Genomic DNA, 72089 nt, shown 5'->3' on the forward strand with positions numbered 1-72089 from the left:
TGGAGCACTGAGATACCCTGTAAAAGGTCTCAATACCCTGCTGAGAGGTCATGCAGAGAAGCCTTGAGACTCCATAGAGAGAGAAAGATGTCCTGTTGAGATGAATCTTCCAGCCATCCTGGGCAGGGCACCATGAATATGAATGAAGCCACCAGTTGAAGACCACTAAGTGATCCCAGTTGATGTCATGTGGAACAGAACCACCCAGTCAAGCTCTGCTGGAATTCATAACCTATAAAATTATGAGATATAGCTAAATGTTTATTGTTTTAAATCACAAAGTTTTGGGGGTAGTTTTTTTGCAAAGCAAAGGACAAATAAGGATACCAGTTCCTTTTTAGAAAGGGCTAGCCATTGAAATCAGAATTATTTGTATTCATTTTTTTAATTTGTATTCTTTGTAGTTCAGTGTATCTAGGCATGGGAGTTAAGTGTATACTGTTCTCATTATGGATTTTCAGTAGTCATTCTTAACGCATTCTTTTGTTCATTTTCATAAAGTTCTGAATTAAATAACCCCTCTAGCCTTTGTTTAATATAATCTGAATAAAGCGGGTCTGTTTCAATAAAATGTTATGCCCAAAAGAAAACACAAATCTACACCCTAAGGAAAGTTTTGAAATTATTGTTTTTAGTAATGCTTTTTGAAGAGGTGCAAAAAAGGGATGAAAATTATAGCCCAAAGTCAAACTTCTTAGAATCCTCATTTCCTATCTCTCCTTCAGTAACTCACACTGTATGGCAGTTGCCCTCCATCTCTTCTCTATTCTCCCTGAAATTCCCTAAGATCTGACTGTTTGTGCTGGCTCTTCCATACCTTTTTCTCCTTATCTATGCCTTTCCAGATCTAGTTTTACCTCTAATGAGTGACTGTCTACTCCCAAAATCAATAAATATGTCCTTCGACTTCTCTAGTTTAATGTCATCACCAAATCAGAAGTTCATGAGGTAAGCTGTTAAACATTGTTGCATCCTTTGAGGTGGGGGTGAGGTAGGATATGACTGTGAATACTCAAACATTTGTATTTTTTGTCCTATAACATAAAAACAAAATTTCACTTGGGTAGATACCATGTGTAATTTTTGTTTAGTATTCATTGTTGTAAAATATATATAACATAAAATTTACCAATGTAACTAATTTTAAGTGTACAATTTGATAGTATTAGTTATATTCACAATGTTGTACAACCATCACCACTGTCTCATTACCAAATATTTATATCACCCCAAAGAGAAACAGTAATTCCTCATACTACCCTTTACCCAACCCTTGATAACCTCTAATCCACTTTTTGTTTCTATGAATTTCCTATTTTGGTGTTTCATATAGGTGGACTCTTAAAATATTTGTCATTTTATGTCTGGCTCATTTCACTTAGTGTCATGTTTTCAAGTTTCCCCCATATTTTAGCAAGTATCAGAATTTTATTTCCTTTAATGACTGATTAATATTTCATTTTATGTATATGCAGTTGATTTTGATTATTCATAGATTCTGAATTTGAGATTTCACCAACTCATTAAGATTTATTTGTAATCACTAAGTTAATAATACTGTCATTTTTGTAGTCATTTGCAGAGAAGGTTTTTTTGCAGAGTGGCAAAAAATTTGAACCTCCTGATGTACATATTCTAAGTTAAGGTTGAATGAAGTGATGCTCTGCCTTCTTGTTTTAGCTTTCACAAATAAGTGTCTTCTTTGAAGTCTAGTTAGTGCCATGGTTTTAGGTTGTCCTTGTTTTGCTTTTTGGGGTGATTTTCTGCTTAAAATTGCCCCTGAGCATAGTGTTGAAATGCTGTCTAGTGTTTCTAAGCACAAGAAAGCTGTGATGTGCCTTTTGGAGAAAATATATGTATTAGATTAGCTTTGTTCTGGTATGAGTTATAGTGCTGTTGGCTGTGAATCCAGTGTTTATAAGTCAACAGTATACATTAAATAAAAAACACACCCAAGACATGGTTATGTATTGATTGGATGATGAAAATATTGTGACCAGAGGCTTGTAGCAACCTAACCTGAATTTCCTCTAGGAATAATGGTTCTGGATTTGCCAATTCAGTGTTCACAGCAATCATATATTTATGAATACAAAAACTAGATTATATGACATTTTGCTTCCCCATTCATCTTTTGATGGGCACATGGATTGTTTTTACCTTTTGGCTATTCTGAATAATGATTCTATGCAACCTAGATGTCCCTTAACAGATGAATGGGTGAAGAAGCTGTGGTACATATATATAATGGAATATTACTCAACCATAAAAAGGAATGCATTTGAGTCAGTTCTAATGAGGTGGATGAACCTAGAGCCAATTATACAGATTGAGGTAAGTCAGAAAGAGGAAAACAAATATTGTATACTAACACATATATATGGAATCTATGGAGGTACTGACATAGAGAACAGACTTATGGAAATGAGGTGGGAGGAGGAAGGAGAGGGTGGGATGTGTGAAGAGAGTAACAAGGAAACTTAAATTATCCTATGTAAAATGGGTAGCCAATGGGAATTTGCTGTGTGACTCAGGGAACCCAAGCTAGGACTCTGTAACAACCTAGAGAGGTGGGATGGGGAGGAAGGTGGAAGGGAGGTTCAAAAGGGAGGGGACATGTGTATACTTATGGCCGATTTATGTTCATGTTCAGCAGAAACCAACACAATTCTGTAAAGTATCCTACACCTAAAAAATAAATTAACTTAAAAAATACTGTTATGAATATTGGTGTATAAGTATCTGTTTGAATCTGTTTTTGCTACTTTTTGGTACATATTAGGTCAGTGCAAAAATAATTGCAATTTCAGACCATGATTTTTAAGTCATTATAACTAGGCTCAAACACATGTTTTTTAGTCAAAATAGGAATCATTACAATCAACATATTTTTGCCAGTGAGAAATAAGTTTGTTTATTCCTGTAGCATAAAAATCTGTGCTTTGCATCTTTTCTGACCACAATGCAGTAAGATTAGATGTCAATTACAGGAGAAAAGCTATTAAAAATTCCAACATATGGAGGCTGAACAACACACTGCTGAATAAGCAACATAAATCACAGAATAAATAAAGAAATAAAAATATGCATAATAACGAATGAAAATGAAAACACAACAACCCAAAACCTATGGGACACTGTAAAAGCACTGCTAAGGGGCAAGTTCATAGCAATAAAGGCTTACCTCAAGAAATAAGAAAAAAGCAAATAATCTAACTCTACACCTAAAGCAACTCGAAAAGGAAGAAATGAAGAACCCCAGGGTTAGTATAAGGAAAGAAATCTTAAAAATTTGGGCAGAAAAAAATGCAAAAGAAACAAAAGAGACCATAGCAAAAATCAACAAAGCTAAAAGCTAGTTCTTTGAGAAGATAGATAAAATAGACAAACCATTAGCCAGACTCATCAAGAAACAAAGGGAGAAGAATCAAATCAACAAAATTAGAAATGAAAATAGAGAAATCACAACAGACAACACAGAAATACAAAGGCTCATAAGAGAATACTATCAGCAACTATATGCCAATAAAATGGACGACTTGGAAGAAATGGAGAAATTCTTAGAAAAGTGCACCTTTCCAAAACTGAACCAGGAAGAAATAGAAAATCTTAACAGACCCATCACAAGCACGGAAATTGAAACTGTAATCAGAAATCTTCCAGCAAACAAAAGCCCAGGACCAGATGGCTTCACAGGTGAATTCTACCAAAAATTTAGAGAAGAGCTAAGTTTGAGCTATCTTACTCAAACTCTTCCAGAAAATTGCAGAGGAAGGTAAACTTCAAAACTCATTCTATGAGGCCATCATCACCCTAATACCAAAACCAGACAAAGATGTCACAAAAAAAGAAAATTACAGGCCAATATCACTGATGAACATAGATGCAAAAATCCTGAACAAAGTTGTAGCAAACAGAATCCAGCAACATATTAAAAAGATCATACATCATGACCAAGTGCTCTTTATCCCAGGGATGCAAGGATTCTTCAATATCCACAAATCAATCAAAGTAATACACCACATTAACAAATTGAAAGATAAAAACCATATGATTATCTCAATAGATGCAGAGAAAGCCTTTGACAAAATTCAACACCCATTTATGATAAAGACCCTCCAGAAAGCAGGAATAGAAGGAACATACCTCAACATATAATTAAACCTATATGTGACAAACCCACAGCAAACATTATCCTCAATGGTGAAAAATTGAAAGCATTTCCCCTAAAGTCAGGAAAAAGACAAGGGTGCCTACTCTCACCACTGCTATTCAACATAGTTTTGGAAGTGTTGGCCACAGCAATCAGAGCAGAAAAAGAAATAAAAGGAATCCAGATAGAAAAAGAAGCAGTAAAACTCTTACTGTTTGCAGATGATATGATCCTCTACATAGAAAACCCTAAAGACTCCACCAGAAAATTACTAGAGCTAACAATGAATATAGTAAAGTTGCAGGATATAAAATTAATATGCAGAAATCCCTTGCATTCCTATACACTAAGAATGAGAGAACGGAAAGATAAATTAAGGAAACAAGCCCATTCACCATTGCAACTAAAAGAATAAAATACTTAGGAGTATATCTACCTAAAGAAACAAAAGACCTATATATAGAAAACTATAAAACACTGATGAAAGAAATCAGAGGACACAAATTGATGGAGAAATATTCCATGTTCATGGATTGGAAGAATCAGTATAGTGAAAATGAGTATAATACCCAAAGCAATCTATAGATTCAATGCAATTCCTATCAAGCTACCAACGGTATTTTTCAGAGAACTAGAACAAATAATTTCACAATTTGTATGAAAACACAAAAATCCTCGAATAGCCAAAGTAATCTTGAGAAAGAAGAATGGAACTGGAGAAATCAACCTGCCTGACTTCAGGCTCTACTACAAAGCTACAGTCATCAAGACAGTATGGTACTGGCACAAAGACAGAAATATAGATCAATGGAACAATACAGAAAGCCCAGAGAAAAATCCACGCACCTATGGACACCTTATCTTCGACAAAGGAGGCAAGAATATACAATGGAAAAAAGACAATCTCTTCAACAAGTGGTGCTGGGAAAACTGGTCAACCACTTGTAAAAGAATGAAACTAGAACACTTTCTAACACCATACACAAAAATAAACTCAAAATGGATTAAAGATCTAGATGTAAGACCAGAAACTCTAAAACTCCTAGAGGAAAACATAGGCAAAACACTCTCCAACATAAATCACAGCAGGATCCTCTATGACCCACCTCCCAGAGTAATGGAAATAAAAGCAAAAATAACAAATGGGACCTAATTAAACTTAAAAGCTTTTGCACAGTGAAGGAAACTATAAGCAAGGTGACAAGACAGCCTTCAGGATGGGAGAAAATAATAGCAAACGAAGCAATGGGCAAAGAATTAATCTCAAAAATATACAAGCAACTCCTGCAACTCAATTCCAGAAAAATAAACGACCCAATCCAAAAATGGGCTAGCTATGGAAAACAGTGTGGAGATTTCTTAAAAAACTGGAAATAGAACTGCCATATGACCCAGCAATCCCACTTCTGGGCATACACACCGAGGAAACCAGATGTGAAAGAGACACATGCACCCCAATGTTCATCGCAGCACTGTTTATAATAGCCAGGATATGGAAGCAATCTAGATGTCCATCAGCAGACGAATGGATAAGGAAGCTGTGGTACATATACACCATGGAATATTCCTCAGCCATTAAAAAGAATTCATTTGAATCAGTTCTAATGAGATGGATGAAGCTGGAGCCCATTATACAGAGTGAAGTAAGCCAGAAAGATAAAGACCAATACAGTATACTAACACATATATATGGAATTTAGAAAGATGGTAATGATAACCCTATATGCAAAACAGAAAAAGAGACACAGAAGTACAGAACAGACTTTTGGACTCTGTGGGAAAAGGCGAGGGTGGGATGTTTCAAGAGAACAGCATCGAAACATGTACATTATCTATGGTGAAACAGATCACCAGCCCAGGTTGGATGCATGCGACAATTGCTCGGGGCTGGTGCACTGGGAAGACCCAGAGGGACCGGGTAGAGTGGGAAGTGGGAGGGGGTATTGGGATGGGGAATACATGTAAATCCATGGCTAATTCATGTCAATGTATGACAAAAACCATTATAATATTGTAAAGTGATTAGCCTCCAACAAATAAAAATAAATGAAAAAAAAAAAGACAAAAAATGGGCTAAAGAACTAAACAGACATTTCTCCAAAGAAGACATACAGATGGCTAACAAACACATGAAAAGATGTTCAACATCACTCATTATCAGAGAAATGCAAATCAAAAACACAATGAGGTACCATTTCACGCCAGTCAGAATGGCTGCTATCCAAAAGTCTATAAACAATAAATTCTGGAGAGGGTGTGGAGAAAAGGGAACCCTCTTACACTGTTGGTGGGAATGCAAACTAGTACAGCCACTATGGTGAACACTGTGGAGATTCCTTAAGAAACTGGAAATAGAACTGCCATATGACCCAGCAACCCCACTGCTGGGCACACACACCGAGGAAACCAGATCTGAAAGAGACACATGTACCCCAGTGTTCATCACAGCACTGTTTACAATAGCCAGGACATGGAAGCAACCTAGACGTCCATCAGCAGACGAATGGAAAGAAAGCTGTGGTACATATACACAATGCAATATTACTCAGCTATTAAAAAGAATTCATTTGAATCAGTTCTAATGAGGTGGATGAAACTGGAGCCCATTATACAGAATGAAGTAAGCCAGAATGATAAACACCAATACAGTATACTAACGGATATATATGGAATAGAAAGATGGTAATGATAACCTTATATGCAGACAGAAAATGAGACACAGATGTATACAACAGACTTTTGGACTCTGTGGGAGAAGGCAAGGGTGGGATGATCTGAGAGAACAGCATCAAAACTTGTATATTATCATATGTGAAGCAGATTGCCAGTCCAGGTTGGATGCATGAGACAAGTGCTCAGGGCTGGTGCACTGGGATGACCCAGAGGGATGGGATGGGGAGGGAGGTGGGAGGGGGGTTCAGATGGGGAACACATGTAAATCCATGGCTGATTCATGTCAATGTATGGCAAAAACCACTACAATATTGTAAAGTAATTAGCATCCAACTAATAAAAATAAATGAAAAATTAAAAAAAAGATAGCTGAGGTACATATACATAATGAAATATTACTCAGCCATTAAAAAGAATACATTTGAATCAGTTCTAATGAGGTGGATGAAACTGGAGCCTATTATACAGAGTGAAGTAAGCCAGAAAGAAAAACACCAATACAGTATACTAATGCATATATATGGAATTTAGAAAGATAGTAACAATAACCCTATATGCAAGACAGCAGAAGAGACACAGATGTATAGAACAGTCTTTTGGACTCTGTGGGAGAGGGCGAGGGTGTGATGATTTGGGAGAATAGCATTGAAACATGTATATTATCATATGTGAAATGGATCGCCAGTCCAGGTTCGATGCATTGGACAGGGTGCTTGGGGCTGGTGCACTGGGATGACCCAGAGGGATGGGATGGAGAGGAAGGTGGGAGGGGGGTTCAGATGGGGAACACATGTGTATCTGTGGCTGATTCATGTCAATGTATGGCAAAACCACTACAATATTGTAAAGTAATTAGCATCCAATTAAAATGAATTTATTAAAAAAAAATCTGTGCTTTGGGATTCAAAGAACTCTTGGAAAGCATTTTTTGCCTCCTGCTCATTGTGGAAGTGTTTTCTCTGCAAAAAGTTGTCTAGATGCTTGAAGTGGTAATTGGTTGAGAGGTCAGGTGAATATGGTAGATGAGGCAAAACTTTGTAGAAGTTTTCAACTGTTGAAGCGTTGATTGTGCAATGTGTGGTTGAGCATTGTCATGTAGAAGAAATGGGCCCTTTCTGTTGACTTATGCTGGCTGCAGGAATTGCAGTTTTCAGTGCATCTCATCAGTTTGCTGAGCATACTTCTCAGATGTAATGGTTTTGCCAGGATTCAGAAAGCTGTAGTGTATCAGATGGGCTGCAGACCACCAAACAGTGACCATGACCTTTTTTGGTGCAAGTTTGGCTTTGAGAAGTGCTTTGGAGCTTCTTCTGATTCAGCTGCTGAGCTGTTCATTGTTGGTTGTCATTTAAAATCCACTTTTCATCACACATCACAGTCCAATGGAGAAATTGTTCATTGTTGTTACAAAGAATAAAAGAAGATGACACTTCAAAATGATTTTTGTTTTTTGATTTGTGGTCAGCTCATGGTTACTGACTATGCTAAAGACAGATCTCCTTACCTGCCTCCTGAGAAACCTGTATGCAGGTCAAGAAGCAACAGTTAGAACCGGACATGGAACAATAGACTGGTTCAAAATTGGGAAAGGAGTATGTCAAGGCTGTATATTGCCATCCTGCCTATTTAACTTATATGCAGAATACATCATGCAAAATGCTGGGCTGGGTGAAGTTCAAGCTGGAATCAAGATTACCAGGAGAAATATCAATAACCTCAGATAGGCAGATGACACAACCCTAATGGCAGAAAGCAAAGAGGAAGGTAATGAAGAAGGTGACAGAGGAGAGTGAAAAAGCTGGATTAAAACTCAGCATTCAAAAAACAAAGATCATGGCATCTGGTCCCATCACTTCATGGCAAATAGATGGGAAAACAATGGAAACAGTGACAGACTTTATTTTCTTGGGCTCAGAAAATCACTGCAGATGGTGACTGCAGCCATGAAATTAAAAGATGTTTGCCCCTTGGAAGAAAAGCTATGAGAAACCTAGACAGTGTATTAAACAACAGAGACATCACTTTGCTGGCAAAGGTCCATGTAGTCAAAGGCATGGTTTTTCCAGTAGTCCTGTACGGATGTGAGAGTTGGACTATAAAGAAGACTGAGTGCTGAAGAATTGATGCTTTTGAATTGATGTTGGAGAAGACTCTTGAGAGTCCCTTGAACTGCAAGGAGATCAAACCAGTCAATCCTGAAGGAAAATCAATCCTGAATATTCATTGGAGGGACTGATGCTGAAGCTCCAATACTTTGGCCACCTGATACAAAGAGCTGACTCATTTGAAAAGACCCTGATGCTGGGAAAAATTGAGGGCAGGAGGAGAAGTGGGTGACAGAGGATGAGATGGTTGGATGGCATCATCAACTCAACAGACATGAGTTTGAGAAAACTCCGGGAGATGGTGAAGGACAGGGATGCCTGGCGTACTGCAGTCCATGGGGTCACAAAGAGTTGGACATGACTGAGTGGACTAAGCAACAACAACATGAGGCTCCCACCTTATGGATCTTTTTCACCTTTCCAGTTTGCTTCACATGAAGAGTGACCTTAGAATTGTTGATGTTGAATTCTTCGGCATCTTCTCGTGTAGTTCTAAGTGGATCAACTTCGATGATCCTCTCAATAGGTTGTTGTCAACTTCCGATGGCTGACCACTGTGCTCCCCATCTTCAAGACTCTTGTCTCCTTTGCAAAACTTCTTGAATCACCACTTCACTTTATGTTTGTTAGCAGTTCCTGGGCCAAATGTGTTGTTGCTGTTGCGAGTTGTGTCCACTACTTTATGACCCATTTTGAACTCAAATAAAAAAATCACTCAAAAAGCTTTTTGTCTAAAATCATTTCTATAGTCTAAAATAAATACAAAATAAACAGCAAGTAATGTCATTAGCAAAAAAAAAATGAGAAATGCCTATTAAAATGATGTACAACAATCACACTTATTTAAGAAAATATTCCAATATCAAAATCAAATTTCAACAATGCAGAACTGTAATAACTTGCACCAACCTAATATCTATATAGGACTAAAGTTGCTGGGTCATATGAAAATTCTATGTTTAGCTTTTTGAGGAACTATTAAACTGTTTTCCATGGTGATTGTACAATTTTACATTCTTTTTTTTTTGGGGGGGGCGCACATGGTCTGCAGGATCTTAGTTTCCTGACCTGTGTTCTCTACATTGAAAGGAACAAGTCCTAACCACTGGACTGCCAGGGAATTCCTCCCCAATTTTACATTCTCACCAGCAATGTATGAGGGCTCCAATAGCTGATACCTTCACCAACACTTATTTATTTTCCCTATTTAAAAAATTAGAGCCATCTCAGTAAATGTGATCTCCAGTGAGATGGTTTTATTTACATTCAATGGCGACCCACTCCAGTACTCTTGCCTGGAAAATCCCATGGACAGAGGAGCCTGGTAGGCTGCAGTCCATGGGATTGCGAAGAGTTGGACATGACTGAGTGACTTCACTAATGACTAATGGTACTAAGCATCTTTTCATATGCTTATAGCACATGTGTATATGTTCTTTGAAGAAATGTCTCCTAATGTCCTTTCCCCATTAAATTTTTTTTGTCTTATTGTTGAGTTTCACGGGTTCTTCTTATATTCTGGGCATTAAACCCTTATCATCTATGATTTGCAAATATATTCTCCCAATCTGTGGATTTCTTTTTTACTCTCTTGATAGTGTCCTTTGCACACAATTTTTAATTTTAATTATGTCTATTTTTTCTTTTGTCCCCTGTTCTTTTGGTGTCATATTTGATAAACCACTTTAAAATCCAAGGTCATACAATCTTGGTTATGTTTTCTTCTAAGAGTTCTGTGGTTTTAGCTCTTAAATTTAGGTCTTTGATTCATGTGTGTTAATTTTTATATATGATGTAAAGGTCCAGCTTTATTCTTTTGCATGTGGTTATCTAGCTTTCTCAGTAATATTTGTTGAAAACACTGTTATTTCCTTATTATATGGTTTAAGCATTCTTGTTGAAAATAAGTTGACTGTAGATGTGAGGATTTAGTTCAAAACTTTCAATTTCGTTGGTCTGTATGTCTTTCCTTATGCTAGTACCACACTGTTTTGATTATTGTAGGTTTGCAAAAAGTTTTAAAATTGGGAAATTTGACTTCTCTGTATTCTTCTTTTTCAAGATATTTTTTGGTTATTCTGGGTCCTTTGAAATTCCATATGAATTTTAGGGTGAGTTTTTCCATTTCTGTAGGGAAAAAAGTCATTGGTTTATTCATAGAAATTGCATTGAAATTGTGATCACTTTTAGGCAGAATTTTCATGTTAATATTTTTATAATCCATGGATGCAGAATACTTTCCATTGAAGGTAATGTCTTTAGCAATGTTTTATAGTGTTCTGTGTACAAATGTTTTGCCTCCTTGGTTAAATTTATTTGTAAATATTTTATTCTTTTCGATGCATTGAGTTTATTAGCTTAACATTGAAATATTTAGGGTTTTCTACACATTAGATCACACCATCTGCAAACAGATATTTTGACTTCTTCCCCTCCAATTTTGATGTCTGTTGTTTCTCTTTATTTCCTAGTTGCTCTGGTTAGAGTAGAACTGGCAAAAGTGAGCATCCTTGTCTTGTTCCTGATCTTAGTGGGAAAGCTTTTAGTCTTTCACCATTAAGTATGATGTAAGCTGTGAGTTTTTCATTTATGACTTTTGTCATGTTGAGAAAGTTCCCTTCTTTTCCTGGTTTGCTGAGTATTCATATAATACAAAGGTATATGATTTTGTCAAATTCTTCTTTGGCATCAACTGAGATGATCATGTGCTTTTCCTGCCCTAAATTCTGTTAATGTGGTGTATTGTATTGATTATTTTGTGTGTGTGTTGAACCTCTTATATTCCTAGCATGAATCGCACCTGGTCATGGTGTATAATCCTTTTTATATGCTGCTGGATTCAATTTACTATAGTTTATTGAGGATTTTGTGTCTATATTCATAAAAGATGCTGTTCTGTTGATTTTTGTATCATCCTTGTCTGACTTCAATGTTAGATAAGTGTTGGCCTTGTTACTGAACCAGATTGATTTGATGCAGAGCAAGCAAACACTGAGACTCTGAGATTTGTTGCAGAGGAAAAGTTTATTCACAAGGAAACCAAATAATAATATGGGAGAAGAACTTTCAAATATCCAAGCCCCCAAGGCAAGGGGATGTGGATATTTATGGGATGAAGCTGAAGCATGGGAGCATGAGAAGTGACTGGACATAAGTAAAAGGTGAGGTAATCATCATTCTGCATAGGCACAACAAGCACAGTTAAGCTGTAAGCTTCCTCTTGGGACAAAAATGGCAGTGTTAGCACATTCTGAGGGTGGGGATTTTAGCCCTCTGATGTCAGACTTTTGTTCGTGTCTGGATGTACAAGCTGGACAGTCGGTGGTCCCAAGCACTCTTAGCATGCTCAAGCTCTAACTGGACACAGCTGACTCCAAGATCCTGAAAAACAACTTGGGCAAACATCCTATTGTTTAGGGTACATGACACTTGGAGGACATGCAAGGCTTTGTTAAAAAGAAAAACAATCTTGGTCAGTGAAAGCAAGTTACAGTTCATTGTTTGCTAAGCAAGTTATGGTTTAATGGATCTAACTGATGACTTACCCTCAGTTTAAGCCTCATAGAATCAGTTAGGATGTGTTCCTACCATTTCAAATAGTAAGAGGAGTTTGAGGAATGCTCTAATTTTAAATGTTTGTTAGAATTTACCAATGAATCCAACTTGTTCTGGGCTTTTCTTTTGGGGGAGATTTTTGATTATTGATTTAATTTTCTTAATTATAATAGACATATTTAGATTTTCTGTTTATTCTTGTGTCGATTTGGTAGTTTGCATGTCTCTGGAAATTTTTCCATTCATTTAGGTTATCAAATTGATTGATGTACAGTTGCTCACAGTAATGTCTTATATTTTTTGTTTTAGTAAAGTTGGTAGAAATATCCCCAATTGTATTTATGATTTTGCCTTAACTTTTTAAAAAATTCTTGATAAGTTTATCTAAATGTTTTTTTTCCCCAGAGAATCAACTTTTTGTTTTATTGATTCTAATTGTTTTTCTTTTTTTGGTATCTTGTATGCCTGCTTTAAATTTTACTATTTCCTTCCCAATCCAGATTTTGAATTTAGTTTTCCCTTCTTTTTATTGTTTCTGAAGGTAAACTTTAGATTATTGACTTGATATCTTTCCCCGTTTTTAAATGTAGGCATTTACAACTATAAATTTCCATCTTAGTATTACTTTTAATACCATCCCATCAGTTTGGTTATGATGTATTTTTTCATTCATCTTAAAATATTTTCTAATTTCACTTGTGACTTCTCATTTTGACCCATTGGTTAAGAGTATATTGTTTAATTTCTACATGTTTTAAAAAAATTTTGTTTTCCTTTTTTTGAGAACTAGCTTCATTCTACTGTTATCAGAGAAGATATGTTTTACAATTTCAGTATTTTAAAAATTATTGAAAATTGTTTTGTGGCCTAACATGTTATCTGTACTGGAAAATATTCCATGTGCCATGTAAAGAATATGTATCTTGTCTTTGTATCTGTCAATTAGGTCTAGTTGTTTATTATGTTCTCAAATCAGCCATATATTTTTTATTGCTCTTCTAATGATTTCATACATTATTGAAAGCAGTATATTGAAGTCTCCAACTACTGTTGCTGTTGTTTAGTTGCCAAGTCATGTCCAATTCTCGGCAACCCCATGGACTGTAGCCCACTAGGCTCCTCTGTTCATGGAATTCTTCAGCCCATTTCCTTCTACAGGGGATCTTCTAAACTCAGGGATTGAATCCATGACTCCTGCATTGGCAGGTGGATTCTTTACCACTGAGTCACTTTGGAAGCCCCAGTATTCTTAATGGACATGTGTTTGCTCAGTAACTCAGTTGTGTGTCTTTCTGATCCTATGGACTGTAGCCCTCAGGCTCCTCTGTCCATGGTTTCCCATGTAAGAATACTGGAGTGGGTGGCCATTTCCTTTTCCAGTGGATCTTCTTGTCCCAGATCTTCTTCACCACTTAGCCACCAGAGAAGCCCAACTACTGTTGTAGAACTGCCTATTTCTGCCTTCCTTTCTCTCAGTGTTTGCTTCATATTTCTAGGGCTCTCTTTTTAGGTACAGATATGTTTATAATTGTTATATCTTCTGGATGGATAGACCCTTTAATTATTATGTATCCTTTTCTCTTGTAACAGTTTTGACTTAAAAGTCTATTTTATCTGATGTTAGTACAGAACTCCAGTTGTCTTTGGTTAGTATTTGCTATCTTTTACCATCCTTTCCTTGTTAACTTATTTGTGTCTTTGGATCTAATGTGAGTCTCGTGTATACAGCATATAATTAGATCATGTTTTTATATTCATTTTGCCACTCTACTTTTAATTTAAGGTAATTTAATCTATTTATTTTTAAAGTATTACTGATATCCAAGGACTTCTGCCATTTTGCTATTTATTTTCTATCTTGTGCATCAATTTTGTTCCTTTTTTACTTCATTATTGCTATCTTTTGTGTTTAATTGATGTTTTTTTAATGTACCACTTATATTCCCTTCTTATTTTCCTTTCTATGTAAAAGTTATCTTCTTGGTGTATATCCTTGGAATTTTAAAGAACATCTTAAATTTATAACAATCTAGTTTAAATTAACATCAGCTTAGCTTTTATAGTATACAAAATATGCTCCGATAAGCTCCATTCCTCTTCCTCTATGTCAGTCACAATTTCATCTTCTTTTAGTCTTATACATTATTTCCAGTAAGCAAAGAGATTTCCCTACATACCTAAAAAAATCCAGTTCATGAAAATAACATTAATATAATACTGCCATTCAATTCATAGATTCTGTTCAAGTTTCATAGATTGTCCCAATCCAAATGTCCAAAGGGTCCAGTACATAATCATGTGCTGCATTTAATGATGATGACCTTTGAGTCTAGAATAGTTCTTTAGTTTTTCATTGACTTTCATATTCTTGGTCCTTTTTTCACCCCAGTTTTATTGAGATATAATTGACATACAGCACTACATAAGATATATAGCATAATGATTTGACTTACATATTAACACCTCATGAGGTGATTATCACAATAAGTTTAGTGAACATCCATCATTTCATGTAGCTCTACAACTAAAGAAATAGAAGAAAGGTTTTTCCCTGTGATAAGAACTCTTAGGATTTACTCTCTTAAATTTCACATATAACATAAAGCAGAGCTCATTATATTTATCATGTTATACACTACATCCCTAGTACTTATTTATACCTGGAAGTTTGCACCTTTTGACTATCTTCATCCAGTTCCCCTCCACCACACCACACCTCTCATAACCACAAATCTGATTTCTTTTTCTGTGAGTCTTTTTTAAAAATATAATTGACCTTCAACACTGTTAGGTTCTGGTGTACAACATAGTGATTCAGTATTTCTATACATTTGAAACTGATCATCATGGTAAATCTAGTTAACATCTGTCACCATACAAAGATATTGCATAATTATTGACTATATTTCTCACACTGTACACTTCATACTCATGATTCATTTTTTTTTTTTGGTAACTGAAACTTTGTACCTCTTAATCTCCCTCAACTATTTCTTTTCTCTTCCCATCTCCTCCCCTCTGGCAAACATGTTTGTTCTCTGTATCTTCAACTCTGTTTCTGCTTTATGTTTGTTTATTTGTTTTTAGATTCCACATATAAGTGAAATCATAATACTTGTCTTTCTGTGTCTGACTTATTTCACTCAGGATACTACTCTGTAGGTCCATCCATGTTGTGTCAAATGGCAAGATGTCATTATTTTTTATGACTGATACCCCATTATAGACACACACATGGACAGAACACACACACACATATATCTTCTTTATTCATTCATTTATTGATAGGCACTTAGGTTGCTTCCATATCTTGGCTATTATGCTACAGCAAATATAGGGGTGTATATGTATTTTCTAATTAGAGTTTTGTTTTCTTCAGGTAAATATCAAGGAGCAGAATTTCTGGATCATATTGTAGTTCTATTTTTAATTTTTTGAGTAACTTGATACTCTTCATCTTAGTGGCTGCATCAGTTTACATCCCCACCCACAATTCCCCTTTTATCCATACCCTTGCCAACTTATGTTATTTATTGTCTGTCTGATAAATGGCATTTTGACAGGTATGAGTTAATATCTCATTTTTGTTTTGATTTGTATTTCCCTGCTAATTAGTGATGTTCAGCATCTTTTCATGTTCCTGTTGGCCGTCTGTATGTCTTCTATGAAAAAATGTCTATTTAGGTCCTCTGCTTTTTTAAATTGGGTTATTTTTCATGTTGAGTTGTATGAGTTCTTTGTATATATTTGATATTAATCCCTTATTAGATATAATGTTTGCAAATATCTTCTCCCATTTAGTAAGCACCCTTTCTATTTTGTTGATAATTTTCCTTGCTGTGCAAAGGCTTTTTAGTTTGATGTAGTCTAATTTGTTTATTTCTGCTCTTGCTTGCTTTGCCTGAGGAAACATGTTCAAAGAAGTATTGCTAAGATTGATGTCAATATAGAAGTTTAGTTTAGTCAATCTAGTTTTCATTTAGAAGTTTATGGTTTCAGATTTTACATTTAAGTCTTTAAGCCATTTTTAGTTTATTTTTGTATGTGGCATGAGAAAGTAGTCCAGTTTCTTTTGCATGTTGCTGCCCAGTTTTTCTAGAATTATTTATTGAAGATGGTTTTCCCCATCTTGTATTCTTGTCTCCTTTGTTGGAGGTTAATTGACCACATAATTGTGCTGATTTCCAGGCTCTCTCAGTTCCATTGCTCTATGTCTCTGTTTTTGTGCCAGTCTCATTCTGTTTTGATTACTATAGCTTTGTGGTATAGTTTGAAATCAGGAAACATGATAAATCTGGATTTGTTCTCCTCTTTCAAGATTGTTTTGGCTATTAGGGTTCTCTAGGGTTTAACTCTTCAACCTCTCTAGTGAATATTTCAATTCAACTATGGTATTTTTAGCTTCAAAATTTGTTTTTTTTCCATTTTAAAATTTCTTTTTCTTTATTGATGGCAAGAAACATTTAAAAATATTATATAAATAATAAATATTTATAAAAATTTATGTATTTATAAAATAATAGATCTTTGTTTATTCTATTTGGCAAGACAGTGTTCTTCTGAGTTTCTTTAGGTTTTTGTCCATTGCTTCCTTAAGCTCTTTCAGCATATTTAATATAGTTTATGTAAAGTTCTCCTCTTGTAAGTACAGTGTTTGGGCTTCCTTAATAATGGTTTCTTTTAATTTATTTTTTCTCTTGTAAATGGGCCATATATTCTTATGTCTTTTTGCATGCCTCATAATTTCCTATTGTTGAAAACTGGACATTTTGAACATTAAAAATGTGATAACACTGAACATCAGATTTCCCCCTTCCTCATGGGGTTTGTTTGTTTGTCATGGGTTGTAGTATTTTGTCTGTTTAGTGACTTCTCTGGTGTATTTTGTAAAGATGGTGTATTTGTCATAAATGGTCACTGAAGTCTGTTCCTTTAGCTAATGATTGGACAGATAGCTCCTTAAACTCTTAGATCAAGAAAAAGCTCTCTCAGTCTTTGTAGCTGGTCTTTGCATATGTGTTGAGTTGGGCTTCCACACTCAGGCATTTTATAACTCTGTCCTCACTTCCTTCTTGTGCAGAGCTTGAGTGACAGCTAAAGGAGAGGGCTTAGGGATTGCTTAATTTTTTTTATCATGCTTCTCATTTTGGGCATATACATAGCCTTTTAAGTTTCCAGGAGTATGTAGAAACTTTTATTCCCCAAAGCATCTTCCTTAGCCTTTCCTTTGGCTTTCTATTGTGTCTTTGGTTTACCTCAACTGATATCCATTGTTTCAGGTGGAAGATGCTAGTTCATTTGCCTTTAAAATGTTTTTGACAAATGCTCCCTTCTGTGTACTCACTCATATACCCCGAGAGAGTTTCAGTTTTGGCAAAATAAAGGCAATCTTTTTGTGTTAGTCCTTCAGGGAATTGCCATCCAGATCAAAGCCAACTGTCATAATTTTTGAGAACAAGTTCCAATTTGCTCTGTCTGATACCAGGAACCAATTCTGGGCATGTGAATTGGTGTTTCACAAACCCACACCAAACATAAAAGGTGTGGATGCAGAAGGAATAAGCTAAAATGCCACAAAGCTCTGTTGACTGGGTTTTAGTCACCTTTTTCTTACTGAAATATTTGCTTTGTCTGTTTTGTGGAGTTCTGATAAATTTGATTCTGATAGTTTTTGTCAGTTTTTTTTCTCTTTGGTGTTTTTGTGGAGGGATTGGCCCTAGGGATTCTTTACTCCATAATTTTCACTGATGCCATACCTGCTATGTGTTATTATAATCAATATCTTATTAGTTAGAATGAGCAAAAATAGGTCACAAGCAGTCTCAGAGTGGCTGAATTCTATCTGGGCATGGACCACATTTCACAAAGCCACAGAGTAATAGTCAAGATATAGGAAGTATCAAAAATCAAGTCACCTAACTGCTAGTGGAAGGCTCTTTCCACCAGACCAAATTATCCTCATGGCTAGCTAAAAAGGTTCTGAGTACAGGTCAATTTTGAAGAAGTCATCTGTATTTTAATTTCAGATTATTGGTAAGTAAATTTCTTTCATGATGGCTTAGTTTCCAGAGGGCTATCCCTGAGTAGTCAAAAGTTGTATGGTCACTTATCCTCATTCTAAAAACAAGTGTTACCAGACTGTGAGGCCACCTTTCATACTTGTTGTGACCTCAGTCTATTTGGTTTCATCTTAGTAAAATTTTCTTTACCTACTACCTTTTCCTATTACTAATGAGAATGCCCAGGCATTCTTTTTGGTCTTGAGCACTGTTTTCTGTCCTCTCCTGATGGGTTTTTTCCAACTAGAGTTCTCTCTTCTAGAATCTCTGTTGGCTCATTTTCTTTTCTGTTGGTAGAAATTACATTTTGTTTAGTTCCCCTTAGCCCAAGTGATTATGTAGTGTACAGAATCAGTAGCCAGAGATAATCAATTAAAATGTTCTAAGTCTAGGACTTTTGACTTGTCTAAGGTTTGGGTAGAAAAGTGAATGGATAGCAGTGATTTTAGATATTAACATTTCCCTCATAAGTGTGCTCATAATTTTCATCCTATGTGTCCTGACTTTTGGTTCAGAAAAATTTGATACCTATGGATCACCTTGGTGAGTGAGTTACATGGGACTTTCTTTGTCAGTTTCTTTTTCTCATGAACCTTTGAGAGCTAATATTCAGTGTGCTTCTCCTTGTTATTGATTTCTTTGATTTACTGGGAAATTTAGCTAAGAGCATTTGACTTTGCCTTGATGGAAAGAAGATAAATTATGTCTTGTGTATGTGTGTGTGAGAGAGATTTCATTTTCTTAGTGCCTTAAATGAGGAACAGATTTGAGTCTTTTTCTTGAAAAAACAAAAGCTAAAAAAGGAAGTGAAGGCGACTCAGGTAGCCATTAATAGGAACTTGGAGTATGTTTGAGCATTGACATTCTGCTAATATTTGCCAGGAAGGCTTTGGAAAAACCTTACAGCACACTGTTCTATTTTGTTGTTAATGTGTCTGGTGACACTTCTTTCTTGTAATTCATTTGAATGCCTTGTAACTCTGGATGGAGCTTCCTGGTCTTTTGTTACTCCTGCTATCTATGAAAGACAAATGGGTATCAGCATTGTGCTGTTTTCTGTGCTTTCAGAAAATAGGGCTGAAGAGTTTATAGAGTAGTCTTCCACACTGTGACACTTTGCCTGAGGCTAGTTTTGAGGCAAATTTAATAATTATATTAATAAAAATAATAGATATTAGTTATCAAGACATATCAGATGACAATTACATTTTACACATTATTTCTAAATATTGCAACATTGATATTTGCATCTCTACTTTGTACATGAGGAAACTGAGGAGCAGAGAGGGGAGATAACATGCTTCGAGTTACACAGCAAGTGGTTCAAGCCGAGGTCTCCCTGAATGCAAAGCATTCTCTCTCTTTCCACTGTGCCTCATGCTTTTCAAGCACTGTTGTTTGCTATTGGTAGTATGTTGTTTAGTTTCTAAGTCATGTCCAACTCTTTTGCCCCTCATGGACGGTAGCCTGCCAGGCTCCTCTGTCCAGGGGATTTCTCAGGTAAGAATAGTGCAGTGGGTTTCCACTTCCTCTTCTAGGGGGTATTCCCAACCCAGGGATCAAATCTGCACCTCCTGCATTGGCAGTTGGATTTCTTACCAGTGGGCCACCTGGGAAGCCCATTGGTACTATATATATGCTTTTTTTTCCTGGTCCTTGTCTTCAAGGAGCTATCATTTGCTATATGAATATATGCTATATACCAGGCATTAATATTTTCTTGCAAAGTAAATATTAGTACCCTCATTTTACAGGTGAGATGATTTTCCATTATACCATGCCACTTCTCCTTGCTTTTATTTGTCCGTGAACTAGGTATCTTTGAACCATGCTATGGCCCTTTTTTTCCTATGCTTATTATCTTCCCAGGCCTATGTTCCAGGTGATTTCACCATCTTGTTCCTGCATGCTTAATGGGTGCTAATGATTTCCTATGTTGCCTTTCTGAATTGTTAGCATTCTCTTAGGGACCCACAGGCTTACTGCTGCTTATGAAAACAGAGTTATCCAAGCCTGGTGTTCCTCAGCTGTGATGGAAGTTCACATTTACCTGGGCCTTTATCAAATCACCTCCATGGGACTCATTGACAAGGGGAACTGTCTTAATCTGCTCAGGCTGCTGTATCTAAACACCATAGACTGTGTGGCTTATACAACAGACATATATTTCCTCACAATTCTGGAATCTGAGAAGTCCAAGATCAAGGTGCAGGCATGGTCAAATTCTGCTGAGAATCCTCTTCCTAACTGGCACACAGCCGCCTTCTCACTGTATCCTTGCATGGCAGAGGGAAGAAAATGAAGCCAGCTTTCTAGTGTCTCTTCATTTAAGAACACTAATCCCATTATAGGGGCCTACCCTTATTACCTCATCTAAACCTAGTTACCACCCAAAGGCTCCACCTTCTCATATTGTTATATAGGAGGTTAGTGGTTCTGCATAGGAATTTTGAGAGGACATAAGCATTCAGTTATGACTTAACAGAGAACCAACACAAATAAATATATCACATGATCATGCTCCTTGCTGTGCTGTGAGCAATAAGAACTCTATCTCTGACCCAAGAGTCTTTCATCTTCTTTCAGTACCCATGAAAAAGTATGTTTTATCTTTTTGGTTTACAAGTAGGGGGAAACCCAGACACTTTACAGTTTTTGACAAGTACTCTACCCTAGGTTTTTCAGTTTAGCTTATAGGAACAGGCTTTATTCCTAGCCCTGGGTGAGTGCTGGCTACTGTTCCCTGCAGTCCTTTCAGGTGGTTCTTTCCCCTCCCTTGGTTAGTTTCTTCGCATGTATGTTCTGATCAATACTCTGTTGACTTCCAGGGTTCTGTCTGCTACTCCCTCCTGTCTGGTTATCTGTGCTACGAACTCCTTGTTCTTCTTGTACTCACAGATTCTTTCTCTCTAGCTCAGAAAACCCATTAGACTTTTCCTCCATTCTCTCTCCCTGTGCCTTGAGTGTGTCCTGGAAACTCTTTTCAGGCAGTAAACTGGCACAATCATTTGTTTACTATTGTTCATTGCTTGGTGTACTATATCTTGAAAACTCTGGTTTATTATTGTCTCTGTTTTTTGGGTCGTTTCAGGTGAGAAGATAATCCAAGCCCTGTTACTCCACCTTGGCTGCAATTGGAAGTGGAATCTTTGTCTTTTGAATGTGGCCTTGATATTTAAAAACAGCCCAAAGAGAGTGGTGAGTAACTTATCTCTAAGGTCAGCCATCAAACTCGCTAACTCCTCACAACCCCCTTTTCAAAAAAGATGTGGTACTAAAAGTAACCAACCTTTTTTCCTCCTGTGGTTTTAACATTTCTGTGGTTTAGAATTATTTTTATGAAGAGAAATTTTTGTGGATTTCCTCCACTCTACCCTCTACTAATTTACTAGGCAGTATAACCTATGGAAGGTTAAAAGTTCTGAGGAAGAAAATTAGGGTTATATTTTTAACCATCATCCACTCTTGCCCAACACTGCTGTTAATTTAGAAGACATATGACTTTTCCCTTTTTGGTGTATTATCTTCTCACTCTTGGTGCCGTGACTCAGGCTGAGGCTCTTATTTTCTGCATACCCCACTCCTAACTGTTCTTTCTTTTTTCTGTCCTTTACATTAGGGCCAGACTAACTTTCTGGGTGAAAAAGCCCCAAAATAGATCTGACTGTATCATTTTACCTCTCAAGATGGTTCCCCCTTAAATACAGAATAATATTTGGTCTCCTTTTGTGCCTACAATCTCATCTAAGCTTATGTTTCTCCGTTCATTTTATATGACACAATTTCCACCATCCACAACATTGCAATCCGTAAATGGCAGTACTGTCAGGTGATCTTAAACTGAATGAGACAACTCTGCCTTTCTCTTACAGGTTCAGCTCTGTCTCATCTTGCACACTTGCTTCTGCTAGCTTCTTTTCCAGGAATTTTCCATTTTACCTGCCTTCAAAGACATTTCTCAAATAATAAGTACTCCAGAAGGCCTCCCAAGAGGCCTCCAATTGGGATAAATTCCCTTGTCCCTTATTTTCCCATAGCCCATTGGTTGCACTTACGTTGGAGTACTTATCATACTCTGCTTTGGTTTATTTGAGTAAATACCTCTCTCCCTCAGTAGACTGTCAGTCTGTGGAGTGGAGGTACTTACTGCCTTATTTTTCTTCACATTCATTGATAGCATCCATCCCAGGACCTTTTTTGGGGGGGAGTCCCCTCATTTAATAAATATTTTTAAAATTGACATATAGTTGATTTACACTTTTGTGTTAGTTTCAAGGAAAGCATGGTGATTCCAGTTTACATACCAACTCAGGTGATATGGTGGGGGCAGATGATTATGAGATGATGGCCTCACTTAAATTTTATGGAATAAGTTTCCTATAGGAAGGGAGATTTGGTTACAAGAAGAAAAGGGAAAGGAATATTATGCTGGGCAGATGATATTACAATCCACTACAGAAGTGGACTTTTGTAAAGTTAATCCTGTTGTGATGGTGCTCATGGCCCTGGTTGAAATATTCAGAGTCACAATGGCCTAAGACAAAAGGATGATCTAGCCATGGGTGAACACTCTTTGTAATATTAGTCTTGCCTGAAATTGAGTTACAGATTCTTACATAAGCTAAAAAATAATTTCCCTTTCCAATGGATGTGTCAGCTGAACCCAACTTTATGAATTGGCTAATTGCCTTCCCTACTGTGGATATTAACTGCTGAGCTCTTGGAAAGAACTGAATTCTTTTGGGTGAGAGACTATTGAAAATTTTGAGCCCCATGAGCCAGTCATTCAATTGTTTAACATTTAGTTGAAGAGAGATCTTTTTTTAGACTGTTGGTTTGAAGGTTGATAGAGTATTGCTCTTGATACAGTGCTCAAGGTAGTAAAAATTGTAGAACTATTAGAATTCTGATATTGTCACAAATGGTTCTGTGTAAGAGTCCAGCTCAGGGCCCTTTTCTGAGACAGTGCAGTATATTCACAGATCAAACCCTGGCCCTGAAAATCTGGTTGTCATTTGGGAAAAGCACATCGAGAGTCAGCTTCCTCTGTAATTGGTTAACACTCTTCTTTCTCCATGGAATCAAGTAATAGAAAAATAAATGCAGAGTAAATAGAATTTCATGCTTGTGCAAGTCACTGGCAAAATCATCCTTGGGTCATGCAGGCAGACATGTTCTTTTCAGAGGAAAGTTTGGAAGGGAAACATTTTATTTCAGTCTTCCTTCTCTTAATTTACCCTTTCAAGTTCTAGTTTTAAAATGCTAATTCTTTCCAGAGAGATGTATTGGGAAGGGAATGGACTCTGCATCTGTCCTAATGCAGCATTATCAAATGAGTGATTTATTCATGCAGATTTTGAATACTAGAAGACTCCAAGACTACATATATTAAAAACTATTATCTAAAGTATCTACTCATTTTATCTGTTGGGCAAATCACAAATAGAAGAGCAAAGTAGATAAAGTTTGCTGTGGCAGATAAATTACCTCAAATCTGTTGGGTCTCTGTATTGTCTCTTTCTATCATAGACACACACACACAAATGCGCACACACACGTGCACCGCCCCCACCACTGTCCTTCCTTATCACTCTTCCTGCTGTGTTGTATTAGTTTTCCATTGCTGCTATAACACATTAGCACAGACTTAGTGGCTCAGATAATATACATTTATTATCTTACAATTCTGGAGGTTGAAGTCTGGAAGTCCAAAATGGATCTCACTGGGCTAAAAACCAAGATGTCGGCAGGCCTGAATTCCTTGCTGGAGGCTCTCAGGCGGAATCTCTTTCCTTTCCTTTTCCAGCTTCTAGAGGCTACATTGCTTGACTTGTGGCTCCATCCTCCATCTTCAAACCAGCAATGACCAGTGAACTCTTTCTCATGGGGGATGGCTCTGACCTACCTTTCTGTCTCCCTTTCCCAGTGTTAAGGATCTTTTAATTAGATTGGACCCATCTAGGTAATTGAGGATAATCTCTATTTTAAAGTCAGCTGATTATTAACATTAATTCCATCTTCAGCCTTAGTTCCCTTTTTCCATTATCACCTAGCATGTTCTCAGATTCTGGGGGTTGAGAAGTGGACATCTTTGCCAGGGTGAGGGTGTGTGTTGTTCTTCTACCACATATGTCAAGTGCTCCAGACTTAATTCTATTCATTGGGTACCCGGAATCCTTCACACTCATGTAAGGCTATTGTTTCCAAAAGATCTTGGAGTATAATGGACAGATAGGAACACCAGAATAGGAGACAGAAGGCCAGGGTTAGAAAACAGCCTCTTCACTTATGAGCTATGTAACTTTGGGCAAACCACTTAACTTCCTGGAGCCTCCACTTCCTTATCCATGGCCTTTTCCTCCTCTCTTTATCAAAGTATATCTGTTCTGCATCCTTTTTAATAGGGCTCAACTGAGACCTCAAGATAATATGGAAAATACTAATTCAAGCTAAGGCATTAATAAGTGATAATGGTTTCATGCATCACTATGCCCTTCCTTCTAACCCCCATACCCTCTCAATTACTATTTATATTTTATAAGATGAATTCACCTGGAAGGAAGTCATTTTATTAAGTGTGCAGCAAATGTGAATGGACTGGGCTGCTGTCTACCTTTTAAAGCTGGCTTTGTCCCTGAACATTTAAGGAGAAAGTATCTATTGGATGACCAGAGGGTATGGTTTACCCTGGATATTCCAGTTTATACCTTTTGTCTTGTTTTACTCTCAAGTGTCCTTATTTAGATGATAAATTATATGGTCACTGTATTTATTGAATTGGCCAAAATTTTGTTTGGGTTTTTCTGTAACATCATCTGAAAAAACTCAAATGAACTTTTTAGGCAATACAATATTTGGCACTTGTAAATGTCTTGAGTGTATTTATAAAATTCTCCTTTTACCTTAAAATTTCATGAAGGTAGGAGCATTTTTATTTTGTAGTTTCTCCTGTAAGTACCCTAGAATCTGTATACCATGGGTTCTGGGTAGCTGTTTCTAACTAACTATATTCTTTATTTCGCAGTTCAGCCATCATTATTTCTCCATGTTTATAAACTATCTGTCATGAACTGAGTTGGTCCCCCCCAACCTCATTCATATGTCAAAGTCCTAACCTTCATTTGACTGTATTTGGAGAGAGGGCCTTTAAGGAGACAATTAACATTAAGTGAAGTCATGAGGATGGGGCTCTAATCCAATAGAACTGGTATTATTACACGAAGAGGCAGAGAGACAAGGGATGCCCATGCACAGAGAAAAGGCCACGGTTAGGACACAAATGACACCACCATCTGCAGTCCAAAGAAAGAGAGGCGTCAGCCAGCATGTTCTGTTAGACTCCCCTCAGTCAGAACTGTGAGGAATGAATTTCTGCTGTTTAAGCTACATAGTCTGTGGTTATTTGTTATGTCAGCCCTAGCAGACTAATATACTTTCTGTATAAGAAGCAGTTAGAGAGATTGTTAAAAATGTAGTTTCCTGACTACTCAGACTGAATCAAAATTTCTGTTGTGGGGCTCAAGAAAGCTCAGGTGATTCTTATACACATTAAATTTGAGAATTGCTGAAATATGGACCTCAGGGCACTAAAAGGGGGGAGGGGTTTTTTCATATATTTTTGTCATGTCAAGTTTTTGTTCTCTCTTCAGGGACTTTCTACCTAGGTGTTAGCAGAAAATAAGGATTGAATATCCCAGTTATCTTTGGCATATCTGGAATTGTCAGTGAAAATTCCAGAAAGCCTGGAGGCTATGGGGACTATACATTCAAGATAAATCAAGGAAGAGAGGAATATATTATTTTAGGGAGAAGTTGGTATCAAGACTAACCTAGAATTGGTTCTTTTTTTTTTATTTTTTAATTTTTATTATTATTATTATTATTTTTTCCAGTGGGTTTGTCATACATTGATATGAATCAGCCATGGATTTACATGTATTCCCAATCCCGATCCCCCCTCCCACCTCCCTCTCCACCCGATCCCTCTGGGTCTTCCCAGTGCACCAGGCCGGAGCACTTGTCTCATGCATCCCACCTGGGCTGGTGATCTGTTTCACCATAGATAGTATACATGCTGTTCTTTTGAAATATCCCACCCTCACCTTCTCCCACAGAGTTCAAAAGTCTGTTCTGTATTTCTGTGTCTCTTTTTCTGTTTTGCATATAGGGTTATCCTTATCACCTTTCTAAATTCCATGTATATGTGTTAGTATGCTGTAATGTTCTTTATCTTTCTGGCTTACTTCACTCTGTATAATGGGCTCCAGCTTCATCCATCTCATTAGGACTGATTAAAATGAATTCTTTTTAATGGCTGAATAATATTCCATGGTGTATATGTACCACAGCTTCCTTATCCATTCATCTGCTGATGGGCATCTAGGTTGCTTCCATGTCCTGGCTATTATAAACAGTGCTGCGATGAACATTGGGGTGCACGTGTCTCTTTCAGATCTGATTTCCTCAGTGTGTATGCCCAGAAGTGGGATTGCTGGGTCATATGGCAGTTCTATTTCCAGTTTTTTAAGAAATCTCCACACTGTTTTCCATAGCGGCTGTACTAGTTTGCATTCCCACCAACAGTGTAAGAGGGTTCCCTTTTCTCCACACCCTCTCCAGCATTTATTGCTTGTAGACTTTTGGATAGCAGCCATCCTGACTGGCGTGTAATGGTACCTAATTGTGGTTTTGATTTGCATTTCTCTAATAATGAGTGATGTTGAGCATCTTTTCATGTGTTTGTTAGCCATCTGTATGTCTTCTTTGGAGAAATGTCTGTTTAGTTCTTTGGCCCATTTTTTGATTGGGTCATTTATTTTTCTGGAATTGAGCTTCAGGAGTTGCTTGTATATTTTTGAGATGAATCCTTTGTCTGTTTCTTCATTTGCTATTATTTTCTCCCAATCTGAGGGCTGTCTTTTCACCTTACTTATAGTTTCCTTTGTAGTGCAAAAGCTTTTAAGTTTCATTAGGTCCCATTTGTTTATTTTTGCTTTTATTTCCAATATTCTGGGAGGTGGGTCATAGAGGATCTTGCTGTGATTTATGTCGGAGAGTGTTTTGCCTATGTTCTCCTCTAGGAGTTTTATAGTTTCTGGTCTTACATTTAGATCTTTAATCCATTTTGAGTTTATTTTTGTGTATGGTGTTAGAAAGTGTTCTAGTTTCATTATTGTACAAGTGGTTGACCAGTTATCCCAGCACCACTTGTTAAAGAGGTTGTCTTTTTTCCATTGTATATCCTTGCCTCCTTTGTCAAAGATAAGGTGTCCATAGGTTCGTGGATTTATCTCTGGGCTTTCTATTCTGTTCCATTGATCTATATTTCTGTCTTTGTGCCAGTACCATACTGTCTTGATGACTGTGGCTTTGTAGTAGAGTCTGAAGTCAGGCAGGTTGATTCCTCCAGTTCCATTCTTCTTTCTCAAGATTACTTTGGCTATTCGAGGTTTTTTGTATTTCCATACAAATTGTGAAATTCTTTGGTCTAGTTCTGTGAAAAATCCCGTTGGTAGCTTGATAGGGATTGCATTGAATCTATAGACTGCTTTGGGTAGAATAGCCATTTTGACAATATTGATTCTTCCAATCCATGAACACGGTATGTTTCTCCATCTGTTTGTGTCCTCTTTGATTTCTTTCATCAGTGTTTTATAGTTTTCTATGTATAGGTCTTTTGTTTCTTTGGGTAGATATACTCCTAAGTATTTTATTCTTTTTGTTGCAATGGTGAATGGTATTGTTTCCTTAATTTCTCTTTCTGTTTTTTCATTGTTAGTATATAGGAATGCAAGGGATTTCTGTGTGTTAATTTTATATCCTGCAACTTTACTATATTCATTGATTAGCTCTAGTAATTTTCTGGTAGAGTCTTTAGGGTTTTCTATGTAGAGGATCATGTCATCTGCAAACAGTGAGAGTTTTACTTGTTCTTTTCCTATCTGGATTCCTTTTACTTCTTTTTCTACTCTGATTGCTGTGGCCAGAACTTCCAACACTATGTTGAATAGTAGTGGTGAGAGTGGGCACCCTTGTCTTGTTCCTGATTTCAGGGGAAATGCCTTCAATTTTTCACCATTGAGGGTGATGCTTGCTGTGGGTTTGTCATATATAGCTTTTATTATGTTGAGGTATGTTCCTTCTATTCCTGCTTTTTGGAGAGTTTTAATCATAAATGAGTGTTGAATTTTGTCAAAGGCTTTCTCTGCATCTATTGAGATAATCATATGGTTTTTATCTTTCAATTTGTTAATGTGGTGTATTACATTGATTGATTTGCGGATATTGAAGAATCCTTGCATTCCTGGGATAAAGCCCACTTGGTCATGGTGTATGATTTTTTTAATATGTTGTTGGATTCTGTTTGCTAGAATTTTGTTAAGGATTTTTGCATCTATGTTCATCAGTGATATTGGCCTGTAGTTTTCTTTTTTTGTGGCATCTTTGTCAGGTTTTGGAATTAGGGTGATGGTGGCCTCATAGAATGAGTTTGGAAGCTTACCTTCATCTGCAATTTTCTGGAAGAGTTTGAGTAAGATAGGTGTTAGCTCTTCTCTAAATTTTTGGTAGAATTCAGCTGTGAAGCCATCTGGCCCTGGGCTTTTGTTTGCTGGAAGATTTTTGATTACAATTTCGATTTCCTTGCTTGTGATGGGTCTGTTAAGATCTTCTATTTCTTCCTGGTTCAGTTTTGGAAAGTTATACTTTTCTAAGAATTTGTCCATTTCATCCAAGTTGTCCATTTTATTGGCATAGAGCTGCTGGTAGTAGTCTCTTATGATCCTTTGTATTTCAGTGTTGTCTGTTGTGATCTCTCCATTTTCATTTCTAATTTTGTTAATTTGGTTCTTCTCTCTTTGTTTCTTAATGAGTCTTGCTAATGGCTTGTCAATTTTGTTTATTTTTTCAAAAAACCAGCTTTTAGCTTTGTTGATTTTTGCTATGGTCTCTTTAGTTTCTATTGCATTTATTTCTGCCCTGATTTTTAAGATTTCTTTCCTTCTGCTAACCCTGGGGTTCTTCATTTCTTCCTTCTCTAGTTGCTTTAGGTGTAGAGTTAGGTTCTTTATTTGGTTTTTTTCTTGTTTCTTGATGTAAGCCTGTAATACTATGAACCTTCCCCTTAGCACTGCTTTTACAGTGTCCCATAGGTTTTGGCTTGTTGTGTTTTCATTTTCATTCATTTCTGTACATATTTTGATTTCTTTTTTGATTTCTTCTATGATTTGTTGGTTATTCAGAAGCGTGTTATTTAGCCTCCATATGTTTGAAGTTTTAACAATTTTTTTCCTGTAATTGAGATCTAATCTTACTGCACTATGGTCAGAAAAGATGACTGGAATGATTTCAATTTTTTTGAATTTTCCAAGACCAGATTTATGGCCCAGGATGTGATCTATTCTGGAGAATGTTCCGTGTGCACTTGAGAAAAAGGTGAAGTTGATTGTTTTGGGGTGAAATGTCCTATAGATATCAATTAGGTCTAGCTGGTCCATTGTGTCATTTAAAGTTTGTGTTTCCTTGTTAATTTTCTGTTTAGTTGATCTATCCATAGTTGTGAGTGGGGTATTAAAGTCTCCCACTATTATTGTGTTACTATTAATTTCCTCTTTCATACTCGTTAGTGTTTGCCGCACATATTGCGGTGCTCCTATGTTGGGTGCATATATATTTATAATTGTTATATCTTCTTCTTTGATTGATCCTTTGATCATTATGTAGTGTCCTTCTTTGTCTCTTTTCACATCCTTTATTTGAAAGTCTATTTTATCTGATATGAGTATTGCGACTCCTGCTTTCTTTTGGTCTCCATTTGCATGAAATATTTTTTTCCAGCCCTTCACTTTCAGTCTGTATGTGTCTCTTGTTTCGAGGTGGGTCTCTTGTAGACAGCATATATAGGGGTCTTGTTTTTGTATCCATTCAGCCAATCTTTGTCTTTTGGTTGGGGCATTCAACCCATTTACATTTAGGGTAATTATTGATAGGTGTGGTCCCGTTGCCATTTACTTTGTTGTTTTGGGTTCACGTTTATACAGCCTTTCTGCATTTCCTGTCTAGAGAAGATCCTTTAGCATTTGTTGAAGAGCTGGTTTGGTGGTGCTGAATTCTCTCAGCTTTTGCTTATCTGTAAAGCTTTTGAATTCTCCTTCATATCTGAATGAGATCCTTGCTGGATACAGTAATCTAGGTTGTAGGTTATTCTCTTTCATTACTTTCAGGACGTCCTGCCATTCCCTTCTGGCCTGGAGGGTTTCTATTGATAGATCAGCTGTTATCCTTATGGGAATCCCTTTGTGTGTTATTTGTTGTTTCTCCCTTGCTGCTTTTAATATTTGTTCTTTGTGTTTGATCTTTGTTAATTTGATTAATATGTGTCTTGGGGTGTTTCGCCTTGGGTTTATCCTGTTTGGGACTCTCTGGGTTTCTTGGACTTGGGTGGCTATTTCCTTCCCCATTTTAGGGAAGTTTTCAGCTATTATCTCCTCGAGTATTTTCTCATGGCCTTTCTTTTTGTCTTCTTCTTCTGGAACTCCTATGATTCGGATGTTGGGGCGTTTCACAGTGTCCCAGAGGTCCCTGAGGTTGTCCTCATTTCTTTTGATCCTTTTTTCTTTTTTCCTCTCTGCTTCATTTATTTCCACCATTTTATCTTCTACCTCACTTATCCTATCTTCTGCCTCCGTTATTCTACTCTTGGTTCCCTCCAAAGTGTTTTTGATCTCACTCATTGCATTATTCATTTTTAATTGACGCTTTTTTATTTCTTCTAGGTCTTTATTAAACAGTTCTTGAATCTTTTCAATCTTTGTTTCCAGGCTATTTATCTGTAACTCCATTTTGTTTTCAAGATTGTGGATCATTTTTATTATCATTATTCTAAATTCTTTTTCAGGTAGATTCCCTATCTCCTCCTCTTTTGTTTGACTTGGTGGGCATTTTTCATGTTCCTTTACCTGTTGGGTATTTCTTTGCCTTTTCATCTTGTTTAGATTGCTGAATCTGGAGTGGGCTTTCTGTATTCTGGAGGTCTGTGGTTCCCTTTTGTTGTGGAGGATTAACCCAGTGGGTGGGGTTAGACGATTGGCTTGTCAAGGTTTCCCGGTTAGGGAAGCGTGTGTCAGTGTTCTGGTGCGTGGAACTTGATTTCTTCTCTTTGGAGAGCAATGGAGTGCCCAGTAATGAGTTTTGAGATGGGTCTATGTGTTAGGTGTGACCTTGGGCAGCCTGTATGTTGACGTTCAGGGCTATGTTCCTGCGTTGCTGGAGAATTTGCGTGGTATGTCTTGCTCTAAAACTTATTGGCTCTTGGGTGGTGGTTGGTTTCAGTGTAGGTATGAAGGCTTTTGGACAGTCACTTATTACTTAAAGTTCCATGTAGTCAGGAGTTTTCTGGTGTTCTCAGGTTTTGGGCTTAAGTCTCCTGCCTCTGGATTTCAGTTTTATTCTTCCTGTAGTCTCAGGACTTCTCCAACTATACAGCCCTGATAAGAAAACTTTTAGGTTAATGGCGAAAAGATTCTCCCCCGTTAGGGACACCCAGAGAGGTTCACAGGGTTACATGAAGAAGAGGAGAGGGAGGAGGGAGATAGAGATGAACAGGAGGAGAAAAAGGGGGACTCAAGAGGAGAGAGACAGATCTACGCAGCTGTCTGTTCCCAGAGTGTTCTCCGTAGCCCAGTCACCTACAAGGATTCACAGAATTGGATTGGGAAGAGAAGGGGAAAGGAGGAAATAGAGGTGTTCTGAGGTAGAAAACAGAGAGTCAAGATTGGGAGAGAATAATCTTCGGTTTAAAAATAGGGCTTCTCTTCTTTTTTTTTTGTAAGGTTATAGTGTATTGAAAATGAAAATTAAGGAGTAGTAGAGGAGTACTAGAGGACTTTAAAAGAAATAAGAGAAAAAGAAAAATAGAAAATAGAAGAGAAAAAGGAAAGAAAAAAAAGAAGAAAAAAGAAAAAAAAAAAGAAAAAGAAAAAAAAAAAGAAAGAAAAAAAAAATTTTTTTTCCCCCCTAATTAAAAAATCGTAAAAGTCTATGGAAATGAAAGTTAAGGAGTAATGGGGGCGTAATAGGGGATTTTAAAGGAAAATAAAAGAGAAAAAATAAAAAATAAAAAATAAAAAAAAAGAAAAAAAAGAAAAAAGAGAAAAAAGTAAAATTATATCTAGGAGTTTCTCTGGAGCTGTTGCGGTCAGTGTGGGTTCGGCTCAGTTTCAGATAGCTCCTCGTTCCAGCTTACGCTTCTCGCTATCTACAGGCCCCTTCCGGTGTAGTCAATGTTTCCTAGAGGGATTTTAATCTGTTGCACCAGTCCCTTCTGAAGCGGTTCCCTTTGTTTATTTGGCTTCTGTTTGCCGGTCTCTTCAGAGCCTCATTTCCCCCTGACACAGGCGGGCGGAGGTGGACTCTTACTCAGGTAGCTAGTTCCGTCGCGCTGCTGGGAGGGGCTGGCGCTGCCGGGGATGGGCTGGCGCTGCGGGGAGGGGCTGGCGCTGTGAGGGCGGGCTTGCACCGCGGGGACGGACTGGCGCTGCCGAGAGGGGCTGACGCCGCTTTCTCCATCTGCGCTGCTCAGGCTCCCGGCTATTCTATATGGAGCGCGCCCCGCGAGGCGTGAGGTTCCAGCCCTCGGGTATTCCACAAAAGCGCGGAGCGAAAAGCTGTGCCTTCTCTCTGTGCCTTCCCCGTCAGAGCGGTCCAGGCAGCCAGGGGCTTGGTGGGCGCACTCTCCCCAGGTGTGGCGCGCCCGCTCCCTTCCACGGACCCAGTCTCAGTTTCCGCTGGCGCCAGTCGGGTGCCTGCGCCTTCTGCCCTCCGCGTCCCCAGCCCCAGTCCCCGCCCGCGCCGGTCGGGTGCCTGTGCCCTGTGTCTCTCCGCGACCTTCCCCTCCCCCCTGCCTCCTGCCTCCGGCGGGGCTGGGCCGGTCCGCAGCCTGCGAGCTCCTCTCTGGACCCTCTCGGTCTCTTTGTTCTGCGAGCAGCCGGCAGTGTGTTCGGGCCGGTTAATTTACTCTCTCTCTTTTGGTCTCCCACAGTTCAAGTTGGCAACTCACAGAAGCTCCCTCCGATTGTCCTCAGGGCACTCAGGCCCGGACCCTACCCCAAGCAATGCCGCCTAAGAGTTCCCGGGACGGATCTCCGTCCTTAGCTCTTTTGTCTCACTTTTTATCTTTTATATTTTGTCCTACCTCCTTTCGAAGACAATGGGCTGCTTTTCTGGGCGCCTGATGACCTCAGCTAGCGATCAGAAGTTGTTTCGTGAAGTTTGCTCTGTGTTCAGTTATTCTTTTGATGAATTTGTAGGAGAGAAAGTGGTCTCCCCGTCCTACTCCTCCGCCATCTTGGCTCCTCCTGGAATTGGTTCTTTAAAAAGGTCATTGAAGCTGGATTTGACGTTTGGCCACTGCTCCCCTTCTTCCTCCTCTGGGGATAGTGCCTGATACTTGGAAATAACACTTTGCGCATTTCCTTAGGGGCACTTAAGAAACTTTGGCTTTCAGTTCTATGCCTTTTGACTACCTACCTCTAATATAGTTGCCCTTAGTCCTCAGAGCTTGAATCCCATCTCGATGGAAGCTAGATTAGGAACAGGACACCTAGGAGGCATGGATTTGATAAATGTCCTATGATGCTTGAGATGTTCATGCCTCAAAAGTTAGGTACAACCTCAGAGTCAGTCCTAGTTGTAATTAGCATGAATCCTTGCCGATTTCATGGACTATGGAAGTCCAAAACCTTTCCCTGCATCCCTAAAAATTCAAGTTTCCTCCAAATAATCCACATATATAAAGTATTACCAGTGTAGAATTTACTGAAATTTTATAGAGGCTATGGAGAATAATTTACGTTACAGCAATGCAAATGACTTTAACATGTACCACAGACAGTATTAGCTACCACAACCCTGTGGAGTTTCACTAACATGTTCTCTGAACCCAAGTCTCTTTCTAGCTGACCAATTTCTTTCATGTTCTCTCATATTCTAAGATAACAACAAAATTCCTTCCCCATTCCATTCATAGCAACAATGTGCCCATCCTGACTTGGTGCCGCCTGCTTATCCTAGTTGTTTTTTTGAAGGAGGAAGAGGTTGGGGGAGTGGTGGGGAGGGTCACTTTCTATCTTTTTGCCTTAAACACCTACTAAGGCAGTCTTCCAATCCAAGACAGTGTTATTCTTGAAAGAAATTCTGGTGACCAACTTTGTCCCCATCTCTTTTCGCAAAGATACAATTGTTGCTGTTATTGCCATGAAGCAAATGAAGATATAGCTAAATAAAAAGAACACTATAACACATGGTCAAGAGAAGAAAACTAAGTTTACTCAACTTGTCTTATATGTCCAGCACAAAGTAGGTGTTTTATATGTTTTCTTATGTAGTCCTCATGGTAAACATGTAAGGTGGAGGATCATTATTCATCCCATATTCTTAGAAAAATAAGGATTGGAGAGGTCAAATAACTTCACCTAGTAAAAGGAAAATCCAGTATGTAAATTCAGGTCTGAGTCTTAACAGTTTTATGTGCCCTTGGAAAAGTCATGTTCCCTCTCTGCATTTCAGTTCCTTATCTATAAAAAAGAAGCTCAGGGCTTCCCGCGTCGGCCGGCCCTGGGGCCGCGTCCCCCGGGCAACTCCTCAGCCGCGGCCTGAGCGTCTGCCCGCAGGTGTCGGCTCCGAGGCTCGGGGCGCGGCCTGCTTCGGCCCCATGGTGGGCTTCGGGGCGAACCGGCGGGCCGGCCGCCTGCCCTCCCTGGTTCTGGCGGTCCTGCTGGTGGTGATCGCGGTGCTCGCCTTCAATTACTGGAGCATCTCCTCACGCCACGTCCTGCTGCAGGAGGAGGTGGCGGAGCTGCAGGGCCAGGTCCAGCGCACCGAGGTGGCCCGCGGGCGCCTGGAGAAGCGCAATTCGGACCTCCTGCTCTTGGTGGACTCGCACAAGAAACAGATTGACCAGAAGGAGGCCGATTACGGCTGCCTTAGCAGCCGGCTGCAGGCCCGGGAGGGCCTGGGGAAGAGATGCGAAGATGACAAGGTTAAACTGCAGAACAACATATCATATCAGATGGCAGACATACATCATTTAAAGGAGCAACTTGCTGAGCTCCGTCAGGAGTTTCTCCGACAGGAGGACCAGCTGCAGGACCACAGGAAGAACAGCACGCGCCTTGTGAGGAGGCTGCAGCAGGAGAGTTTTCAGTGTGGACAACAGATCAAGGAGTTAAGAGCTCAGCATGAAGAAAATATTAAAAAGTTAGCAGACCAATTTTTACAGGAACAAAAGCAAGAGGCCCACAAGTCTGAATCAAAAGGTGGAAACGAATTGGATACGGACAATCATGCAGTGCCTAAAAACATTCCAGAAGTTGCTGAGAATGGTGCAGGCAAGAGTGAAGAGCCCTCAAGCCATCATATCCCACGCGGAAAAGAACAAATCAAACGAGATGGTGATGCAGGCATGCCTGGAATAGAAGAGAATGACCTTGCAAAAGCTGAAGATGTTCCTGTTGCTTTAAAGAAACCCCCTGTTTCCTTTTCTCAATATGAAAGTCATCAAGTAATCTCCCATCTTCCAACTGGAAAACCTCTCTCCCCAAATATGGTTCCAGATTCTCATATAAACCACAATGGAAACTCTAGAACTTCGAAACAGAACCCTTCCAATCCTCTTCAGCGTTTAATTCCAGGCCCTAACTTGGAGAGTGAACCCAGAATTCAAGCAGAAGTTCTAAAGCAGGCTACCAAGGATCGAGCTGGTGATTTCCATAAATTGAAGCAAAATGATGAAGAACGAGAACTTCAGATGGATCCTGCAGACTATGGAAAGCAACGTTTCAATGATGCCCTTTAAGCCGTGAAGGAAAACTTCAGATAACCTAAAGTGCTGTAAAATGGAATCATTTCTACTTTGTCGATTTTGACTTTTGTTGTAAAGATCAGTTGTAAAGATACATTGAGATAGATTTAATGAAAAATTTTAATGAAAGAATGTACCCATGTACATATGTGAACTTTTCATATTGTATTATTAAAGCAGAGACTTCTGGGGTTATGTTACAGTTGAGCCAAAAACGAAGTAAGAAAAACTTTAATCTTTGCATTTAAAGCAAACTAATGTATATTTTACATTTTATTGAGCCTAATTCTTTCCACAAATAGACAAACAGGAAAAATGGTTGTACAGTTTATATGTTGCACATAGCAGAACCACAGTGAGAACAATTATTCAGCTGAAAAACTTTTTATACACTAACATATTCTTGTTAGCCCAACAGGTGTTCTGTTCTATCCACTCTTTTCTCATGCTGTTCAAGGAGTTATACCTAGAACAGTTTCATAAGAGAGAGGCACCTGAAGCCAAACACTGGGCGGCAACGTGCAAAGTCACCCACTCCTGTCCTTAGTTTACATGAGTGCCGATGTGTTTGGTAGATAAGCTTTCAGCTGAGGCCTGATGTAAGCTGAGAAAACCTGCAAAGACATAACAATATTTATGAGTTATACTTACCTTACTTCATGAAATTGTGAAATGCATGATTGATGATCTATTTTCTATTTTTATTTTTTCACATAATATCAATACTGTTTAACTATAACCATTATTGGCTAAAATTTTTATATTTTCAGAGTTAAAGTTGGTGAAGATATTGATTTAAATGCCAGATTCCGAAAGAGGCTAAATCAACTTTAAAATGAATTTTCAGTCAGTATTTCAAGGCTTCTCTGGTAGTTTTAGCGATCTTATTTGACTAGACTTTTTCAGAAGTATTAAACAAGCAGTTTTAACAGGTTTTTATTAATGCACAGATAAACAGAAGTACAGTGAGGTCTACAGCCATTTTATTAAAATAGCTTAAAAGTTTGTAATGAAGATGAAGAAACTTTGTATCTACTTCATATGTTAGTTAAGAGCCCATAAACCTCATATTTATTAGACTTAAAAATTATTTTAAATGCATTTGTCTTTTTTGACACCCTTCAGTAGAATATGCAAGCTAGCTAATCCGTATTTTCTGATTGAAAGCACTTTTAAATCTTATCCCCCTCCCCCTAAATAAAAGGTTTTGATCATGAAAAAAAAAAAAAAAAAAAAAGAAGCTCAGATCGAATTGCTTCCAAAGGCTTTTTAAGCATAGACAAACATGTTCTGTGACCTCTCCTTATTCCACTTGAAAAGTAAAACTGGAAGCTATAGTATGCTTTGCTTAATTAAGACAGGACCTCATTAACATATAGATCCTGTTTTTCTTTTTTATTGTCCTGCCCCTGAAGTTGATAAGTTATGTGTATTTTATTTATTTGTGTACTGGAGAGTGACTGAATTTTAGATACATGAGGTTCCAAATGTTTTAAAAGTAGGATTGATTTGCTTCAAATTCCATTTTCCAATTTTTAAAAATATTTTCAACTTTGTCCTGAAACAGGAAGACTCGATGGTCCTTGCAATGTTAATGAATTGTATGGCAACTTTTGCCCTTGTTTATGAGAAGCTGTATATGGGATGTTCAGACAGAAGTCGCCTGTCCTGAGCCATAGCTATCAATTCCAAACTGTGAAGGCTGTTTCTCACACTGAGCATCATGGGTTGAAATGCTGCCATCTCTTCCAGTGTCTGTATTGGTAGGGATGGCAGGACCAAAGACAGAAGCACCCATTATCATGATAAATACTCAGAGCAGGCTGTAATACCACAGTGGCTGATATAGAGGAGATTGTGTGGTTTTAGGAAGCCTGTATTAGTGAAAAAATGTCACTGTATAAGATGCTATTGAATCATGAATTTAGTGGCTAGGAATTGGCTAAGTCGTTATCCCCATGAAGAAGAGGAAGTAGGAGGGTGGCATATAGGATCCTGTTTGAATTTGGTTGAAAATAGAGAAAACAAAGGAATTTCTCAGGAGAGATACTAGAGACTGTGCTTTTTGTATAAAATTTGGTCTCTTGGGTTATGCTGTCCTTGTCTGGCTAATCCTATTCTTTCAATAAATAGAAATAGTTATAATAGATACCACTTACATTTATAGTGCTTTGTATGCATTATTTTATTTCACCATCACAACAACCCTAGATAGATAGATATTATTGTCCAGATTATACAGAGGAGGAAGCTGAGGCTCAATGAGGTTAAATGACTTTCCCAAGGTCATATAGCTACTGAGTATCTGAACCAGAATGTGGACTCAGGTAGCTGCCTTCTCCTCCTTCCTGCTCCCTTCCCCATGACCTTCATTGCTTACACTCTCCTACCTCAGCCTGAATATCAAATGATCACCTTGTGGAATCATTTGTGAAATAGTTTCCAAGAGAGTTAATATTGGTGGGCTAAATAAATAAATAATAGTAGACTGATTAACTGATCGAGCAATTATGTATTCATCGAATGCTTACTGTGTGCGTCCTGGGGATACAGTGTTACAAAAACACCAGAATAACTCTTGCCCTCTTAAAACACAGAATGCAATTGCTGGTGCTGTCTGCAATGATAGCCAAGCTATGTATAGCAATTTAAGTTTAAATTATTTAAAGTCAAAGAGTTAACTCAGTCTCTCAGTTACATTAACAGTTCAAGGACTCAATAGCCACATGCTAATGACCACTGTACTGGGCAGCACAGATATGGAACATTTATTTCCATTCTCATCAGAAGTTCTATTGGACAACACTTAGATAATTAATATGGTGGCTCAGATGCTAAAGAATCTGCCTGCAATGTAGGAGAGCTGGGTTCCATCCCTGAGTCAGGAAGATCCCCTGGAGAAGGGAATGGCAACATACTCTAGTATTCTTGCCTGGAGAATTCCATGGACAGAAGAGCCTGGCAAGCTACTACAGTTTATGGGGTAGCAGAGTCAGACACGACTGAGTGACTATCACTTTTTTCACTTTAGATAATTAATAGCAATTGAGTTGAGTGAGAAAGAAGAGTGACAGGGTGTTAAAGAATTCATATTTAATGGGTTATCTAGTCTGGGAGGCTTTCCTGGGGAAAGTGACATTTGGGCTGAGCTTTCAGTCTGAAATAACTAACCCAATATTGCCAAGTGAGGAAGCTTCTGCAGATACTCCCCGTGTGTGTGCTCAGTCTTGTCTGGCTCTTTGTGACCCCATGGACTGTAGCCTGCTGGGCTCCTATGTCCATGGGATCCTTCAGACAAGAATACTGGAGTGGGTTGCCATGCCCTCCTCCAGGGGACCTTTCCAACACAGGGATCAAACCCGTATCTCATTATGCCTCCTGCATTGCAGGCAGATTCTTTACCTCTGAGTCACCTAGGAAGCCCTAGATACTTCCTGCTATGAGGTAGATTAACTCTGGAAATGACAGCAGTGGATTTGATCAACTTGTCCAGGGTGTAAAGGCACCTACTTTCTCCCTTCAGTGGACCCAAACTTAGCCAAACAGGAGAACAGAATAGAGGAAGTACAGAACTGTCTCACACCTGTGCTCGTTCAGATCAGGATGGTAGAGCCTGGGGCCATGAATTATTGCAAGTCAGGTCCTGCATTTATTTTTGGTGCTTTATTTAAGAAAAAAAAACTGCAACTCTTTTTGAGATACTGGGAGATCCAAATCTGGCTGTCAGTATTAAGTTTGATAGAATAATGATATGGTTCAGAGTATATCCTGAGCGGGGGAGAAGGTGTTTGTGCTTAGATACATCTGTGCTGTGTCGAGAGCTACATGTTCTATGAGCCTCTCTAGCTTGAACACCCACACATCTGCAGGCAGGAAGTTCAGTTCAGGTTCACAATCTAGCTAAGATGCAACTGTGTGCTGTTTGCTCTATCTTTAATTAGAGTGGAATGCAATTGCGGTTTGTCTCCGTCATCGTCTATATCTCATCATTTAGGTCTTTTCATCTATCCCTATCACCTCTCATTATGATCCGTTATATATCTATTCTCCAGAAGTCCTAGGCAGAATCTTCAATGCTATACAAGTCCTAAATCCCTCCTTTTGGTGTATTCCACTCAGGCCCAGATTCTTTCTCTGACCAGGGCACCAAGGCTGTTCTCTCCCATGTCAACATCATGAACTAGGAATATTTTGTGTTTACTATACAGAGACAGAAAACAGTCTCCAAAAGGTGAATTTGACTTGACAGATAACATGATATGACCACAATTAGTTATGTCAATAAAAACCACCAATAAAGGGACGTCCTGGCTGGTCTAGTGGTTGAGATTCTGTGCTTCCGCTGCAGGGGGCGCAAGTTCTATCCCTGGAGGGGAAACTAAGATCCTGTATGATGGCTGTGTCGCTCAGCCAAAAAAACAACAAACCGACCGCTAATAAAAGCTGAGTATTTGATATCATAGAAATTGGCAAAAAATGAGGTTGATTTTATGAACTTCTCAACTCTCAGCTAAACATATTAGTATCATGTGGGAGTCGCAGTACCGAGAATTGGAATGGCTGGGTTCTCCAAAAGCTTCCCAGTTTTTAAAACAGAGCAACAACTGTGTCAGCCTCTGTGCGTCTGCCTGCTGTTTGTCTCACTTCCATATTAAAGTGCTTTTTTAAAATGCATCCCATTGCTACTATTTTTTTGGAAGTGGCGCTGTTTCTGTAGATGATAGTCTCTTTAAAATACTGCTTCTTCATCTTTGATTTAGCTTCCTTCTTGCAGCTGCCCCTCAGAGACCTTGACACACTGGATATGGCTGGAATCCAGGTCCTGTCTCTCTCAGTTTTCATCGCATGTTCTGAGCTTTGTCAGAGCCATTCTGTGTCTGATTTATCTTCTGCCAGGATGGTGGCTCCATATTCAATCTGTTTGCCAAGTGCTTCTGAGGCAGCCTTTTCAAAGCAGATAATTTAATTTCTCCATTTTCAGAAAGCAAAGAGCAAGCCACCTTATTAACTGGAAATGTGCTTATTTGGTGCTGCATGGGGGCTGACATTATCCCCCTGAATCTTAGGAAGCTCATTGTGTTCCTGAGGTTTAATTCTCCTTCTTAAAAATCTCTGTGATTCTCCCACCCCCCACCCCCACACATATCCTCAGATGTAGACATACTTACATACTTCCAACTTTTCCAATTCTGTCAGTTCTTTGAGACTCAGTGTAAGTCTCCTCCTCTCCTTGTATTCTTCCCCAGTAAGGGAACCTGTGTTGCTTTTTTTTTTCATCTCCTTCGGTGCCTGTTGTCTGCAACATACCATTTAGCATGTGCTTATTATATTGTCTTGTATTATCCATTGAACTTCAGGTTACATGCAGTGGTGGTTAGCCATTGTAGAATTTTGTGTGAAATAGTTGATCTGATTAGTGATTTTAAAAGATGACTGATGACATGGAGGCTGATTAGGAGGTTAAGATACTGGAGGACTGAGGGAGTGAGTACCATGGCAATAGAAATTGAGAGAAAGCACAGATTTTAGAGGTGTTTGGGAGCAAAATCGATAGGACTTAGTGACTGATCAGATGAGAAGGGCCAGAGGCAGGGAGGAGAAGTCTAGAGTTGACTCTCAGGTTTCCGGTTTGGACCACTGGGTGGGTGTTAGTGCCACTCACTGAGGCAAGGAGCAGGAGTCAGCCCATTCCCTCATGGGTCTCCTCCCCTTCCTCCTGCAATCCCATATGGGCCCACAGTAGGTGCTCACAAATGCATGATATTAATTTTACTCTGTTAAGAGGGAAGAGAAAGTCTTGCCTTTTCTTTGTGTCCTGCCTTAGCTTATGTAAGATACTTCCTGCAGTGGAAGGATGTCAGTTACATGGCCTCTTTGTTGTTGCTACTCTAGGAATCTTCTCTCTGCTGCTATGATCTGTTTTTGCATTTCTGTGGTCTATGATGCAAGTTCTGGACTCACTACTGGGCTTACCAGTCCAGTAGTGCCACATACTTCTCCTTGTCCACAAAATGATCTCATCACAGCAGTCACTTACATTTGAACAGTGATTTGGAATTTAGCAGGCATGTTCAGATGTGCTTTATCTCCTTTGTTCCCTGTTACTGCATATGAGGTAGGCAGTTGAGTAGGTTTAACTGTCCCTGTTTCATAGATAAAGGAGTTTAGGCCGTTGGAGATGCAACCTGTCAAGCATCACAGATCTAGTAAGTGGCATAACTGGGACTCTGCCTCCACATCCATTGTATTTACTTTAATTGGTCAAGTCAATTCTTGCTTTGTTCTCTGGTACCCATGTGTTTCCAGACTCCTCATGACCTGTCCGACTTCTACCCTCGTCCACTGTGACCTCCTGCTTTTGGTTTACCTGCCTTGCTCATACCTATACTTTGCCGTGTATATATACATCTCTTGTTTTGGCTTTCCCTGTCCAGGCGCCTTCCCCTGTTCCTGTCATCCTTGTACTACAGTCTTGGCATTGACACAAGACTTGCAGATGAATTTGTGGCTCTGGAACTTTTTCTTCCCAAGAACATAGAGCAACACCCACTTTCAGTCTGTTGGACCTGAGGAAATATTGGCCTTTGAACTCTGTTACTTGCAAAATGTTACATTTGTGGATATGAGCAGTGAAAGAAGGCATAATAAGTGAGGCAAGATTTCCAACCCACATCCTGCCTCCTCCAACACAGATCTCCTTTAAGGGTTTCAATGGGCTGCATTGCCTGAGCCTCTATCTCCCTGTGAGTACATGAATCTCCATACTTAAATGTTTGGTATTAAGCATTTGGGACAATTTTTCATTAATATAGTAGCAACAAACAGCTTTCTGGATTGTATGGATTGTCGGTAGGTACCTTCTTTTCAACACTGAAATGGTATCATGAATGGCCCTCTGTGTGTGAGTCCTGTGGACCCAGTGGGAGCCAGGCTTGCTTAAGCTTCCTTAGCACTTCAGTGTTTTATAGTTGAGCAGCAAGTATTTGAGAAACACCTACCAACAGGGATGTTATAAACAAACTCCTTGCTCTTGAGCCTACCATCTAATTGGGAAGGGAAACCTTACATTTTTTTCCCACCAGTACTGAGCAGCACACAACGCACTTACAAACTTATGCTAGGGAGATTGGGACAGAGAATGAGATACGGGTCAGTCTACTTAAAGAAGCTTCCTGAAAGGGAGGACCTTTGAACCGATGCTGAGAGCATGGGTTGAGGTTTAGATGGCAGCGTGTGTTTGTGAATCAGTGTTAGTGCTACTATTTTGGGATAGCAGAATGGCATGATAGAAACCCCGTAATTAATTCTTTTTCAAGGAATATTTCTCTTCATTTCAGGTGACAAGTTAGGAGGGGGCCTGTCAAAGGAGGTTTTGTTTCTTTCCCCCCTCCTTCCCCCCACCTTTTTTTGATTATGCCAAATCTTACATTCTGTGTTCCACTATTCTACGGTTTGGTTCTTTTGCAATATGATTTTAGGATCTGGTATGAACTTAGTCCAGGACACTCCTCTCCCAAGTCAGTTTTCCACTTTAGGTGAAAACTGAGTTTTTACTTTTGAGATAATTGTTCTAAGAAGACAGTGCTGCTAAAATACAGGCTAGAATAGAAAAGTTAACTTTGTGTAGCTCTGAGATGCAATTTTCTCTGTTCTTCCTTGGCAAAGATGATGCTGTGACTGGGGAGCCTTCTCAGAGTGACAGATCTGTGTGGGCTGAAGCCCCAGTTTGATCATGAGGGGGCGGGAGATGGAAATTTCTTGCTCTTCTTTATGATGGGTTCTGATGCTGGCAACTGTATGCTCTGGGAGCTACTGTTGGGGGCATGATGCATGCTTTGTTTCTCAGTGGAACATTATGGAGCAAATAGCACCTGAAACATGTTTTTGCAAGTGAGGCAGAGTGCAGGATAATGATGAACAGAGGAAACAATAATTGTTGCATAGAACAGATTTGTCGGAGCTGTGGCCTGCACAAATGTTGCATCCAAAATCAAAGCCAGTAGCTAGACCCAGTGTTTTCACTTTTTTCCAAAGATTTTCCTAGATGATAAGGTGGACTGGGATAAATTTCATGTCTCAATTTGGGGGAGAGGATTGTTAAAGAAAATAGTTGGCCCTTGACCAACTGTGAAGTTGGGAAAATATGTCTAATATCCTACCTTTCTATTCGTTTCACTGTTTCGCTCTTATTATTCTCCACTGGTGAATCTAGAATCCCCCTCTGTTAAGGTTATAGTGAAACATCAGTGGTAAAGTAACTTTCTTAGAGAGGGGAATATACCTGGGATACAGGGGTGATGGCAGGACTGCCTGGTGTAAAAGACTGTGTCTCCAGAAAAGGAGACTTAGTGTAAGCATGATGCCCTGGGGATGGGGCAGATCCTTGTTCGTTATGGGCCATGGCTGGAAATTGATTGAAGGACTCGTTAATAGGAATTTGGGTCTCTCCTGGGGGTCCACCTGTTTGCTGACTAGACAGCACATTGTGGAGGGATAGGAAAAAATGAAGGCGCATATATATTAATAAAAATATTCTCAAGGATGTGTTTAGGATGGATTCAAAAGGGAGAAATTATCTACAGGGTAAAATTAGTAAATAACATTTATTGAACCCTTGTCATATGGCAAACATGTTATACAAAGTTTATATATAATTCTCATGATAAGCTTATGAGGTAGGCAGTTTTATTATTCACATTTTATATACAGATAAAATGAAGTCAAGTTGCCTGGGGTCAGTGACTGAACTAAGATTGATTGATGCATTGATTTTTTAAATTGAGATAAAATGTATAACATAAAATTTATCATTTAACCTCCTTAAATCGGGATTAGTTCTTCATTCTATTTTAAAAGTTAGCCCTCATGGCAGCGGTGGTGGTGGCTGGTTGGGTTCAGCGCTATAGCAACTGAGTTGCCGCTAGCCTGGCGGCCGAGTGTTGAGCTCCAGCCTGGCCTCTGCATGCCCCTGGGGCTCCACACCCCTGATGCTGCCCCGGCACTGAGCCCGCCCTGGCCGGGACAATGGTGGAGTATTTCCTGGGCCAGAGCATGCTCTGGAGTTCCTGGGACCAAGTGTTTGCTGCCTTCTGGCAGCGGTACCCAAATCCCTGTAGCAAACATGCCTTGATGGAAGACATAGTGCACCGAGAGGTGACCTCTGACCAGAAGCTCCTGACCAAGACGAACAGGATGCCCTGCTGGGCTGAGCGACTGTTTCCTGCCAGTGTTGCTCATTCAGTGTACTTCCTGGAAGATTCTATTGTGGACCCAGGAAACCAGACCATGGCCACCTTCACCTGGAACATCAACCACACCCAGCTGATGGTGGTGGAGGAATGATGTGTTTACTGTGTGAACTCTGATAACAGCAGCTGGGCTGAAATCTGCCAGGAAACCTGGGTCTCCTCTAGCTTATTTGGCATCTCCAGAGCCGTCTAGGAATTTGGTCTTGCATGGTTCAAAAGTAACATGACCATGACTATGAAGGGTTTTGAATACATCTTGGCCAAGCTGCAAGGTGAGGCCCCTCCCAAAACCCTTGTTGAAACAGCCAAGGAAGCCAAGGAGAAGGCCGAGGAGATGGCAGTGGCAGCTACAGAGAAGGCCAAGGACCTTGCCGGCAAGGCGGCCAACAAGAAGCAGCAGCAGCAGCAGATCATGTAGCCAGCCCAGGCCCTGAGGCAGCAGCCTAGCAGACTGCTGGCTCCAGTCCCTGTGCCCCCTCCTCCTATACTTTATCATTAAAAGCCAGCTTCCAGTCCTATCAACTGTCTGGATGGTGGGCTGGGGGTAGGCGCCCTTTTGGCATCTCCAGCACAGCCGGTCTGTTACCCATGTCTGAGCTGGGCCTCCTTACTCCTGCATCAGGTGGCTGAGGACAGAGGCCCAGTGACTTGCCCAGGGTGACTGCATCCAGGTGAAATGGTTGTAAATGCTAGACTGTAAGCTCCGTGAGGGCAGGGACTATTGTTTTATCCTTTGATGTGTCCCAACTATATGAAACAAAATCTTGCGTGTAATAGGCACTCAGTGAATACTTACTGAAATAAAAAATTAAAAAAAAATAAAAATTATCATTCAGTGAAGTTGTCTTTTTTGGTGTGCATTTTTATGAGTTGTTACACACACACAGAGTCACAAAACTACCACCACAATGAAGATACAGAATAGTTCCCTCTCCCCTGAAAGCTCCCTTGTGCTGTTCCATTTGAGTTAAACCCTCTACTCACTTCTAACCTCTATTTGCTGTGTAAATAACTGATCAGTTTTCTATCACTGTAGTTTTTTTCAAGAATGTCATATTCATGGAATCATACAGTTGTTGTTGTTGTTCAGTCACTCAGTCATCTCAGACTCTCTGTGACCCCACAGACTGCAGCACGCCAGGCTTCCCTATCCTTTACTATCTCCCGGAGCTTGCTCATACTCATTTCCATTGAGTTGGTGATGCCATCCAACCATCTCATCCTCTGTTGTCCCCTTCTTCTCCCGCCTTCAATCTTCCCCAGCAATAGGGGCTTTTCTAATGATTTGGCTATTCACATCAGTTGGCCAAAGTATTGGAACTTCAGCTTTAGCATCAGCCCTTCCAGTGAATATTCAGGGTTGATTTCCTTTAGGGTTGACTGGTTTGATCTCCTTGCAGTCCAAGGGACTCTGAAGAGTCTTCTCCACATGACTGTTCAAAACCATCAATTCTTTGGCACTCAGCCTTCTTTATGGTTCAGCTCTCACATCCATACATGATTACTGGAAAAACCATAGCATTGACTATTTAAACCTTTGTCAGCAAAGTAATGTCTCTGCTCCTTTATGTGCTGTCTAGGTTTGTCATAGATTTTCTTCCAAGGAGAAAGTGTCTTTTAATTTCATGGTTGCAGTCACTATCTGCAGTAGTTTTGGAGCACAAGAAAATGAAGTCTCTCACTGTTTGCATTATTTCCCCATCTATTTGCCATGAAGTGATGGGGCCAGATGCCATGATCTTAGTTTTCTGAATGTTGAGCTTTCAGCCAACTTTTTCACTCTCCTCTTTCATTTTCATCAAGAGGCTCTTTAGTCTTCTTTGCTTTCTGCCATAAGGGTGGTGTCATCTGCATATCTGAGGTTATTGATATTTCTCCCAGCAATCTTGATTCCAGCTTGTGCTTTATGCAGCCCAACATTTGGCAAGATGTACTCTGCATAGAAATTAAATAAGCAGGACGACAATATACATCCTTGATGTACTCCTTTCTCACTTTGGAACCAGTCCATTTCTCCATGTATGGTTCTAACTGTTGCTTCTTGAACTGCATACAGGTTTCTCAGGAGGGGTTAAGGTGGTCTAATTCTCATCTCTTTAAGAATTTTCCACAGTTTGGAACATACATACAGTATGTAACCTTTTTAAGACTAGCTTCTTTCACTTAGCAGTTCTCTGGAGATTTATCCATGTTGTGATATGTTCATTCTTTATTATTGCCAAGTAGTAGTCCATTATATGGATTTACCAGTTTGTTTATCCATTGACTTGTTAATGGTCATTTGGATTGCTTCCAGTTTTGGGCAGTTATGAACAGAATCTCAAGAAATATTCTGTGGAGAGTTTAGTGTGAATACCAATTTTCTCTAGAGTAAATACCCAGGGGTGGGATTACCTTATCATTATGATAAACTTTGTGGTTAATTTTGTAACAAATGGCCAAATCATTTGCCAGTATGTGTGATTTTTGCATCCCCATGAGCAGTATATGAGAGTTGTAGTTTCTTGCATTCTTATCAACTCTTGGTATTGTTGTTTTTTTATTTATGTGTTATAATAGGTATGTGGTGGTATCTTGTCATTGTTTCAATTTGCATCTCCCTAATGGCTAATGATGTTTACCATCTGTCTATTTTTTTCCATTTGTATATGGTCAGGTTCTTTGTATGTTTTAAAATTGGATTATTTGTTTTCTTACTGTTGAACTTTGAGAGTTCTTTATACATTATGAACATGTCTTGTTGGCTGTGTGATTTGCATACATCTTCATGTTTGTAGCTTTTGTTTTTCTTTTTTTTTAAATTAATTTTAATTGGAGGCTACTTGCTTTACAGTATTGTAGTGGTTTTTGCCATACATTGACATGAATCAGCCATGGGTGTACGTGTGTCCCCCATCCTGAACCCCCTCCCACCTCCCTCCCCATCCCATCCCTCAGGGTCATCCCAGTGCACCGGCCCTGAGCGCCCTGTCTCATGCATCGAACCTGGACTGGCGACCTATTTTACATATGGTAATATACATGTTTCAATGCTATTCTCTCAAATCATTCCACCCTCGCCTTCTCCCACAGAGTCCAAAAGTCTGTTCTTTACATCTGTGTCTCTTTTGCTGTCTTGCATATAGGGTCATCATTACCATCTTTCTAAATTTCATATATATGTGTTAATATACTGTATTGGTGTTTTTCTTTCTGGCTTACTTCATTCTGTATAGTAGGCTTCAGTTTCATCCACCTCATTAGAACTGATTCAAATGTATTCTTTTTAATGGCTGAGTAATATTCCATAGTGTATATGTACCACAGCTTTCTTATCCATTTGTCTGCTGATGCATATCTAGGCTGCTTCCATGTCCCGGCTATTATAAACAGTGCTGTGATGAACATTGGGGTGCACGTGTCTCTTTCAATTCTGGTTTCCTCCGTGTATATGCCCAGCAGTGGGATTGCTGGGTCATATGGGGGTTCTATTTCCAGTTTTTTAAGGAATCTCCACACTGTTCTCCATAGTGGCTGTACTAGTCTGCATTCTCACCAACAGTGTAAGAGGGTTCCCTTTTCTCCACACCCTCTCCAGCATTTATTGCTTGTAGACTTTTGGATAGCAGCCATTCTGACTGGCGTGTAATGGTACCTCATTGGGTTGTGTGAGTCTTCCAACTTTGTTCTTTTTTCAAAATATTTTTGCTCCTTTTTTTTTCCTTTCCACATAAATTTTAGAATCAATTTGTCAATACCTACTAAATTTCTAAAGATATTCCATTAAATTTATTTTGTAGAGGAGATTAACATCTAAATTGTACTGAGTCTTTGGATCCATGAGAGCACTATGTCTCTCCATTTATTTAGGTCTTTGCTGATTTTTTTTCATCAAAGTTTTGTCATTTTCAGCATAAATATCCTGTACATATTTTATTGGATTTGTATTTAAAGTGTCTCATGTTCTGGAGGTGTTTTAATTGATGTTAATTTTTTGGGGGAGGGTGGAATTTCAGTTTCCAATTTTACATTGCTAATATATATAAATGTTGATTTTTGTGTATTGTCTTTTTATTTTACAATATTAAACTTACAGATTAGTAGTAGGAAGTTTTTTTTATGGTTATTTGTTTTTAGATTATTTGTCATTTTCTACTTAGGCAGCATGTTAGCAAATAAGGATCATTTAATTTCTTCTTTTCTAATTGATATGCATTTTATTTATTTTCCTTATTGCACTAAGAATAGTGATACTAGAGGAAATGCATTTAGTCTCTCTCCATTAGGTACAATGTTAGCTATAGATTTTGTGGATGCCCTTTATCAAGTTGAAGAAATTGCTGAGTTTTTAAATCATGTATTAATATTGAATTTTGTCAAGTGTTTTTTCTGTACCCATTGATATAATAATGTGATTTTTCTTTTTTTAAACTCATTTAATATGTTGGATTGCATTGATTAATTTGAGAATATTGAAACAGAGTTGCATTCCTGGTATAAACCCCATTTGGTTATTTGGTATTATTTTTAACTATTGCCTGATTTAATTTGCTGATACTTTGTGGATTTTTACATGAATCATGAGGGGTATTGGCTGTAGTCTTACTTTCTTGTATTATTATCTGGTTTTGCTATCAGGTTAATGTTGCCTCATAAAATGAGTTGGGAAGCATTACTTCCTCCTCTGTTTTCTGTAGAAAGGTTATGTAGATTGGCATTATTTCTTTAACTGTTTGTTAGAATTTGCCAGTGAAATCTTCTGGGCCTAGAGAAACCATTTTTGGACAACTTTTAAAACTATATAATCATTTTATTTAATTATATGACTGTTTGGATTTCTCTCTTCTTCTTGAGTGAGTTTTGACAGTTTGTGATTTTTGAGGAATTTGTTTATTTTATCCAAGATGACAAATTTAGGTACATAGAGTTGTTTGTAGTATAGCTTTGTTATACTTTCAACGTTTGTGAAAGTGTTAATTGGTCAGTTGTGTCTGAGTATTTGTGACCCCATGGACTGTAGCCCATCAGGCTCCCCTGTCCATGGAATTCTCCAGTAAAGAAAACTGGAGTGGTTGCCATTCCCTTCTCCAGAGGATCTTCCTGATCCAGGGATTGATCCCAGGTCTCCTGCATTGCAGGCAGATTCTTTACTGTCTCAGCCACCAGGGAAGCCAATTAATATTTGTGAGACCTATAGTATTAGCCCCTCTTTTACTTTTGATATGAGTATTTATGTTCTTTTTTTTCTTTTATACTGTTAGTCTTGCTGGAAGTTTATCAGTTTTCCTGATCTTTACAGTATCAACAAAAAACATGACCTAGGAATTAATCCAATGAAAGATGATCAAATATGCTAGAGAGAAACTGTAAATTTTGGAAAGGATATATATATATATATATAGGAAGGCATAATATATTTATGATTTTGAAGTCTCAGTTTTTGAAAGACAGGAATAGAAAGTGCCTTTCATGGACAAAGAGTGGTCATTCTTTATTGCCTGTATCTAGGGTGGTCCTAATTTCAAGAGGAGCCCCCCTGCACCCTGGGGAGAGCTGCACTTTGATCCATTGCCTGGTCATCCTGGGATTACTTTTATGAGCTCTGAATTGTATTGTCTCCAAACTGTGCCCTTGATTGTTAGGTGCCTTTGGCTAGTCCTTTTGGACCTTTGTTTCTTAATTTATAAGAAAGCTATATTCAAATGTCAAAGTTATCTTCCAAGACAAAATGTCATAGAATCTTAGACTCTCTTTTAATGGAATCTAAGTCATAATCGAATCCAGCAAAGAAAGAATGCAGAACACTGAACCCAGCATTTCATCTGAGAGCTTTTCAGGAAAAGCTGCCCTGTCTCTTTCCTGCTCAACCTCCTCTTTATCATACTTCTCCCTCTGCCTTTGCTCAGCTTTCGGTTCCCTCCCTTCCTTCTCTTCTGCCTCTTGTCCCTATGACTTCCCTGTCACTTCATCCTGTGCCTGCCTTAGTCACCAGTTACTTAGACCTACCTGGTCCTATTCCTACCTCATGCCCAGACCATCTCCCTCCTCTTACCAGGTTTTCCCCTTCCCACCTCCCTGTCTGCATCACCTCTACCCAAGAGAAACATTAGCTACTGGAAACCAGCAGTAATGTCCACAAATACTCATAGCAACATTTAATATAGTAGTAATAAACTGGAGGTTACCCAAATTCTCATCAACAGGAGAATGGGTAAATTGTGATATATTGACATGATGGAATATTATAAAGCTTTGAAAGTCAATGAGCTACAGTGTGCAATAGCCTGGATAAATCTTAATAGCATAAGTTGGAGTAGAAGATGCAAGTTCCCAAGGTACTCTATACAGTATCATTCCCCTTTGTATAACGTACACATCCAAGCAAAATCAAATATCATATAGCTTACGTGAATTAAACACAAACATACATGAGATAAAATTAAAGAAAAAACAAAACTTGGTAAACATAATCATAAAATTTAGGTTGGTGGTTATCTCTGAGGGTGAGATAGGAGAATGGGATGGGGAAGAGCAGGTTAGTGTAGGCTGTTAGTAATGTTCTGGTTCCTAAATTGGTTTAATGGGATCATCAGCTTATAATATTATTAAAATAATTAATAAGTAAATAAAAGAGTACCATGCATGGACCAAACATGAGAGTGTGTTGTGATTGATGACCCGTTTTTGTGCATCTGATATAATCCAAACAAATGAACCCCAAACTAATGGGATTAAGCAGTAAGTACATTTTTGTAGAATATTTCCACTAGGTTGTTGGCTGGTGGAAAAAAAATGTAGAATTAACTATTTTCCACATATTTTACTTGAGCTTTGAAAAAAATCCATGGAAGGATACTAAAAAATAGTAACTACTAAAAAAAGAAGAAGCCACGAAAAAAAGTAGTAACTACAGAGAAATGAAGTTAAAGTGTACACTGCTATCTGATTGGATAGTGGCTAAAATAGACGTGATAACGGGTAGGCGGTGTAAATGCTTTGAGAACCCTACAGGACCACCCTTTGTAAAGGAATGGCTGGCTGTGTAAATGGGATGGTGTATTAAGTACTTAAGTGCCCGTAGCTACTCTGGCTCAGGGAAGGAGAAACCGTGGAATTCCAACTTATTCAGTATATATTTTAAAAATTCTCTTGTTTCTCTGAAAAGTCTTTTTCTGCTATGTAGGCAGGCACTAAAAAGTTAACCCAAATATTTCATTTGGGATGGAAACACAGCTGAGTTCCAGCTTTTTGCTTGAGAATGTAACTTCAACATGTTTATGAAAGCCAAATGGTACGACCATATATTCATGGAGGATTGTTTGAAAGATACACAGTTCTTCAGGATCAGTCCTAGAATATCCGGAGGCCCATCAGCATCAGCTGAAAACTTAGGGAAAAAAATGGAGACTCTCAGGACCCATTCCAGACCTACAGTATCAGAATCTGCATTTTAACAGGAATTCCTGGGTGCTTTACATGCACATTAAAGTTTGAAAAGCAGTAGTTTAGAGCAGATAGCCTTATCTGAAGCTCAACAGGAGCTGGTCTTCAGGAAGTCTGTTTACTCACTGAAATTTTATGCCAAATTTTGAGTTTCTCTGAATAAATATTTTTCTGGGCTTTGCTGTATGTTTTACTCCTGGATCAGGCCAGATCGTTGGAAAGCTGTGCACTCAGTTCCCAAGCTTTGGCTAATTGTTTCACACAGCATGCTTTAGTTTTCTCTCTCATTTATTTGCACTGAAGACCACTGTGAAAAGCAGCTGTTGAAATTCATTGCATTTACTGCTGGATACTACTGAGAATATTATACACTACAGAAGTGATTCCAAGGCCTGATTGCACAAAAGAATCATCTGAGACGTTTGTAAACTACTGATCTTAAGTACTGCCTGGGAATATGTATTGTTAACAGTTACTCATGGTGATTTTGATGTAACAAGTCCATGGAATAGTGGTTTGGGAAGATTTACTACACTATCTAGTGTCTCTTTAGTAAAATATGCTGTTTTTTTTCCTGTCTTTAGTAGCAGGGAAAGCCTTTATGTCTTCTGGGTAACTGATATGCAGTTGTCTTATGGATAATATGTTTATAACAACATGTATCCCCCATTAACATATGAAATCCACATTTGTGCCCTACTTTTGACAATTATAAAACCTTCTGTTATACATTTTGGTGTTTGTAAAGGTTTTCTGTTACCACCGCCTTCATTTTACTTTGTTTCCGAGCTGAGCTGATATAATTGCTGTTAAAGATGAGAAACTTGATGCTTTTGTTAATTTTGTTTTGTTAGTCTTTTGTGGGAGAAATTACATATTAGGCTGTTGGAAGTAGTAAAAGAAATCACAGATTTTTGTTACTACTGTGCAGATTCCTGGGTATTAGGAGTCCTCAGATATGAACTACTGCCTTAAAACAGATATTCTAAATTCAGGAGATATGCTACATTTTAAAATCGAACAGTTGGGCTAGGCATTAGGAGATTTCTATTTTAGGTATAATTGTGCCAGTGATGAATTCTATGACATTGTTCAAGACAAACATATTTTTTGTTGGCCTCTATTCTCTCATCTTCAAAATGGGCACAGCAAGTCCCTTTCACCTTATAGGATTAGATGATAATCACATGATGAACAGCGACCGAGGACATACTTTGTGCTAGACACTTTTCATAGACATATGCGTATTACTTCATTTAATTCTGGAAAGAACCCAATGAGGTAAATATTGTTTTTACCCAGTTTACAAATGATGAAATTAAGCTAAGTGAGGTTCCATAATTTAAGATTATACATCTGAAGTGAAACTTGATCTTTTTGACTTCAGAGCCTAAATTTGTAATCATTTAGTCTATACGATTTAGTATGGATCATCGTATTGCAGGAGGAAACTCTGAATCTTATGGCTTAAAATCACAGAAGTTCTTTCCTTGTTTTTGCTACATAGTTTTGGTTGCATGTCATCGTCATCATTGCAGGACCCAGGTTGACAGAATCTATCTGTTATCTCTAGGATTGTTGATCATCTCAACAGAGGGAAAGAGTGTATAATGCAATATGCACTGGCTCTTAAAGCGTGCACCCAGAAGTGACACATACCATTTTTACTTGTGCGTTGTTGACCAAAACTAGTTAGATGGCTGTGTGTGTAAGGAAAGCAATCCGGTTATGTGCTGGAAAGGTGGAAAAGAAGAGAAATATAAACATTTGGTGAGCAACAGTAATGCCACCCCATTTTTCAAATGTATTTATTGATATAAAACTATTAGTATTATGACTTTGAATACTGTTCTTACCTAAGAAGCAATGAGGTGGGTTTATGTTTACATTGTTTGAAACAAACTCTTCAATAAGTGGCAGTATAAAGCCTGCTTATATACTATAATTAAAAATAATAAATGAATGAATAAGTTAGAATCTGAGCTGTTTAGGCTGGGGTTATTTTTATGTAGCTTTCTTCTTACAGAATGGTATGATTTTTACCTTCCCAAAATATATTAGAAGAAAAAAATAACAGTGGAAGGAATGAAAGCACAATAAGTGGGTTATATATTAATTGGCATGAATGCCATGAACATTTAAAGAAGTTTACTGTGCCTTTTGGGCCTGGTTAATTTGAGAGAAATTTGATGCATGTGATTGTCACAATGCCTAACATAACCATTTATAATTTTCAAAGTGCTCCTGCAAAATTAAATGAACTAATACATGTGAAAGAACTTTCTGTAAACTGTGGTTACTTTTGGCAAAAGTAACATTATCACATGATCTCATTTGATCCTTAAAATTACCTTGTGCTGTTTGTTACTGTTGTTTCCATTGTCTTTATCTTTTAAGCTGAGGAAACTCAAAAGTATTAAACTACTCTTCATGACTATATGGTTATAAACAGAGGACTTGGGACTAGAACTCCTGTCTGTAACTTCTAAATCAGAGTGCTGCCTCCCCAGCCAAATTCTTGGATGCAACTTAAATGCAGCCTAGAGAAATTGAAAATGACCCATTTGAAAGAGGCAAAGATAATTCTCAATTTCCAAAGACATAGCTGGCAGTGTGCATGCAAACATGTTGAGGGAACAGAATCCACTACCTTCTGATAAGGAACTCCTGAAAGGAGAGAATCATTCAAAAGCCTAACATTCATAGTGAGAAAATGGTCTTTCCAAGGGCCCAATTAGATGCTTGGTGGCCTGAAGTATTTTTCAGAATGTCATAGCTCAAGGAAGCTGAGGAAATGTAGTTATGCCTGCCTTGAAGAATTGTGCAAAGTAGGTTAGCTGCATCGCTTCCATTTTTGTGAAAGAGAATGCTTTTCTAATTTTAGAATCTTTCAAGAGGTGGTTAGGCTTTGTGTGAGGGGAAGCTTTTCTCAGTGCTCATTTCCAGAGGTGCCTGTGAAATCATTTTATATCCTGTTTGGAAAAGGAAGACAATGTGGTGGAAATGAAAAATGAGTTTGCGTAAAAAGTTATCTGCCCCAGAAGAGACGGCGGAAATAAGGCTCCGCAGCCATACTTATTACTTTTCCCTCTAAGTTATAGAGATGTGTGTTATCAGTTCAATGCAGGTATTGGCTTCTTTAACTGTAATGTGTCTCCTGATGTTAAACAGTAGCAACTATTTATTTAGAAGATCATTCAAGAAGGGACAAAGACTTTTTTTAAGCTCTTAGAGAGTGTTAGGTTTTCCCCAGCTTCTTAATATCTCCACTGTAATTTATTTTATAAGTTCCAATTTTCAGATTGTTAAAATGTAGCTTATAAATGACTGTTTACTTCATAACTGACTATTCATCTGGTAAAACAGCAAATATTTGAAATGCAAATATCCCCCCAAAAGAAAAGAAGGATTTACACCAAGGGCTGGGGGCTCTTCATGGGTTGGCAATTGTGTATAGCTTTAAGTAGCTGAGGTTGAATTAAGTCCCGAAAAGTCATTTTTCAAATTTTGTTTTAAACAAAGAAATTACATGTATTGTTATTATTTTTTGGCCTTTCATTTTTTTCCTTTCAATTTTGAGATGTGATTAACATATAGCACTGTATAAGTTTTAAGGTGCACAGCATAATGGTTTGACTTACATCATAAAATGATTATTATATTTAGTGAACATCCATCATTTCATTTAGATACAAAATTAAAGAAAAAAATCTTCCTTGTGATGAGAACTCTTAGGATTTACTCTATTAACTTTCATATATAACATACAGCAGTGTTAATTATATTTGTCGTGTTATACATTATATCTCTAGTACTTATTTTTCTTATAACTGGAAGTTTGTATCTTTTGGCTACCTTCATTCCCCCTACCTCCCCAGCCCCTAGTAACAATTTTCCACGTTTGTTTATTTTTGAAGTATAACACCTACAACATTGTTAGTTCCTGTTATACAACATATAATTTGATATTTCTATACATTTTAAAATGATCACCAGTATAAGTCTAGTTACATTATGTCAGCATACAAAGATATTACATAGTTACAGTATTTCTCACACTGTACATTTCATACCCATGACTCATTCATTTGTAACTGTAAATTTGTACCTCTTAATCTCCCTTACCTATTTCTTTCTTCCTGACAGCTCACTGCTCTGGCAATCACTTGTTTGTTCTCTGTATCTATAACTCTGTTTCTGTTTTGTTGTATGTATTAATTTGCTTTGTTTTGATTTTTAAGATTCCACCTAAATGTGAAATCATACGGTATTTGTCTTCTTCTGTCTGACTTATCTCACTTAGTATAATACCTGTTATATACCTCCATGTTGTTACAAATAACAAGATTTCATCCTTTAAGAAATGTGGCTGTCACATTCCACTATGTGTATGTGTGTGTGTGTGTGAGTGTGTGTGTGTGTGTATGCACACTATGTCTTTGTCCACTCACACATTGATGGGCACTTAGGTTGCTTTCATATCTTGGCTCTCGGAAATAATGCTGCTGTGAACATCAGTTCAGTCGCTCAGTCATGTCTGACTCTTTGCGACCCCATTAATCGCAGCATGCCAGGCCTCCCTGTCCATCACCAACTCCCGGAGTTTACCTAAACCCATTTTCATTGAGTTGGTGGTGCCATCCAAACATCTCATCCTCTGTCATCCCCTTCTCCTCCTGCCCCCAGTCCCTCCCAGCATCAGGGTCTTTTCCAATGAGTCAGCTCTTTGCATCAGGTGGCCAAAGTACTGGAGTTTCAGCTTCAGCATCAGTCCTTCCAGTGAACACCCAGGACTGCTCTCCTTTAGGATGGACTGGTTGAATCTCCTTGCAGTCCAAGGGACTGTTGTGAACATAGGGGTGCATATATATCTTTTTTAATTAGTGTTTTCATTTTCTTTGGATAAATAACCAGAAGTGGAATCGCTGGATCATATAGTAGAGCTCTTTTTAATCTTTTGAGAACTCTCTATATTGCTTTCCATAGTGGCTGTGGCAATTTCTATTCCCACCAACCGTACACTAGGATTCCCTTTTCTCCACATCCTTGTCAACATTTATTTATTTGTTGTCTTTTTTTTAAGAAGATGACTAAGAGTTGTTTTTATTTATTTTTTGTTATTTAAGCTTTCTATTTTGTATTGGGGTATAGCCAATTAACAATGTTGTGATAGTTTCACAGGTGAACAGTGAAGGGACTCAGCCATACACATACATGTATCCATTCTCCTTCAAACCCCCCTCCCATCCAGGCTGCCACATAACACTGAACAGAGTTCCGTGTGATGTCTTTTTAATAGCCCATTCTGACAGATGGTGAGGTCATTTCTCATTTTGGTTTTGATTTGCATTTCCCTGATGATTAGTGAAGTTGAGCCTCTTTTCCTGTTCCTATTGGCCATCTGTATGTCTCCTTTGGAAAAATATCTATTAAGATCCTGTGCCCATTTTAAAATCAGATTTTTTTTTCTGTTGAGTTGTATGAATCCTTTAGTATTTTGGATATTAACCTCTTGTTGGATGTATCATTTGCAAATATCTTCTGTTTGCTACATACTGAGCAGAGATGTATTAATATGTCTTTTGTTATCTGAACATTATTGACTGGAGACATTTCAATATTCATTTTCAAAACAAATTGTCAGCCACAGGCATTAGTTTCTGCAAAAATCTCCCAGTCAATAATGTATTTTCATTTTGCTGATAGTTTCCTTCACTGTGTAAAACCTTTTAAGCTTGATGCAGACTCATTTATTTGTTTGTTTTTTGTTTCCTTTGCCTGAGGAGACATGTTCAAAAATTTTTACTAAGATTATTGTCAAAGAATATACTGTCTATGTTTTATCTAAAAGTTTTATGGTGTCAGATCTTATATTTAAGTCTTTAATCCATTTTTAATTTATTTTTGTGAATGTTGTGAGAGAGTAGTCCAGTCTGATTGTTTTGCATATGCCTGTCCCGTTTTCCAAACACCATTTATTGAAGAAGCTGTGTTTTCCCCATGTGTATTCTTTCTATCTTTGGCATAGATTAATAACCCACGTAAGTGTGGATTCATTTCTGGGCTCTGTTTCCTGTTCCATTGTTCTATGCATTCGTTTTTGTGCCAGTCTCAAACTGTTTTCATTACTATAGCTTTGTAATATAGTTTGGAATCTCCAGGGAGCATGATGACTCCAGTTTTGTTCTCCTTTTTTAAGGTTGTTTGGCTATTCAAGGTCTTTTGTGTTTCCATCCAAATTTCTGAATTCTTTCTTTTAGCTCTGTGAAAAATGTCATGGGTGTTTTGATAGGGCTTGCATTGAATCTGTAGTTGCATAGGATAGTATGGTCATTTTAACAATATTAATTCTTCTGACTCAAGAACATGGTATATTTTTTTCATTTTTGTCACCGTTAATTTCTTTTTTCATTGTTTTATAGTTTTCCTAGTACAGGTCTTTTATTTTCTTAGATTTACTCCCAGGTATTTTATTTTTGATGAGGTTTTAAATGCAGTTGTTTTGTTAATTTCACTTTCTGGTAGTTCCTTATTAGTGAATAGAAGCACAACATATTTCTGTATATTTATTTTGTATCCTGCAGCTTTATTGAATTCATTGACCATTTCTAGTACTTTTTGGGTGAGTCTTTGGGATTTTCTATGGATAGCATCATGTCATTGGCAAGCAGTGACAGTTTTACTTCCTTTCCACTTTGAATTCCTTTTATTTCTTCTCTCACTGCTGTGGCTAGGACTTCTAATACTTTGTAGAATTAAAATGATGAGGGTGGGCAGATGTCCACAAGGATGTCTTGTTCCTTATCTTAGAGGAAATGATTTTAGCTTTTAACTATTGACTATGATGCTAGCTGTGGATTTATCATATATGGCCTTTATTATGTTCATGTATGCTCCTTGTATACCCACTTTGTTAAGAGTTTTTTTTTATAAATATGTATTGATTTTTTTCAATAGCTTTTTTTGCATCTATGTTCATCACTGATACTGGCATGTAATTTTCTTTTTTTCGTATCTTTGTCTGATTTTGATATTGAGGTGATGCTGGCCTCATAGAATGAATTCAGAAGCATTCTTTCCTCTCCAGTTTTTTGAATAGTTTGGTAAAGACTGGTGTTGGCTCTTCCTTAAATGTTTGGTAAAATTCACATGTTAAGCTGTCTGGTCCTGGACTTGTGACTGTGGGTATTTTTAAAAAATTAGTGATTCAGTTTCATTATTAGTAATTAGTTCATATTTTCTATTTTTCTTGATTTGGTCTTGGGAGATTTTCATTTCTCAGAAGTTTTCTGTTTCCGCTTGGTTGTCCATTTTATTGGCACATAATTGTTTATAGTACTCTCTTGTGAGTCTTTGTATTTCTGTGATGATGGTTGTAACTTCTACGTTTTCACTTTTGATTTTGTTGATTTGAGCTCTCTCATTTTTTTCTTGATGAATTTAGCTAAATGTTTGTCAACTGTGTTTTTCTTTTCAAAGAACCAGCTCTTAGTTTCATTGATCTTTTCTATTGTTGTTTTTTTGCCTCATTTATTTCATTTATTTTTACGCTTATCTTTATGGTCTTTTTACAATCTGTGTTTTAAGTTCTGTGTTGTCTGCTATAAGCATTGGCACCCCAGCTTTCTTTTTATTGTCATTTGTATGGAATACTTTTTTGTATCCTCTTCCTTGAAGTTTGTGTGTGTCTTTAGATCTGCGGTGAGTGACTTATAAACAGACACAGATGGGTTTTGCTTTTGTGTCCATTCAACCACTCTGTGTCTGTTGATTGTCATTTGGTCCATCTACTTTTAAAGTAGTTATTGATAGGTTACAGCCTTTTTTGATACTTATTAATACTTACTGCCATTTTAAAATCATTTTGGGTTGTTTTATAGCTTGTTTTTGTTCCTTCTTTTGCTATTTTTCTTTGTGACTTAATGACAGTCTTTAGTGTTATCTTTGGATTCCTTTCCCTTTTTTGTGTGTATCTGTTAAAGATTTTTCGTTTGTTACTATGAGGTTTATATATAACAATCTTTATATAATCTGTTAATCTCTATATATACATGATTATTTTAAGTTGTTAGTTTAAGTTGAAATGCATTTTATTTAACAACCATTCATTTTTACTTCTACCCCATTTAATGTTTTTGACATATTTTACATCCTTTTGTATTGCATATCCCTTAAGTACTCATTGAGCATATATATGACTTTACTACTTTTGTCTTTTAACCTTCTTATTGCTTTATAAATGGTTGATTTACTGTACTTACTGTATATTTGTCTTTACCACTGAGATTTTTCCTTATGTGATTTTCATATTTCTAGTTGTGGCCTTTTCTTTTCAACTTGGAGAAGTTCCTTTAACATTTCTCATAAAGCTGGTTTTCTGATGTTGAACTCTTAACTTTGGCTTGTCTGTAAAACTTTTGATCTTTCCTTCCAAAATGAATGAAAACCTTGCTGGGTAGAGTATTCTTGGTAGTAGGCTTTTTTTCTCCTTTATGACTTTAAATATATTGTGCCACTTCCTTCTGGCCTGCAGTTTTTGCTAAAAAGTGAACTGATAGCCTTATGGTAGTTCTCTTGTACACAACTTGTTCTTTTTCCTTTGCTGCTTTTAATACTCTTTTTATCTTTCATTTTTGCTGTATCATTACAGTTGGTGTTGGTGTGGTCCTCTTTGGATTGATCTTTTGTTTTTTTGGATCTGGATGTCTGTTTCATTTCCCAGGTTAGGGAAGTTTTTCAGCTATTATGTCTTCAAATACATTCTCTGCTCCTTTCTCTCTTCTCCTCCTGAGACCCCTATAATGTAAATGGTAATATACTTGATGTTGTCTCAGAGGTCTCTTAAACTGTCCTCTTATTTTTCTTTTTTTCTGGTCAGTTTGAGTGATTGCCACTGTTCTGTCTTCCTGTTCACTGATCCATTCCTGTGTATCATCTAATCTACTGTTGATTCTTTCTATCTATATTTTATTTCAGTTATTTTGTTCTTCATATCTGTTCTGCTTTTCTTTATATTTTCTAACTCTTTTAAAAACTTCTAACTTCTCACTCTGTCTATACATTCTCCCAAGTTCTTTCAGCATCTTTATGATTATTACTTTAAACTAGTTATCAGTTACATTGCTTATTTCCACTTAGTTGTTCTTCTGGGGTTTCATTTTATTTCACTGTTTGGAACAAATTCCTCTATTGTCTCATTTTGCCTACCTCTGTGTTTTTATTTCTATGTATTTGGTAGCTTCGTTATATTTCCCAGTTTTGGGGAAGTGGCATTTTGTAGGAAACACCTTATGGGTCTCAGGTGAATACTCCCTTCTCGTCACTAGAGCCATATGCTCTTGGGATGCCCTTTTTGTGGGCTGCATGGGTCTTTCTGTTATGGTGGGCTGACTACTGTTGGTGTACTGGTAGATACAGTTGGATCCCAGTGTGGCTGGTTGCTAGGCTCTGCTTTGTGTGGAGGTTGCTGACCATTGGTGGGCCAGGTCAGGTCCTGGCATGATGAGCCCCATAGCCAGGAGAATCTCAGTCCTGGTGCCGGCCCACTGGTGTGCTGGGCCATGAGACAGAATCCTGGTTGGGTCCTAAGGCTACTGCTGGCTGGTGCAGAGCCGGATGCTAGGGTGGCTGACTGTGGGTCTAGGGGTCCTGGAACTAGTGTCAGCCTGTTGATAGGTGGGGCTTTGGTGTAGGGCGGGTCCTGCAGCTGATTTTGGCATGCTAATGGGTGGGACTTGGGGCCTAGGGCGTCCTGGGTTGGTGGTGGCCTGCTTGTTGGATCTTGACATGACTGGCTATAGGGTCATGGTGGTCCTGGAGCCAGTACCTGCCCACTAGTGGATGAATCTGGGTCCTGAGGCTAATGCCAGCCTACTAATAGGTGGAGCCCAGTCCTGGGATCACCTTCTGCAGGTCCCTGGGAGACCTAAAGTTGGTGTCAGCCTGCAGGTGGATGAGGCTGGAGCCCAGGGGTTTCTATGGCAGCTAGCCTGCTGGTGGGTGGGACTGTGCCCCAGCCTCACTAGCTGCTTGGCCTGGGGTGTTCTAAGGCTGATGCCGACTGGCTGGTGTGCAGGGCTGAGTCCCAGCACTGATAAGCTAGAGGGAATATTTCAAAATGGCCCTTGCCAGCACCAGTGTCCTTGTGGTAGGACAAGGTCCCCAAAATCATTGCTGCCAGTGTTTATGTCCCCAGGATGTGTCCCAGTTGCCATTTGTTTCTATAGGAGGTCCTCAAAGAGCAGCATGTGAGTCTGTTTTCCTTTCAAATTACTGCTTCTGCCACGGGTCCCAGAGCATGTGATATTTGTGTACACCCTTCAAAGGTGGAGTCTCTATTTACCAAAGTCCTCTGGCTCTTATGAAAGTAAGCACCACTGGGTTTCAGAGCCTTCTGGGGGTTTGTCTTTGTGGTGTAGGACCCCTGGGCTGGAGAGCCCAGTGTTGGGCTCAGGCCCCTCACTCCTTGGGTTGTAAGTTACAACCTGTGGGTCACCTACTCAGGGGTATAGTTCGTGAATATATCACATCTTTTCTCCTCCTGCTTGTCTCAGTGTGGTTCCTTCTTTATATCTTTAGTTGTAGAAGACATTTTCTACTCGTCTTGTGGTCTTTCTCATCAATGGTTGCTTTGGATATCATTGTAATTTTTGTGTGTATGTGGGAGGCCTAAGGTCTTCTTGCTCAACCATCTTGGCCACCTCATTCTATCAGATTTTTACCATGTGATTAAATTTCTACCAGTGTTAAAAAGCAAACAGCACAATAACAAAACTTTCTTTCCATCCTCTTTTGTATTAGTTTCCTAGGGTTGTGGTAACAAAGTACCATGTACTGGGTAGCTTAAAACAATAGAAATTTCTGTTAGAGTTCTGGAGCCTAGGAGTCCAAAATCTTAATCTCATCAGAGCCATCACCTGAGACTCTGCAAAGAACCCTTCCTTGTGTCTTTCTAATTTCTGATGGTGGCTGTTGATCGTTGGTGTTCTTTGATTTGCAGCTGTATCACTGGATCTCTCTCTGTGTTTTCTCATGGCGTTCTCCCTGTTTGCCTTTATCTTCACATGGTTTTTTATTCCTCTTTAAGGATATCTATTATTGAATTAAGGGCCTACCTCACTCTAGTATGACTTCATCTTAAGTATAGTTGACACTTGAACAACATGGGTTTAAGGCATTGGGGTCCATTTATATATGATTTTTTTTTCAAAACTAAATACTACAGTACTACACAATCTGCAGTTGGTTGAATTCTTAGATGCGACACTGTGGATGCAGAGGAACCGTGAATATGAAAGGCTGACTATAAGTGGTATATAGATCTTCAACTGCATGGAGGGTTAGTGCCCCTAATCTTTGTGCTGTTCAAGGTTCAACTGTAATTACACCTGCATTGACTTATTTCTAAATATGGTCACATTCTGAGGTGCTGGGGATTAGATTTATCTTTTGGGAGGACACAAGTCAACCTGTAACACCTTCTAACAATTGCCCTGTATCATTCTCCATGTCTTATTTCTACACATGTTGAATGAATTATCTGCACTCACTGCCTATACTTTTGCTTCTCATTCTACTTAAATAAGTGCTTATTATCAACACTCCTGTAAAGCTACTTTTACTAGACTCCTTGTACAATTTCCAGTAGAAACTTCTGTTTTTATCTTACTTGCCCTCCTAGAAACATCTGACATTGTTGGCCACTCCCTGCTTAAATCTCTATTCCTGTGACTGAAAGAAATCTCTCCTTGCTTACTTCCCACTTCTAGAAACTCTTTCCTCTTGTTGCAGCCTCTTCTATTCATCTCTGAAATGTAGATGTTTTCAGGATTTTCTTCCAGGCCCCCTTCTCACTCCACCTAATTTCTCAATTGTAGCCATCTTGATGGCTTAAGTTACAAAATACATGTGGATGATTTTGAAATCTTGATTTTCAGCTCCCATCTCTTCCCTGAGGGTCATACCCATCCTAGGTGCCTCCCTAGTAGGTCAACTTTGATGTCTCACAGGTACTTCAAAGCTAAAATCATCTTCTTTACACAATGCCTGATATCTTTATTTTTTATATTTAAATATTTCAATCCAACTGATTTTATTTTGTTCATCTTTATTGAAGTTGGAAATGTGTGTGAGCTCAGTTGTATCTGACTCTTTGGGACTCCATGGACTGTAGCCTGCCAGGCTCCTCTGTCCATGGGATTTCCCAGGCCTGAACACTGGAATGGGTTGCCATTCCCTCCTCCAGGGAATCTTCCTGACCCAGGGATTGAACCCATGTCTCCTGTGTTGCCTGCATTGGCAGGTGGATTCTTTACCACTGTGCCAGCTGGGAAACCCCCAACTGATTTTATTTTGATTTAAGGAATGGGGTAGGGCTGCAGCCTTTCTGATATTTCAAATTGTTAACCAGCTGACACCAACTTATTTATTGAATAATGTCTCTTCTTCTTACCAACTTGAAATGCCACTTTGATCTCAAACTATTTCTATATTTGGTTAGGTCTCTTTCTATTCTGTCTAATCTTGTTCAGTGATCTATGTATCTATTCTTTATTATCAGCAATTTTAATTATTGAAATCCCATAACATATTTTAATAGACAATGACTGTTCTCATGAACATTTGACCTGTCTTCCCTTTATTCTTTTGGTTTTTCATTGTCAGTAGAAACTTCTTACATGATTTTCATGAGTGCCACACAGTGCTTACTTTTTTCCTGCTAGCTGTTTTTCTAGGACTTGGATGGACACTGAACTGTGAATTCTAATGGGAATCTTGGGGGAAGAAAAGAATGGCTTCTACCAGAGCCTCGGTTCTTTCAATCTAATCAATTAGAAATGCCCTGTGGCTGCTACTCTGGATGGGATGGGAGTTTGCAATGATCATATTCTCAAATAGCAACAACAGCTCTGTAATCCACCAAGCTGCAGCCCCACTTCTCACCTTCACAAATTTCTAAGAGCAGCAGAAACCCAATTTCACCTTTTGTTCCTACTGCTGCTAAGACACTTCAGTCGTGTCGGACTCTGTGCGACCCCATAGACGGCAGCCCACCAGGCTGCCCCATCCCTGGGATTCTTCAGGCAAGAGTACTGGAGTGGGTTGCCATTTCCTTCTCCAATGCATGAAAGTGAAAAGTGAACGTGAAGTCGCTCAGTCGTGTCCGACTCTTAGCAACCCCATGGACTGCAGCCTACCAGGCTTCTCCATCCACGGGATTTTCCAGGCAAGAGTACTGGAGTGGGGTGCCATTGCCTTCTTCTTGTTCCTGCTGAGGAGAGTACAAAGACTACTGTCATATAACCTGGAAGCCTTGGGAAACAGATTGCGTATGTTGAGTGCCTTCCTTTTAAAATTTCCTCCATAATTTACTTGTGTGGCTGATAATCTTTTGGGCTTTCTTGTATATTCTCTCTCTTTTTTTTTAAAGAGGAATCAACTAAACTAAAAATAAGTAAAACATTTTAATGTATATTTAGAATATAGCATGTTCATTTTTTTTTTCTGCCACTAAAAAGCAAACTGATCTCTTTGGCCCCAGTCCTTGCACTCTCGAAGTCATCCTCTTCATTGCAGCCATTATGATTTGACTCACTTATCTCTGTCTCCAGCCTCGGTTTTGGGGCTCAGCTGCTGACATACCTAGGATTTCCCAGGTGGCTCAGTGGTAAAGAATCTGCCTGCAGTGCAAGAGATGCGGATTTGATCCCTGGGTCAAGAAGGTCCTCTGGAGGAGGAAATGGTTAGGTATTCTTGTATCCAGTATTCTTGCCTGGAGAATTCCATGGACAGAGGAGCCTGGCATGCTACAGTCCATAGAGTCCCAAAGAATTGGACACAACATAGCACACATGCATGCACACACTGATATACCTATACCTTTATCTTCTTTTGGATATCCCCAAAACAATGTCTTTGAAATGGAAGTCATAGTCCTCCCTCTGAAACTCCTTTTCTTACAGAATTTGTTCTTTTGGTAAATGACCCCCTGCCTCCAGAAGTATAATAATCAATCTCAGTCAGTTCCTCAACTGCTGAAATAGCTTCCTAACTCTTCTTCTTCCTTCCTCTTCCGTTCATCTACTGATAATTTTCTACCCAGTAGCTGAAAAAGCTTTCTAAAATACAATTCTTATCATAGCAAATTCCTGCTTAAATCTATTTAATGACCTCTTATTGCTATATAGGGTTTCCCTGTAGCTCAGATGGTAAAGCGTCTGCCTGTAATGTGGGATACCTGGGTTCAGTCCCTGGTTTGGGAAGATCCTCTGGAGAAGGAAATGGCAACCCACGCCAGTACTCTTGTCTGGAAAATTCCCTGGACGGAGGAGCATGGTAGGCTACAGTTCATGGGGTTGCAAAGAGTTGGACACAACTGAGCGACTTCACTTTCTATTGCTATTAGATTAAATATGAATTATCTCACCATAGCCTGCAAGCCCTGAATAGTCTGCCTACCTCTATATAAGAAGGCTTCCCCCCCCCCCCATGTCCTGTCTGTCCACTGACGGTCATGGATATTTTGCTTTCTAAATACATTCTGAATGTATCTATAGGTTTCCATCTCTAGTATCATCCCCCTATTTCAAGTTATCATTTTTTCTTTAGTTCATGGTCATTTTTTAGGTGACTAACTGCTTTTCCTGATTTCCTTCTTCTCATATCAATCTATCTCCACACAACAGAGTCATCTGTTTATGCTCCTATAACTGCTCTGCTTTTAACTCCACTTTTACATACAGCATAGAAGGCCATCTTTTTAGTATAACATATAAAACACTCCATGATGTTACTTTATCCCTATAATTTTCAGCCATGCCTCAATATTCAATCTCCTTGTACTATAGCTTAAATAATAATTATGATTATAATAACTATAATCATCCCAAATATTACTAGCTGTTACCAGTTATTAATATTAGCCATCTTCATTATACCAGCTCTATAAAAATCTTTAAATCTCAAAACAATTTTTCTGTTTAGGTATTATAGAACCACTGATCTAGCTTCACTGTTAATTAGGATGTTAGCTATTGGTTTGAGATAAAAATATTCTTTGTCATGTCATTATCCTTCTATTTAAAGTTTACTAAGAGTTTTTATTAGTAATGCAACATAGAATTCAATAAATTACCTTTAACATACATTATGATCATCATATAGATAATTTTTCATTGCTCTGTTGATACAAGATGTACTATGGTTGTAGATTTCTAATATTAAAGGAATTTGAGGAATTAATCCTACTGGGTATCATCATATACTATGTTTGATTGATTAGTATTTTATTAAGCTTTAAAAAATCTATATTTGTAACTAAGATGGATCAATATCTTTTGTATGTGTTTACATGTGTGCATGCATACATGTGCTGTCTTTATCAGCTTTGACATCAGAACTATGCTGTTCTCATAAAATGGTAAATTTATTTAATATTCTTTCATTGCTTATTTTATATCTATCTCCCTCATTAGATTATAAGTTGCATAAAGGCAGGAATCATGACTAGGGATATTCTTAGTATAGAACATTATAGTCAATAGATAAGTATTTGCTGAATGTTTGAATGAATTCTCATGTTACAGATAGGAAGCTGGGACTAGAGTGTTTAATCAACTTGCCCTGGGTCATACAGTTAGGAAATGGCAGAGCTGGTCCTAGGAATGTATAAATAGAACCTAATGGTCCAGTTTTGAGTAGAATTATAGTATGCATGGGTATGGCTGGGAAATTTGACTTTGTGATTAGAATTTTAAAAATGGCAAAGTACATTTCAAAATAGTCTAATAACTACCTTCTCTTGTCTTGGTTCAGACTTATGGGCACCATTCTCACTCCAGAGTCTATGCAACTTCTTTATTATGCTGCCTCTCAAACTCCTTGAAGTTCCTCATATATGCAGGGTTATTGCATAAATGTATTATCTAGATGGACAATTCTGAGAATGGGAGGGACTGCCATTTATAACTATGCCTAGATAACAAGAGTAATTGGGAGTGTCAGGTACCAGGAGGTTTGGTCTTCCTCTCTATACATACATGATGTGTTGTTTCTCATATCCATACTTTTGCCCGTGCTGTGCCCTCTGCCTGAAATGCCATTTCTCTTCTTTGTCTAAGTGCACTATTACTAATCGTTGAAATTCTTCCTGCTCTGGGAAGCCTTGTCAGGCTCCTCCTTCCCCCAGACTTCAATGTTTTATCCTTTTGTGTCTTCAGCACTTTGTAATTATTCCATTCCAAGATTCATCATACTTTCTTGTAGCTATTTGTTCATTTTCCTGATAGACTGTGAGCTGCCTGAGGGCAGGGACCATATCTGTATTTTCCCTTGGTGCTTGGCAGTGCTCAGTGCATTGAAAGCACTCATTAATTATTTGTTGAATATGTGAATGTGTAAATAAGTGAATGAACAGCAAAATCAAATGATTCTCTCTTTGCCAGAGAACTGCTATCTTTTGTGAAGGGAGTAGGGCAGGAAAATATGTTCATGGTTTTCGCTTGACATGCATGACTGAGATCTCTCCACAGTTAGTCCTTTAGGAAACATGAGGGCAGGAGCAGATGGTCTCACCATGCTATGAGGTTTGCAAAAAGAGGGCGTCAACAATACAACTTGCACTAGTGTGCCACATGGCTTGGAATGCCGCCATCACAGCCATCCCTTTGAGGTGAATGCTGTCTCCAGATGGCCACTCCTAAAAACTGACACATGTTATCTGAGGGGGGTCGCCCTCTAAATGATCACTATTTCTTCTACCCACTTAGATTTCTCTGGGAATCAGATATCATATGTGGAATGGGTGAATTTGGGTGGCACTTTGGGAGGTCCACTGGATGGAATTTTCCTTGTCTGTTATTATTTCTACATGTGATTGATGTCTGTCTCCCTGCCAGTACTGTAAGCTCTGTGAAGGCAAAGATAAGGTGTCTTTGTAAACCAAAAGCGCCAAGTGTAGTGCCTGACTTCTAGTAGGTGTTCAGTAATATTTACTAACGATTCTGGCTCATGTACCACTTTGTACATATTTATAGGCCTTGTATCATCTAATCTTGTTTATTTACATATTGTTAGACCTGGCTTTTATGCAGCCTCTTTAGAACTGGGGTACATTAAATTTGTGAGTTAAACCTGCCCATCCCAGCATCAAAACCCACCATTGCAGGATCTATGTCACCAACTGGAGCCTAATTTTTTTGCATCCCCACACTTGGACCTGGTTGTGTGTGTGTGCGTGTGTGCATGCCATGCCTTCAGTTCAGTTCAGTTCAGTTCAGTCGCTCAGTCGTATCCGACTCTTTGCGACCCCATGAATCGCAGCACGCCAGGCCTCCCTGTCCATCACCAACTCCCAGAGTTACCCAAACTCATGTCCATCGAGTCAGTGATGCCATCCAACCATCTCATCCTCTGTCGTCCCCTTCTCCTCCTGCCCCCAATCCCTCCCAGCATCAGGGCTTTTTCCAATGAGTCAACTCTTCGCATGAGGTGGCCAAAGTATTGAAGTTTCAGCTTCAACATCAGTCCTTCCAATGAACACCCAGGACTGATCTCCTTTAGGATGGACTGGTTGGATCTCCTTGCAGTCCAAGGGACTCTCAAGAGTCTTCTCCAACACCACAGTTCAAAAGCATCAATTTTTTGGTGCTCAGCTTTCTTCACAGTCCAACTCTCACATCTGTACATGACCACTGGAAAAACCATAGCCTTGGCTAGATGGACCTTTGTTGACAAAGTAATGTCTCTGCTTTTTAATATGCTATCTAGGTTGGTCATAACTTTCCTTCCAAGGAGTAAGCGTCTTTTAATTTCATGGCTGCAGTCACCATCTGCAGTGATTTTGGAGCCCCCCAAAATAAAGTCTGACACTGTTTCTGCTGTTTCCCCATCTATTTCCCATGAAGTGATGGGACCAGATGCCATGATCTTAGTTTTCTGAATGTTGAGCTTTAAGCCAACTTTTTCACTCTCCTCTTTCGCTTTCATCAAGAGGCTTTTTAGTTCCTCTTCACTCTCTGCCATAAGGGTGGTGTCGTCTGCATATCTGAGATTATTGATATTTCTCCCGGCAATCTTGATTCCAGCTTGTGCTTCCTCCAGCCCAGGATTTCTCATGATGTTCTCTGCATAAAAGTTAAATAAGCAGGGTGACAATATACAGCCTTGATGTAATCCTTTTCTTATTTGGAACCAGTCTGTTGTTCCATGTCCAGTTCTAACTCTTGCTTCCTGACCTGCATACAGGTTTCTCAAGAGGCAGGTCAGGTGGTCTGGTATTCCCATCTCTTTCAGAATTTTCCACAGTTTATTGTGATCCACACAGTCAAAGGCTTTGGCATAGTCAATAAAGCAGAAATAGATGTTTTTCTGGGACTCTTGCTGTTTCAATGATCCAGCAGACCCCTGATTATTTAAGAAGCCATAGCCTTCCTGCTAACCTGTTCTGTTCTGAACTCAGATAGCCCTGACTGATTCTTGCCAATTCCCCTCTCCACCTTCTTGGGACTGGGTCATGCTTCTTACATGCTCAGGATTCTGACTGTGGCTCTCAATCACAAGATTGCATTATAATTCTCAGTTTAGTGTGTGAGCTTCTTAACTGTCAGCCTCCTTGTTTTGTTCATTGTTATACTTTTGGTATATAGGATATTTCTGGGCACAGAGTAGGTTTTCAGTACATTCCCAATGAGTGAACAAATGATGGAGCCCTTTCCAGAGAAGGCATACCTGATGTTGGGAGGGAGATTGTCCTGGACACTAATAGTAATAAACCACGATAATTGCCGTTTATTGTTTTGAGTATTCAGTGTCAGGCCTTTTCCTAAGCATGTTAAGAATGTTTTTTTTTTTTTCTAATTGACATAATGCTATACAGAGGATGAGATGGCTGGATGGCATCACCGACTCATTGGGCATGAGTTTGAGTAAACTCTGGGAGTTGGTGATGGACAGGGAGGCCTGGCGTGCTGCGATTCATGGGGTCGCAGAGTCGGACACGACGAGAGACTAAACTGAATG

General features: G+C 38.6%; 1 protein-coding gene and 2 pseudogenes across 1 annotated transcript; 2 read left to right on the plus strand and 1 right to left on the minus strand.

The window, feature by feature from the left end:
• Positions 1-2831: 2831 nt before the first annotated feature.
• LOC122690278 lies at positions 2832-35255 on the minus strand (annotated as a pseudogene).
• LOC122689452 (protein GOLM2-like) lies at positions 35132-36610 on the plus strand. Its single transcript, XM_043895862.1, has one exon. It carries the CDS (start codon positions 35254-35256, stop codon positions 36394-36396), a length of 1143 nt encoding a protein of 380 aa, XP_043751797.1. The 5' UTR covers positions 35132-35253; the 3' UTR covers positions 36397-36610.
• An 8816-nt stretch (positions 36611-45426) lies between these two features.
• LOC122690279 lies at positions 45427-46068 on the plus strand (annotated as a pseudogene).
• Positions 46069-72089: the final 26021 nt, after the last annotated feature.

Source organism: Cervus elaphus, chromosome X, assembly GCF_910594005.1.
Source record: "Cervus elaphus chromosome X, mCerEla1.1, whole genome shotgun sequence".
Lineage (NCBI taxonomy): Eukaryota > Metazoa > Chordata > Mammalia > Artiodactyla > Cervidae > Cervus > Cervus elaphus.

What these genes read in the sequence shown, in the direction of transcription:
- LOC122689452 (XM_043895862.1), top strand. Translation starts at nt 35,254, where the DNA reads ATGGTGGGCTTCGGGGCGAACCGGCGGGCCGGCCGCCTGCCCTCCCTG.